This window comes from Benincasa hispida, chromosome 11 (assembly GCF_027475165.1).
Source record: "Benincasa hispida cultivar pf3 chromosome 11, pf3_genome.v1.1, whole genome shotgun sequence".
NCBI classification, from domain to species: Eukaryota; Viridiplantae; Streptophyta; class Magnoliopsida; order Cucurbitales; family Cucurbitaceae; genus Benincasa; species Benincasa hispida.
In genome coordinates, this window is record NC_143488.1 from 63,152,690 (window position 1) to 63,224,778 (window position 72,089).

A 72,089-nucleotide genomic window follows, 5' to 3' on the forward strand; every position below is an offset into this window, starting at 1 on the left:
TCCTATCTAAACAAGGGATTCTACCTAAAGATCTCTTAGAAAATCTAACTTTTTGTTAACAATGTGTTTTAGGAAAGGCCACAATGCAAAGTTTCACTAAAGCACAACACACCACAAAAGCTATCCTAGATTATATTCATTCTAACTTATAGGGTCCAACTCCTACACCTAGCCTAAGTGGCTCAAAGTATTTACTTTCTTTTACTGATGACTTCTCTAGGAAAAGTTGGGTTTACTTCCTTAAAACTAAAGAACAAGTGTTTGATAAGTTTATGAGTGGAAACTCACGATAGAGAAGAAAACTTCCAAAGAAATTAAATACCTAAGAACTGACAATGGACTGGAATTTTGTAGTGAAGAGTTTAATAAGTTTTGTAAAGAAACAAGAATAACTAGGCATAGAACTGTTAGATTTACTCCTCAACATAATGGAGTTGCTGAAAGACTTAATAGAACAATCATGGAAAGGGTTAGATGTCTTCTTTCAAATGCAATCCTTAGTGAAAAGTATTGGCCTGAGGCAGCAAGCTACACTGTTTTCACCTTAAATAGGTGTTCTCATTCCTCCCTAAACTTCTTAACTCCTGACGAAAAATGGACAAAACATCCACCTAACCTAGAAAACCGAAGGGTATTTGGATGTGTTGGCTATATTCACCAAAGTAGGGGAAACTAAAGTCTAGGGCACTATAGTCTAGGGCAGTAAAATGTATATTTGGATGTGTTAGCTTTAAGATGTGGAATCCTATTGAGAAAAGATTTTTTATAAGCAGGGATGTCACTTTTAGAGAAAAAGAGATGTTTATGCAAAAAGAAAAGACGTCTTATGAAGTTTCTAAAGGCCCTATAGTGCTAGGATTGAGATGGAGACACCTAAAGATTCTTCCACTAGTCATAACCCTCCTAATGAAACTGAAGAAGAAGAAGAGGAAAACTCAAATGACCATACTAAGAATACTGAGATTCTACCTGATTTAAGTCAATATTCATTGGCTAGGGATATACAAAGAAGAGTGATAGTTCCTCCGGCTAGGTATACTAAAACTAATTACTTAAACCTAGTCCTAAATGCCACAATAGCTCCTAATGACCAAGAACCAGCTACTTTTGAAGAGGCAGTAAACTGTCCTAATGCCAGCTTTTGGATTCAAGCTATATGTGATGAAATGGAATCACTCATTGTCAATAATACTTGAACCCTAGCCCCTCTTCCTAAAAGATGCAAACCTATAGCTTCTAAGTGGATATATAAACTAAAGAAGGGTTCTACCAAATAAGAAAAGCCTAGGTACAAGGTTAGGTTAGAGGCTAAGGGGTTTACCCAAAGGGAAGGCATAGACTACTCTGAAATTTTTTCACCAATAGTAAAACAAGCCTCTATTAGACTTCTTTTATCTCTAGTTGCTCAGTACAACCTTGAACTAGATCAACTAGATGTTAAAACAACTTTCCTTCATGGAAATCTAGAAGAGGTTATCTATATGGTTCAACCTAAAAGGTTTGAAGAAAGAGGAAAGGAAGACATTTACTGTCTCCTAAACAAATCTATATATGCTCTTAAACAATCCCCTAGATGCTGATACAGAAGATTTAATGATTACATACAGAGTATTGGATTTTAAAGAAGTACCTATGACATTTGTTCTTATATTAATTGATGCGTTATTTTTATGAATGTGAATGAAAATATGGATGATATGCGTTGATGGATTGTGTTGTGCACTCAAGTTTCCCCAATGAAAATCAAGTGTAAATTCCTCTGAGTTTCCTGGTAGGTCCAGGTCGAACACATGGACTTGTGAAAATAGTTGCGTTGATAATATTTATGAAAACTTTGTGGTAACCAAGTAAATAAATAAAGTGTGGGTGTGTTGTTGCGTTGATGAAAAAGAAGTAAATAAAGGCGGTGAATTTGAGAAACAGAGTTACGTTGATAGATGCAATGAGTATGCGATGAACGGGTTGAGAAGATCTTTAGCTAGCGTTACTCGGGAATGCGTCAAACTTTGCAATCATGTTACAACCATGCACAACAAGTCATTTCCCAATGTAAATGTGATGCTCCTAAGTCTAGGACGCATGTGTTGAATGCAAAATGTCCATAGAGCTTATCCCTAATTCTCTACTCTTGTCCTATGCATTGATGCAAAATGCATGAAAGCAAGATGACCATATACAATCATATCTTATTGCTAAGATGCATGCGATGCGTTAATAACAAATAGTGTTCATTCCTAAGTGCCTATCTCTCGTTTATGCGTTCTAATCTGGTTCTTCCATACTTAGAATCTGACCTGACCTTCCCAAGTCTAGATCCTATCCTTAAACTACCCTCTCGAGTATCTCTAATAGACGAATGAAGCATACATAAACAAGATAACCACAAAGAATGAAGATCCCCTACTTGTGCTAGCTAAATGCTTCTCAACGCATTTAACTAATTTAGCTACTCATGCGTGAATTACATAGAGTAAACAGATATAGAGAAAAGACATTCAATTCTTATAACTGGATTGAGTACAAAATGATAATGAAAATTAAAGGTAGAGAGCTTGGTAGCAATTCCTTGCTGACCGAGCTTTTTACACTGAATCTCTATTCTAATCTACAAATATTCCCGCTTCCCCAAGCATCGGCCCTCTCTCGGTCTTTGAGCTTTCGGTTCTTTCCCAAGCTTGATGAAACGATCTATCGGCACACCTTCTTCCTCGCGTTCGCCTTAAAATGAAAGAAGACTATGGACAGAGACGTGAACTTGTAAAGTGATGAAGTAATCGACTACTTAATCCTTTTTCTGAAGAATGCACTTAGTATTTATAGAGTTTCCATGGTGCAAGGCAGTTTCTCTCTCCCGGTTGTACAGATGAGACAACTTTAATTCCTGATTGATGTGTCGGATAATTGTCACCGATAAAGCTGAATGTACTTTATGACTGTTATTGGCTGTCAACTTAATTTAGATCCGACTGCTGTCAGCTTGCTATCCCATCGCTCTTAATTGTCCTTTCACTCGGATGCGCTCACCATGTTGCGCTGACAAAGTTATGGTAATTTTTTTTGGATGAATGTTTGCGAGCACAATCAACGCAAAGTCTTGTGGTGAAGTTGCGCTCGACCAATGTATTCCTATGTTTGCAATCTCTGCATTGCGTTAACGCATATTCTGCACAAAAATGTAAAGATCAACTACTCTAATGCGTTGGACGCATGCGACCGCAATATTATAGAATTTATGCTTAATGGACGCAATTTAACATATTTCATCAACACAATCCATCATTGTTTAAGAACTTAGTACTATGATAACGTGCATTTCTATTCGTTATCACACCCCCAAATTTAAACAATGCTTGTCGTCAAGCATAAGCTAAAGATTCCTTTAGCAAGTTAACCGCAAAGTTTTCTTCCCTCGATTTCTCAAGGATACTTCATTCAAATCCTATATATTAGAATTTTCTTAAGTCTTATTCAAGTCTTTTCTTAAAATATTTCTAAGACTTAGGCATTGCAAGCTTAACTTTCAAAAGGACTTTGCTAAATTCTGGAACATCGCATGATTTATTTCAAAAAGAAAATTTTCCTCTGGGGTGTCAAATGATTTATCCTTGCACAAAAAAAAAAAAAAAATTCTTTATTACTATTTTTTTTCTGACCTTGCGCTGATCCGAGTGCCTTGCCTTCGTTTTGGCTTGCCCCCACGTGTGTCATGCGGATATCCAACTACAAGCAATGCACTCTTTCTCAGACTAAACTCATATCGATTTAGCAGTGGAGTTGCGTTCATTGGTTTATGCGTTGATCCTGGTGACTTACTTTCGTTTTTGCTTGCCCCAATGTGTGTCATGCGGACATCCAACTACAGGTAAGTGCCTTTCACAACTTAACTCTTATCAACAAGGATTTTCCATTGCATTGACAGTGGAGTCATTATTCTCAAATATATATATATATATATATATATATATTTAGCAAGGTCGAGAATAAATACCTCACCCCCAAATTTAAAATGCGGCAATGTCCTCATTGCCCAAAAAAAATTAAAATAGGTCATGCAATGATTATAGAATGCTGGTAAAGAGAGTTTGAAAGAAAGCTAGCAAACCTCGAACTTCTAGAAATATTTCCTGAGGTGACTATCTTAAGATTAAGTTGACTCTGATGTATACGAAAGACATAGAAGCATATTTTTCATCATTGAAATCATCCTTGGCAAAGAAACAACATGCGGTGAACTACTAAATTTATCTACTTGTCAAATGATTGCGGTAATTAAGGAGGATGCGGTGATAAAACATAAAATGCAATGTGATAGCGAAAAATTGGAAAGAAAGATAAGGAAGAGTACACCCCCAAATTTTGCGTTGTCGTCCGCATCATGTATTGATGCATCCGTCCTTGCGGTGATGGAATGAGATCATTTGCTTCTTCGCAATCCTGTGCCTTAATCCTTGTAAATAGACAAAGAGAGGGTCAAATGATTTTAAAACAAAACAACAATTTTCTTTTAAGAGAAAAATAAGTGAAATACTGATAATAGTAAAATGACAAAGAGTTAAATGTTCAAGAGTTGAGTAAGGGATAGTCCGGGTTTTTCAACTTTGCGGAGACTATTTCTGGCTGGAAATCTCCTCCGCAATATGCCTTTATCCGTTGTCCATTAACTTTAAATGTCTGACTGCCATCATCAGTAATCAATTTCATCGCACCATGTGGAAATATTTCTTTGATGATGAAGGGACCGGACCAGCGCGATTTTAATTTTCCCAGGAAGAGCCGCCATCTCGAATTGAAGAGTAAGACCTTTTGCCCTACTTGGAGGTTTCTAGCGCATATGCATTTATCATGCCAGCGTTTGGTGCACTCTTTATAATCTTCGCATTCTTATATGCATTGACCTTCCATTCTTCTAGCTCGACCAGCTGCAGTTTTTGCGCTTCCCCTGCTTTCTTCAAATAAAAATTCAGTTTCTTGACCGCCCATAATGCTTTATACTCCAACTACAAAGGCAAATAACATGCCTTGCCAAATACAAACACATAGGGGGACATACCTATTGGCATTTTAAATGCGGTTCGGTATGCCCACAATAAATCATCAAGCTTCATCGCCCAATCTTTCTGCGAAGGTTTTACCACCTTCTTAAGTATCAACTTAATTTCACGATAGGACACTTTAGCTTGGCCATTTGTTTGCGGATGGTATGCGGTGGCCACCTTGTGGAAGATATTGTATTTGCACAGCAGCTCCTTTATATTGTTATTGACAAAGTGTGATCCTTCATCACTTATGATGGCACGGGGAGTGCCAAAACGAGTGAAAATATTTTTCTTGAGGAACTGGGAGACTACTGCCGCATCACTTGCGGCGCATGCAATTGCCTCTACCCACTTGGAGACATAGTTGACGGCTAATAAAATATCGTGCTTACCATTTGAAGGAGGGAATGGTCCCATCAAATCAATCCCCCATACATCAAATAGTTCCAGCTCCAAGATAGTGTTCATTGGCATTGCGTTCTTCCATGAAATGTTGTTTGTGCGTTGACATTGATCACATTTCATTGCGTAGTCAGCAGCATCCTTACACAATGAAGGCCAAAAGAATCCACTTTGCAAAACTTTGGCTGCAGTACGTTGCCCTCCAAAGTGCCCTCCATATGGCGAATCGTGGTACTGTGACAATATGCGTTGTTGAGCAGCATCTGGTACGCATAATCGAATGATTTGGTCTGTACCTCTTCTATACAGATTCGGCTTATCCCAATAATAGTGTTTACATTCATGCTTGAGCTTCCTCTATTGATGGTAGGTGTAATCTTCAGGGAATTGTTCACAAACCAAATAATTAACGATGTCCGCATACCAGGGCAATTCTTCTATGTGAAACAACTGCTCATCTGGAAACACAACACTCACTTCAGATTCATTGTGGTTAACCTCGAGATTTTTCAATCTGGACAAGTTATCCGCAACTTGATTCTCTGTCCCCTTCCGATCAATTATTTCGATATCAAATTCATGAAGGAGGAGAACCATCTGATCAACCTCGACTTTGCGTCCTTCTTTTTCATCAAATATTTGATTTTCGAGTGATCAGTGTGAATGAGTACCTTGGTTCCCAATAGATATGCTCGAAATTTCTTCAATCCAAAAATCACAGCCAGGAGTTCTTTTTCAGTGGTGGTATAATTGATTTGAGCAAGGTTCAGAGTTTTACTTGCATATGCGATGGGGTGCAAAATAGTTTTCTTCTTTTGCGCTAATGCGGCCCCCATCGCATACCCGCTTGCGTCGCACATGATTTCGAACGGTAGTGTCCAATCCGACGCAATCAAGACGGGCGCAGTAATCAGCACATCTTTTAAAATTTGGAATGTGTTGAGGCAATCATTGTCAAATTCAAACCTTCTGTCCACCTCTAACAACGCACTCAGTGGTCGTGCTATTTTAGAAAAGTCCTTGACGAATCATCTATAAAATCCGGCATGCCCCAAGAAGCTTCGCACAGCTTTCACGCTGGTTGGAGGTGGAAATTTTTCAATTGCGTCGATCTTTGCTTTGTATACCTCTAACCCTTCTCGGGATACCTTATGTCCCAACACTATGCCCTCTTTCACCATGAAGTGACATTTTTCCCAGTTGAGCACTAGGTTCGTCTTTTCACATCTCTTCAGAATTTTCTCAAAATTGGCCAGGTAGACTTCATAAGTGTTCCCATAAACGAAGAAGTCATCCATAAATATTTCCACTGAGTCTTCAAGAAAATCTGAAAAGATAGCCATCATGCACCTCTGGAATGTGTTTGGCGCATTGCAGAGACCAAACGGCATGCGGCGAAAAGCGAATGTCCCATACAGGCAGGTGAATGTGGTCTTGTCTTGGTCTTCGGGAGCTATCATGATTTGATTGTACTCGACATATCCATCCAAGAAGCAGTAAAAATCATTCCCTGCTAGTCTGTCTAGCATTTGATCAATGAATGGTAAAGGGAAGTGATCTTTCTTTGTGGTCGCATTCAATTTGCGGTAGTCCATACATATGCGCCATTCAGTGATGGTACTTTGTGGTATTAATTCATTGTTCTCATTTGGAACTACCATCATTCAGCCCTTCTTCGGCACACATTGCACGGAGCTGACCCACGTGCTATCTGCAATGGGATAGATAATGCCTGCATCCAGCCATTTGATAATCTCCTTCTTAACAACCTCCTTCATCGCAGGGTTAAGTTTGCGTTGATTTTCAATAGTTACTTTGTGGTCGTCCTAAAGACGAATGTGGTGCATGCAGTACGTAGGGCTAATTCCTCTGATGTCAGCAAGCGTCCAACCGATTGCTCACACATGTTTCTTGAGAATGCTCATCAACGCATTCTCTTGATCTTCGTTGAACGCAGAGGAAATTATCACTAGCAACTTCTCATTCTGACCCAAAAATGCGTACTTCAAATGTGTTGGTAGGGTTTCAGTTTGAGTGTTGGTAGTTCCACGAGAGAAGGTTGCGTTGTTTTTCTTTCTTCTTTTGGCTTTTCTTCTTGTGTTGCGATCATTTCTTTTTCTTTGTTTGTTTTTGCTACGATCACATTATAGGCAATTACGGATGCGTTAGCATCCTCTTCTTCACACTTTTCATCAGACTTTTCTTCTTCAATCAAATTCAGATCATCTTTAGAATCTTGTAGGTCTTCCTCATCCAGGAATTTCATGGCACGAATTATGTTAAATTTTAGCTTTTGTCTGTTAATGTTCAAAGTGATTCTCCCTTGTGCACATCAATTTGAGCATAAACCGTTGATAAGAAAGGTCGCCCTAAAATGATGGGCACATCTTTGTCGGCCTCATAGTCTAGAATGATGAAGTCAGTTGGCAAAATAAATTTATCAATCGTGATCAACACATCCTTCACCTTACCTTCTGGATGAACCAGAGATCTATCAACCAATTGGAGAGTCACTGATGTGGGCACGATTTGCCCCACATTTAATTGTCTAAAGATTGACAGCGACATCAAATTTATGCTGTCCTCTAAGTCACACAAGGCTTGCCCAATACAGAGTCCTCCTATGAAGCAAGGAATAGTGAAGCTCCCAGGATCGCTCATCTTCGGTGGAATAATAGATTTGGAACTTTACGTTAATGCCACCATGGCAAATTTTCCAGTGCCTCTTTTCTTAGTTACCATGTCCTTCAGAAACTTGGCATAGGCAGGCATTTCCTCAATCGCTTCACTGAAAGGAATGTTAACATGTAATTGCTTTAACATAGATAAGAAGCATTGATACTATACCTCTTCGTTTTTCTTCTTTCTTAGCCTCTAAGGGAAAGGTGGTAACTGGACTTTCATGGTTCCCATTTCATTTGACTTTGAGATCGACGCAACCTCAGGTTCCATAGCTTCGTTTTCTCTTTCTTCTTCTTGCATTACCGCAATCTCGGGCTCAGTTGCGGTGAAAGTTGTTCTACTCTGATCCTTCTTTTCTCCCTCCACAGTCTTTCCACTACGCAATGTTACAACCTAGCATTGCTCCTTACCTGATCCCCCTGGGTTGCGTGGAAGCTCGGTAGAACTTGGCAACGCCCCTTGCGGTCGACTCTTTAGCTCATTCACAATCTGGCCCATTTGCAATTCAAGGTTGTGAATGAACGTAGCCTAACTTTGAAGCACTGTCTCGTTTTTCTCTACATATTGCTTAAATAGGCTCTCTAGAGAAGAAGATTGCGTTGGTTGTTGCGAGCTACTTGCTTGGTTGCTTTGCTGACCGTTGTTGTGTTGGAAGAATCCTGGTGGCCCTTCTTTTTGCGCCACAGATTGAAAATTTTGTTGTTGATTCTTCCAAGAAAAATTGGGGTGGTTTCTGCACCCAGGGTTGTAAGTGTTTGAAAAGGGATTATTCTTTACGAAATATACAGGCTGTGGATTTTGCGGGCAATCTTCCATTGCATGCCCAACACCGCAAGTCGCACACCTTGCGGTGTTTTTACTTATTGCGTTAATTTGCCCACCTTACGGTGTTGGGCTGCTGATCGTCATTCCTTGAATAAATTCATCATTGCGGACATTTGGTATTGTAACGAAACAATGGCACCGTTATTTGCATCAGAATCTTTGAGTCTTAATCTCTAGTCACTCTCCCTCCAGTCTTCATGGTTCTTGGAGATGCGGTCTAGAATATTCTTTGCCTCCTCGTAAGTTTTGTCAAGCAGACCACCAGCGGTTGCTACATTGGCAGCGGTCTACGAAGCAAGGTCCAAACGGTGATAGAAAATTTCCATTTGAAGGCAGTCTGGTAGCCCATTATGCGGACAATCTCGGACCAAACATTTTAAACCTCGCCTAAGCATCGCTGAACAATTCGTCCATATCTTGTTCAAAATTGGTAATAAGCTTTCTTCGTCTTGCATTCTCGATAGGTGGAAAATACTTTTTCATGAATTTCTCCACTACTTGCTCCCAAGAAGTAATCTCTCCTGGTTTGAGTGAATAAGCCCATTTCCTAGCCTGATCACAGAGAGAAAATGGGAACAACGTTAGTCGAACTTCTTCAGCAGAGATGTTTGATAACACAAAAGTATTGCAAATTTCAATAAAACTTCAGAGGTGGGCTTGCGGGTCCTCGCCACGCCTTCCTCTGAATTGATCTATAGTCTGGATCATCTGCAGCATCACCGATTTCATCTCGAATCTACTTCTTTCGAGGGCAGGCCTCATGATTCCCGGAGAGAAATCATAGAGGTTTGGCGATGCATAGTCCCTAATGAGCCTATTACGATCGTTTGCTAACAGAATTGGATTCGCCATGATATTATTATCATTTGGTGCTCCACCTCCAGGCTGTTCCGCCATCTCTTCTTTATCAGATTATGGTTTCTGTTGGCGGTCTCGTAGTCTCCTTCGAAATTTTCTTTCAATCTCTGGGTCGTAGTTCGCCAGAAATTGAGAGTTCTTCAAAGAAATCACAAAAAATTACCGTTAAAAACTATTTTGCCGAAGTCCCTGGCAATGGCGCCAAAAACATGATGCATTATTTTTATGAATGTGAATGAAAATATGGATGATATGTGTTGATGGATTTCATTGTGCACTCAAGTTTCCCCAACAGAATTCAAGTGTAAATTCCTCTGAGTTTCCTGGTAAGTCCAAGGTCGAACAAAGGGACTTGTGAAAATAGTTGCGTTGATAATATTTAAGAAAACTTTGTGCTAACCAAGTACATAAATAAAGTGTGGTTGTGTTGTTGCGCTGATGAAAAAGAAGTAAATAAAGGCAGCAAATTTGAGAAATAGAGTTGCATTGATAGATGCAATGAGTATGCGATGAACGGGTTGAGAAGATCTTTAGCTAGCGTTACTCGGGAATGCGTCAAACTTTACAATCATGTTACAACCATGCACGACAAGTCATTTCCCAATGTAAATGCGATGCTCCTAAATCTAGGACGCATGTGTTGAATGCAAAACGTCCATAGAGTTTATCCCTAAGTCTCTACTCTTGTCCTATGTGTTGATGCAAAATGCATGAAAGCAAGGTGACCGCATACAATCATATCTTATTGCTAAGATGCATGCGATGCATTAATAACAAATAGTGCTAATTTTTAAGTGCCTATTTCTCGTTTATGCGTTCTAATCTTGTTCTTCCAGACCTAGATTTTGACCTAACCTTCTCAAGTCTATATCTTGTCCTTAAACTACCCTCTCGAGTATCTCTAATAGACGAATGAAGCATACATAAACAAGATAACCGCAAAGAATGAAGATCCCCTAGTTGTGCTAGCTAAATGCTTCTCAACCCATTCAACTAATTTAGCTACTCATGCATGAATTACAGAAAGTAAATAGATATAGAGAAAGACATTCCATTCTTATAACTGGATTGAGTACAAAATGATAATGGAAATTAAAGGTAGAGAGCCTTGTAGCAATTCCTTGCTGATCGAGGCTTTTTACACTGAATCTCTATTTTGATCTACAAATATTCCCGCTTTCGCAGGCGTCGGCCCTCTCTCTGTCTTGTAGCTTCCAGTGCTTTCCCAATCTTGTCGGAACAATCTATCGGCACACCTTCTTTGTCGCGTCCGCCTTAAAATGAAAGAAGACTATGGACAGAGACGTGAACTTATAAAGTGATGAAGTAATCGACTGCTTAATCCCTTCTCTGAAGAATGCACTTGGTATTTATAAAGTTTCCAGGTGAAAGACGACTTCTCTCTCCCAATTGTATAGATGGGACAACTTTAATTCCTGACTGATGCGCCGGATAATTGTCATCGATAAAGCTAAATGTACTTCGTGACTGTTATCGACTGTCAGCTTAATTTGGATCCGACTGCCGTCAGCTTTCTGTCCCATCGCTCTTAATTGTCCTTTCACCCAGATGTGCTCACCATGTTGCGCTGACCAAGTTGCGGTGATTCTTATTGGGTGAATGTTTGCGAGCACGATCAACGTAAAGTCTTGCGGTGAAGTTTCGCTCGACCAATGTATTTCTATGATCGCAATCTCTGCATTGCGTTAACGCATATTCTGCACAAAAATGTAAAGATCAACTGCTCTAATGCGTTGGATGCATGCGATCGTAATATTATAGAATTTATGCTTAATGGATGCAATTTAATATATTTCATCAACGCAATCCATCATTGTTTAAGAACTTAGTACTATGATAACGTGCATTTCTGCCCGTTATCATTAATTCAACAACCTATAAGGACAAGGTCTATCTACTACCCTATGTTGATGATATGTTACTAGCTGGAAAATCTAAGGAGGATTTAAGACATGTCAAAGATCTCCTAAAGAGAGAGTTTGACATGAAGGATTTGGGTCAGTCTAAAAAGATTCTTGGGATTGAAATAAGTAGAGACAGGGCTTCCTCTATTCTAACCATTAGTCAATTAAGCTACTGTGAAAAAGTTATTAACAGATTTAATATGTCTAGTGCAAAACATGTCACTATACCTATTGCTAGTCATTTTAAACTTTCTTCAGAAAACTCACCAAAGGAAACAAACATAAAACATTTGACTCAACAATGTATCTAATGATATCTACTAGACCAAACCTATCCTATAGTACTAGTCTGGTCAGTAGATACATGTCTAACCCTGGAAAAAGGCACTGGGAAGCAACAAAATAGATATTCAGATACTTAATTTGGTCTAAACAATCAAAATTAACATATCAAAGTACAAAAGAAACAGATCTAGAGCTATATGAATATGTTGATTCAGATTTTGCAGGTGATCAAGACAAAAGAAGATCATTAACGGGTTATCTATTCTTATATGGTCCAAATTTATTATGTTGGAAAGCAAATTGCAGTCAATCACAGCATTATCAACCACAAAAGCAGAATACATGGCTTTATCAAAAGCAATAAAAGAAGCATTGTGGTTAAAAGGGTTGATGAAGGACTTGGTATTAATCAAACAGTAGTAAAGATCTACTGTGATAACCAAAGTGCCATTCATCTTTCCAAAAACCCTCAATACCATTCAAAGACCAAGCACATAGATATTAAATATCACTTTGTAAGAGACAGAATAGAGAAAGGTGAAGTCGAAGTGTTAAAGGTTCATACCAACAAGAATGCCGCTAATATGCTTACCAAACCAGTTTCGAAGCTCAAACTAGCGAATTGTCTTGGTCAGATCGGCATCCAGCTTCCTGAAAAAGGGTAAAGACATGTCAAATCTGGAAGGAGAAGAGCTTGCATATTGAGTTTAAGGTGGAGATTTGAAGTAAAATTTAACGACCGGATCCTTACATATTATGGTCCGACCGCTACGACATGCATGCTTAGACTTTTCTATCATGAGATGAGTTTTGGTAAAAATTTCAAAAGAACATATCTAAAATTTTATTAATTAGTTAGAAAACTGTATAAAAAGTTTATTTTACAAAACACCAGGATCCATAAAACATTAGCGTAGTGATACAATATGCATATATGCCTATAATAGTGAGTTTGATGGTTGGCCCTTTGAGCGACGTCCAATTCTGCCACCTACACCGTGTCCTTACCTACAAAGTCTATAAAATAGGATGAATATATAATATACTTAGTAAGTAGTTCTCACTTAAGGTAGTGACCAAATGCACAGTCACATGCAACATATCATGAAAACATATGATTAGGACCCAAAACATAAACTTATAATAACATGAGGTGGTCGGTTATGCTTCCAACGTAAGTTCCTCCGCCCTGGTAGGAAGATGAGGACTTAAGCAAAAATTAACCCATTTGATGATTAGCGGGTTATGCAGTTAGTAGGGCCAGAGTCGCATCCCACATCAACCATTAGCTTAAACGTAAGGTTGGACTAGAGGGGTGCAACCATACATACCCTGCTAGTCCCTAGCATAAACATAACGTAAGATTGGGCCTAGAGGGGTGCAATCATACATGCCCTGTTAGCCTTGGAAGCATAACCTATACCTAATTAAAATGTAATATTATTTCATCGTCGTGGACAAACATAATGCATGGGGTCCCTTGTCGAAAAACGTGTTTTAAACATGTAATGCAACATAACAATAATGCAACATAACAAAGGTACACTACCATAAAACACTTAAAGAGAAGGTGAGATAAACTACTTACCTTGACTGCGCTCCTAATTATTCCTCCTGATTTGGTCCTATAGATTTTATAAAGAAAATTTATGATTAAATCCAGTTTTAAGACTATTTGATTAAGGAATTTCATGAACATAACTTATTTATTTACAAAATTATGATTGTTAAATATTGAGAGTATTAGTGTAATTATGTTGAATTATTTAATGATGATGATGATGATGATAAAAATAATAAAAATATTATTAATATAATAAGAATTATAATAGTATTATAATAATAATAATAATAATAATAATAACAACAACAAGAATAGTGATAATGACAATAATCATAATAATAATAGTAGTAGTACTAGTAGTTGTATAATACTACTACTACTACTACTACTAATAATAATAATAATAATAATAATAGCAATAATATTATTATTAATAATAATATTAGTATTAGTAATAATAATAATAAGAGTAATAATAATAGTCCCAGAATAATAATAATAGAAATAATAAGAATAATACTAATAACAGCAATAATAGTAATAATAGCAGTAATAGTGAAATGATAATAACAATAATAGTAGTAGTCGTAGTAAGAAGAAGAAGAAGAAGAAGAAGATAATAGTAGTAATTATAATTTATTTGTTTTGATAGTAATAGTACTAATAATATTAGCTATAGTGATATTAATAGTATATAACATAATAATAGTAGTAGTAAAGAAATTTCATAAATTTTGTTCGTTATTCTTTTGATGTTTATAATCTATAGAGAAACTTTATTACCTTAATAATATTGTTGATTTATTTTATCTTTCAAGATTGAAGTTTTATAAAAGAAAAGAAAAGAAAAGAAATTCTTAAATGTTAAAGAGGAAGATACTTACTTAAATTCGCCAACTTCCCAAAAATAACTTGCTTTAACCTTTATTTATTTATTTAATTATTTTTATACTTAAATCATTGAAGTTTTATAAAAGAAAAGAAAAGAAAAGAAATTCTTAAATGTTAAAGTGGAAGAGACTTACTTAAATTCGCCAACTTCCAAAAAATAACTTGCTTTAACCTTTATTTATTTATTTAATTATTTTTATACTTAAATCTCAACCCATCTCTCCTATTTATAGGAGTGTTCCACCACCTTTATTTATTTATTTATTTTTTCTCCAAACCGCCTCTCCTATTCTTATTTTTTTTTCTTCCTTTCCAAACCGACTTTCTCTCTCTTTTTTTTCTATATTTATCTCTCTCTTACTAACCAATTTATTTATTTATTATTATTATTATTATTATTATTATATTTATTTATTTATTTATTTATTTTTTCTTGTTATCCCTTTTCTAACCAACTCAACACAATTCAATTTTGTTTATTTACTGTTACTATTATTATTATCTTAACTTATCTAGATATTTCTCAAATGTTCTTAGTTATTTTACCTATTTATTTTATTCTTAAACTTACTAGATTTTTCTACTTAAAAAAATCATCCTATATCATCATCATTTCTTAGAAATTTTATTACTTTGTTATTTGTTTAATTATCAAACTAATATTTTGTGTGTTTTCCTTATTATTTATGTACCACTTTTAATCTTAACGTATGAAATTTTAAAATTGGTATTCTCCAACTAGTCTTAGAATTAATTTTAAAATTAAAACTTATAATTTTTTATAATATTTATATACATACTTGGGTTGTTACATAAAATAAGCTCAAGCATTCAACTGAATATTCAACAGTCTTTTATTTTTTTCTTTACAGTTTGTTTTTGTAACTACTTGTATCAGACAAAATGTATAAATATGCATCATTTACCATTTGTAGAAACAACTTACAGAAGCTTCCAAGAAAGCTAAAAGATCTATAAAGAAAAGTGTGATTTAGCTCTTGAATAAAAACTTTTCTCCTTCCCATGGATGTAGGCATCGTTTGCCGAACCACATATATCATCGTGTAGATCTCTTCCTCTTCTTTCTCTTTACAAGACTGCATGTTCTTCTTCTTCTTCATACTCTCGACAATCACTCGAAATAATCAGAAAGAAAGAAAAGGTTAGCAAAAGATTTTAGCAAAAGATTTCTGCAAAACGATAGAGAAAACGAGAGAGAGAAAGAAATTATTGTTCTGGAAATTCTCATAAGAAACAGAGAGTTTTTTCTTCCATCAGGTAGAAGTTAGTGGATTATTCCATGTGGTACACATCAGCTGGAAGATCGTGGATAAAGGAGAACAACTTGGTGGATCACGATTTGGATCAGCAAAAGGGCCAACATTTCATCATTTGGGCTTTCATATTTCATAATATCAAGTGTGTAGGCCCAACAATTACAACCAATCAAGAACAAGTTCCAAAAGGGTAATCCATGCTTATAACCTTATTTTTTAGAGAGATGTGGTTTCAAATTTAATAAAACAAACTATCTTGATGTGACAGAGATGTGAGAGTATTGGGGGGGGGGGGCCCCCCCCCCCCCCCCCATCTTTTCTCTTATTCCTTTGCCTCTCTAACACTTTTTTTTTTTTTTTTAAGTAGTGCCCTATGAACCACAGATACTTCATGTGAGGCAAAGAATAAGTATCAGACACATATCAAATATCGATATTTTCAGATACTTCTCATATACGTATCTGACACGCAATTTGACGTATTTATTTCTACGCATACTTTTTTTTAAAGAAAAAAGACAAGCAACTCATTTAATTTTTCTCAATCTAAGGCTAGACAACTCATTTAAAAGCTCACTACTCGAGTCCAAAACTAAAAGGAAAAAATAAATAACAGATCAAACCCTAGAATAGAATCATCTAATCTCCATCTTCATATTTGAGTCCCCACAAAGTCCACCAAAATATAAACCATTTGGATATCTACAACAGTTTAATGAAAAAGTTATTCGTTTATCTTCATACTTCTCTCTCTAATCTTCTTCTTCTTCTTCTTTGCAATATGAGTCACTTTTCTATTGCATTTTATTAACTATTGTACTTCAACATCTTAGATGTTTTTTTTTTTTTTTTTTTTTTTTAAATTGTATTTCAGTGTTTGTATTCTATTTTGTGATATTGTTATTAACTTGTATGCTAAATTTATCTATATTCTAGATTTTTTTAAACGAAAAAAAAAGTATTTTCAACGTATCAGTATCTTCATTTTTTAGAAATATATAACTTAAAAAAATGAGGCATCTTTAGACGTATCTGTATCTTAGTTTTTTAGAAATTGATGAATCGCCGTATCCAATCGTATCCATATCATGTAGTCGTATCTATGTTTGTGCTTCACAGGTAGTGCCTCTAGAAACCTTCACTTTATTACCAAGAAATACCAAGCAACATCTATAGCTATTAAATGAGCCTTTCAAAAACACTATAAATACCAACACCAAAGCTTGAGCTTTCTAAAGCACAAAGAGAAAAAGAAAAGGAAAAAAAAGACCCTAATTAGGATCTAAAAAACAGTGTTTTTCTAAATCCAAAAGCTTTTTTTCTTCCTTTAATTTTGTGAGTTGTGTTTGAAAAATTAAGAAATGGCAAGATCAAAAATGTCATCAGTGCCTCTTGTTGCTGGGAGAGTGATAGGAGATGTTATTGATTCTTTCACTTAAAGCATGAAGATGTGTGTTTTTTATAGTAATAATAAGCAAGTTTTCAATGGTTTGGGAGGAGACTTGAGATCTTTCTTCACTCTGGTTTGGTTTTTTCTTTTTTTCTCCCTTTTTTCAAGATTTGACAGACCCAATTGCTTCTCTCTTTACTCATTACGGATATGAATCAATGATTTATTTAAGGTTCGAGTCTCTCGCTCTGCATGTTGAAGAAAAGAAAAGTTAAGATTTTGAGTTGTTTGGTCTATCAATCTAAGTATAAATATTAATTATATCAATAAAAAAAAGTTTAGATATTCAAATTTATGTCTTGCAAGTTGAATACTTTTTTTAAAAAAAAGAAAAAAAAAAGTAAATATTTTTTAGATTTTTCTATTTATAAGAATTTTCCTTTTTGATTATTTGTTAGACTTATACGAGTTTTCAAGCTCACAAAGAAAAAAAAAAGATTAAATTTACCACAACCTTTTTCACTAGACATAGTTTAGTGTGTATATCAGCGTCTATCAGCGATAAACTTCTATCAATTTCTGTTATTGATAGATACTGATGAACTTCTATCAGTCTCTATAAAAGAATATTAAAATTTTATTACTTTGTGTAAATAATTTCACTTATTTTTCTATTTTTGAAAATCCCCCTATATATTTCTTCTCTCGTGAATTTGTTCAATGCTTACAACATCGATATTTTCTTAAGAAATTGTAGGTTTTGAATTCTCTTTTTCATATTTGTGACGTTGTTCCTTCTTTTGAACTATAAAAAATATACTAGAGATGTGTTTTATCTAAATATCTCTTAATGTTTTCATTAACTTGATTTATTATTATTATTATTTTCAGATTATGACGGACCCAGACGTTCCTAGGCCAAATGATCCTTATTTAAGGGAGCATTTACACTGGTAATTAAAAATTTACATATGAGTTGATTTTTTTTAAGGCTATATATACATGTGATGAAGTTATATTACATATATTACATGTGCATGTGACACCAACCAAATTAAATTTGACTTTTTTGTTTTTGGAGTACAATATGGAGTATGGGAATTTGAACCTGCAATGTCAAATGAAATTTGATTTTGAAGAATAATTATGCGAGAATCGATGTAATATTTGTCGTTACTGGATTATGAAAGTATTTTGGATTTTGGCTAATTTTGCAGATTATTCTTTCATTTCCCTCTTGCCTAGAATTTTTTGGTCTTATTTGGGATTTATTTGGTTATATGTTTAGTTTATTTTTGGAAGAAAACTTTGAAAATAATCTAATATTTGCCTCTTACATTTATTAAAATTAAAAAAAATTCTTTTATAGAGAAAAGAAATACATGTATTTTAATAGTTGGAAGATCCCTTTTATTTACCTGCAATATAGTAATTTATTCTGCATTCACTAAAGGCATAATTACTGGATTGTCCTCCTTATTTGCTATATCTTAATTGAGGGTATATTTGTCAACATGTCCTCCTTATTAGCATTTTTTAAGTTAAACAAATGTAACTTTCAATTTTAAGGAATGTTAATATAAGTGTCCTTTCCATTTGTCAAAGAACCAATGAAATCTTCCTCTTAAATTTGATTTTTTTTTTGACAACCTCAAAATTGATAGTACAAACTTATTAAAATAGATTAAAATATCAAAAAATATCGATGTCCATGAAAATTTCTATAAAACATTTATAAGAAAAAAAATTATAAAATATTTTTTTTAATTAATAAAACTTTTTACACCTTTTTAAACAAGTAACAGAGGAAAAAAGAAAATGAAGAAGCAGAAAAAACTCCCTTCTTGGTTTCTTATTTATTTATTTATTTACTTATTATTTTTTAACTTTAGCATCTGAAAGCATAATCAAAAGTTACTAAGGATAACTTTCGCAATTTAGATTATGTTTTACATTTTCAGATTGGTTGAGTTCAGCGAATATATGTTTGACAGACAACCCAAATTCTATTTTTGAAAATTGTTGAGATTATGTAATCCAAACACTGCAAATTCTAAAAGCAATATTTTTATGTTTTCTTTGTATCCATAATTTGAATTTTAAAATTTTAAATGCAAAATTATATTTGATAAAGATAAAAAATATTTAGAAATATAAAATGTCATGTATAAACCTAATTCATTTTAAAAAATAAAAAAATGTATTATGTAATGTATTCTAAATTAAATTACGTTAAGTTTCAAGTTTCGTCCCTATGGTTTGGATAAAATTAAAAGTTAGTTCATATGATTTTAACATTTAGAATTTAGTTCCTACAGTTTAATAGTTCATATGGTTTTTTAAATCCTCTTAAATAGCTCCTACCATATGAACTATTCATTAAGAAACTTTTATCAAATCATAGGGGGTAAATTATAATTATAAACAATAAGGGTAAATTATAATTATAAACAATAAGACTTAAATTTTAACTTACTCTAAACCGTAGGTACCAAAATTTTAATTTTTTCTATAAATTATATTATATTACAAAATAATAATTATACAATTTTTTAACATAAAATATATTCATAAATAAATTAATAATAATTTATTGTCAACTAACATTTATTAACTATAACTAGTTTGCAATTGTTTAGATTATAATTCAGTTTCTAAATTTTGCTACCAAACATATATCTAAAACCATGAAATCCAAATTTGTTTTCATTTAATCCTTTGTTTCAAATTTCTGCTTTCAAATTCTCTACCAAATAGATCCTAAATAGTTTTAATTGTGAAACCTCTATTGCAGGATCGTAACAGATATCCCTGGCACTACAGACGCCACATTCGGTAACTTTTCCTACCAAATATATATATTCAAAATAAATAATAATAATAACAAACTTTCTTCTAAAAAAATAAAAAATAAAAAAATAAAAAACTTTCTAGAGGGGAGATTAGAAGAAAAACTTTTTAAATATATACATATATTGTCTATTTCCTTTCCTTTTTAGCTTTGGTTTATACCACCTTTAAGAGAAACTATTAGGTACAGACTAATTTCATGCTCTGCATAAAAAAATTTATAAAGAAAAAATCATGTTTAAAAAGACGACTTGCTACCTGACAATTTTTTGGACAATTTCTTGTGCAGCTTATATTTAAAAAGACCACCCTCAAGTATTTTCTTTATAAAAAAGTTTTTTTTTTTAAAGAAAACTCCCTCATTGGATTCTTATTTATTTATTTTTTTTTATTATTATTGAGATCAAAACATCTAGGTTAATAACATAAGATTTGTGTCAAGTTAACTTATGGTGATATTGCCCTTTCTTCTTGAGTTTTGTGGGGGAAAAAACGTAAGATTTAAAAAAAAAAAAAAAAAAAAAAAAAAGAAGCTCCAATTTGCTAAATTCTAAACTTTTAGGAGCAAAACATTATATAGGTATTGACAAACTTTTATTTCCTAGTTTTCTAAATATTTTTAATTAAAAAAATTTTAATCGATAAATTAAAGATTAAAAGAAATTGAAATTTTTACATACAAGTTAGAAAAGGGCGAGAGCTCCATCCTTTTCCATCCTTTTCCTTCTTAATTAAATAGATTTTTCTTATAATGAGAAAGAGAATAAACTCAAAACTGTTTATTTACAATTCATATAAATATATCTTAACTATTAAGCTAATATTAAAACCAATAAATTTTATAAATGGGTTTTTGAATGAAACACAGGGAGGGAGATAGTAAGTTACGAGATTCCAATGCCAAACATAGGAATCCACAAGTTTGTTTTTGTTCTATTCAAGCAAAAACGAAGACAGTCAGTGAATCCACCCTCTTCAAGGGATTATTTCAACACCCGAGCCTTTGCCGCCAACAACGATCTGGGTCTCTCTGTTACTATCATCTAGTTCAATGCCCAAAGAGAAACTTCCGCCAGACGACGCTAAAACTGCCATTTTGCGACCGTCGGAGTGGACCCAAATAGAAGAGGAGAAAAAGGGAAAAAAAATTAATATACAATCTGAGTCTTTCTTTTTCCTTGAAAATAATAATCACTTTCTATATATCGTGATATAGAAGGAAGGGAGAGAGATGTTCAGATTTGTATATTAGAAAAATATATATTTGCATGAGGGGGAATAATTTGGATATGCAAAAAGGAGGAGTACGGCATCGTTTTCTTTTCCTTTTTGGTGTGTTTTTAGTTGTGTGTTATTAGTGTATTTTGCATGTTCATATAGATGGATGTGCTAATGAATTTAGTTTCAGAGATGATTTACCATTACCACACTTTGTAATTAGTTTTCAAATTAAGATATATGAAAAGGTCCACTTGGTAACAGTTTTAGTTTTATATTTTTCATTTTCTGCTTTTTTGTTTTTGTTTATGTTTCTTTTCCAAGGCTCCATTTAAGATTATTGTAACTCTTAAAATAATTGTTGGTAGTTGTGCTTTTAGAAAAATCAGCTACGAAAAGAAGTAAAAGAGTGTTTGGTAAATTCAGCTTAAACTTGAAAAAGTAGGTTTGAGTGTTCGGTAAATAAATATAAAAATATATTATTTTTGATATAATAATTAAAAGAGACTTATAATCAACTTTTTAAAATTTTGTTTTGTAATTTAAAATTTTGAATAAGTGTTTAGTATGATAAATTATATCTCTTATAGATTATTTTTAAATATTAAGGAAAATAGCTTTATTTTAAAAAAATGAATATGGTATATTTTTTTTCAAAAAATGATTTATTTAACTCATAAAATATAGAAAATAGATTTATTGGGTGAGAAATAGATAAATATATAAAATAAATGTTCTTTTTAAAGTATAAAATTGAAAACTAAATATTAATTAAAAATTCTAACTAATTTTAGGAGAATCTAAAAGCTAGAATGATACTGTTTTTAAAGTCAACGTAAAATTAACGCGTTTTAAAAAGTGTTTTTAACAGTAAATCTGTTTTTAGCAAACGGTTGAGATTTTTTCGAAATGGTTTTTTGATAAGCTAACGTTAAACGTAGCCTTAGTAAAGTTGAAAAATTGCATTTGGTAACGGTATTTTATTGAGAAAAAAAAGGATAAGGAACCATTCATTGTGTGTATGTTTTCTGAAATTTTTAATTAAAAATGTAAAAATTTTACATGAAAACAATATTTTGAAAATTGATATTTTATATTTATAATACATTTCAAAAGAAAAATCAAGGGCGTGTTTGGTTTAACCTTTCAATTGTTTAATTTTAATAATAAATCATTTTGAAAAATTTGAAGTGTCTGGCAACCAATCAAAATAGTTTTTGGAGTGTATTTTAACTAGTTCTTATCAAAAGAGTTTAAATAAAAAATGAACATTTTATATTAACATTTTTTTCTCTAGTCAATCCAAATAGGCCTAAAAATTTATTGAATATACTTTGCAAAAATTAGACACCGATTTCCACGGGTTGCAATCCATGGAGGCAACTTGAGATCTTTCTTCACTCTGGTTTGGTTTTTTCCCCATTTTCTTCAAAATTATGATTGACCAAATTGCTTCTCCCTTTACTCGTTACGGGACGAATAAATGATTTATTTGAGATTCGAGTCTCTCGCTTTGCATGTTGAAGAAAAGAAAAATTAAGATTTTGAATTGTTTGGTCTATCAATCTAAGTATAAGCATCAATTATATCATTAAAAAAAAGTTTAGATATTCAAATTTCTGTCTTGCATGTTGAACAATTTTTTTTAAAAAGAATAAGAAACAAATTGCCATATGGTTTTTTTCCCTTAATAAGAGGTACGTGATTGAATTTAATATTGTCATTTTCTTCTTAAATAGTTTTATTTTTAATTATTGGTTAGACCTTTATTAGTTTTTAAGTTCACAAAGAAAAAAAGACTAAATTTACCGTTATGTGTGTGTGTGTGTATATATATATATATAGGGAGATAAGGGTGTTCGTGGGTTGGGTTGGGTTGGGTCTAGGGATATTTTAGGCCCAACCCTATGGTTCGGTTTGTGTATTTTTCTAAACCAAACTAACCCTTGTTAAATTATGAACCCGAACCAAACCAACCCATAAAAAATGGGTTGAGTTGGTTCGGTTCCATCGGTTCCCTTAAAAAAAAAAGCATGGAATCACAAATAAAAAACACATAAGATTCCACAATCCACAAGAACGATATCCAAAATCTATTAAAACAAGTCTTCAAAATTCACAAGAAAGACATAATGTCTACAAAATTCAAAATATAGACAACAATGTTTTCAAATGTCTACAAAATCAATAAGTAAGACTATAATGTCTAAGGGGTGTTTATGGGTTGGATTGGGTTGGGTTGAAAGACTTTTTAGATTCAACCCAATTGTTCGGGTAATTTTTTCAACCCAAATAACCTTTATTAAAAAATGAACCCAACCCAACCCAACCATAAAATATTTGGGTTGGATTGGTTCGGGTTAATCGGGTCATTTATTTAAAATTTTATTCTAAAAAGAAGCAAAACGTAAATATGTAAAAGTCTAATTTAATTATTTTCATATACTGAATTAAGATTAACAACTTAATTTCAATTTATATAGTGAAAATTTTCTTTCTAAAGTGTAAATAAACTTCTAAGAATTGTTGAAAAATAAATTATTAAAAAAAATTGGAATTAAATAAAATTAAAATCAATATATGCATATATAATTGTGTTATAAGTAAGAAAAAAAATATATTTTAAAGTTAATAATAAATTCGGGTTGGTTCGGATTGGTTTGGATTATATTAGGTGAACCCATGAACCAACCCAACTCATAAAATTTTCATTTATTTGAACTCAACCCAACCCAAATGAGTTGATAACCCAACCTAAACCGCACGGGTTGGGTTGGGTTGATCGGTTTTTTCGGGTCATCGGGCTTTTTTAACATCCCTATAGGGAGATAAGTTTTTCTTCCGAATCTTTTGAGTCTTTTCCTTGAGAGAAAAACAAGAGAACTTGTACTCTGTGAAATAAAATAAAGAGTTTTTCATTTCTCCAACAAAATTCAAGTAAGTTCCTATTATTTTAATATTTCCAATAACTACTTTATTTACATCAAATTTTCTTTAGAAAATTTTATAATTTCAACAACTACTTTAGTCTTCTTTTATTATATTTCGATTTGCCAAAAATTTTCATCATCATTTCAAACACATCTATTATATTAAACTATTGTTTCATTAATACGAATATATTAATCATTCTTCATAATTTTACATTCCATACAATCATCATATCTCTCAAAATATTCTTCACAATTTTCCATTCCATAACAATCATCAATTCATTTCTCTCTTTGCCACGTGTCAAGCATGCATGCTTCCACAAACTCCATCTACTTCATGCTACATGCACATCACGTGTCCAATTCTTCATGCTTCATGCCAAATGGTATCAGAGCATTTATATATATATATACATATAAAAATTTATACATATATATACATATACATACATATATATACATACATACATACATATATATATATATATATATATATATATATATATATATTTCTTCTCTTGTCAATTTCTTTAGTGCTTACGACAACGATATTTTCATAAGAAATTGTAGGTTCGAATTCTCATCTTCATATTTCTGACGTTATTTCTTCTTTTGAACGACGAAATGTATATATCTAGAGATGTGTTTTATCTAAATATCTCTCAATGTTTTCATTATTTCATTTAATTTCTTCTTTGTTTTTTATTCTAGATTATGACTGACCCAAATGTTCCTCGTGAAGGACTGAGAGGTCTGATACGGAACGCAGATCGTGTCCCAATTTTAAATTCACAAAGAATTAAAATTTCAGAGAACTATATTATGCACTTTTACAAAATTTACAACATGTTTCATATACAATACAAAAGTAACTCAGGGTTAATCACACTTACCTTTGAAGCCAAATGAATCTTCACGATTTGCCTTGACTGGTCACGAATTCTCATTTTGATCACAAACATAAACAACAACCTGAAACCAAAGAAGGTAGACACCACCACAATAGAAACCTTTGTATTCTCCTAAGGGCTTGAGAATCACATGAGTTTTGTGGGCTCTGTAACATTTATTTTTGGGAGTGAGGGAGAAGATAGAGATGAGAGGAATGTTCTAGGGAGAGATCTTCTGTGTGCTACTAGAAAAAATCTCAGAGTTCTCTACATAAGAAGAAAAGGGAAGAAGAACGAAAAATTTGATCTCTGTGTGCTACTAGATTATGACTGACCCAAATGTTCCTCGTGAAGGACTAAGAGGTCCGATACGGAATGCAGATCGTGTCCCAATTTTAAATTCACAAAGAATTAAAATTTCAGAGAACTATATTATGCACTTTTACAAAATTTACAACATGTTTCATATACAATACAAAAGGAACTCAGGGTTAATCACACTTACCTTTGAAGCCAAATGAATCTTCACGATTTGCCTTGATTGGTCACGAATTCTCATTTTGATCACAAACATAAACAACAACCTGAAACCAAAGAAGGTAGACACCACCACAATAGAAACCTTTGTATTCTCCTAAGGGCTTGAGAATCACACGAGTTTTGTGGGCTCTGTAATATTTATTTTTGGGAGTGAGGGAGAAGATAGAGATGAGAGGAATGTTCTAGGGAGAGATCTTCTGTGTGCTACTAGAAAAAATCTCCGAGTTCTCTACATAAGAAGAAAAGGGAAGAAGAACGAAAAATTTGATCTCTGTGTGCTACTAGATTATGACTGACCCAAATGTTCCTCGTGAAGGACTGAGAGGTCCGATACGGAATGCAGATCGTGTCCCAATTTTAAATTCACAAAGAATTAAAATTTCAGAGACTATATTATGCACTTTTACAAATTTCAGAACGAAAAATTATATGAATTTTAATTAAATTTTAAAATTAAATTAAAACTCCCTCTCTTTAATTTTAAATTAAAATTAAATTTTAATTTAAATAATAATATAATAAGTATATGTTATATCAAAATATAACACATATCCTATAGTTTATATTACATCAAATACAATATGACTTATAGTTTGTATTTTCTCTCAATAATTTATAGTATTTAATATAAATCAAATTTATATTAAATTTTGTTATATGAATCGAATCCATATAACCAATATTTGAATCATATTCAAATATTTATTTCCTCTCAAATAAACTTTATATAATAATGTATCAAATACATTATATTAATTATATCATATATAATTATTGGAAATTAATTATATAATATATAATTAATTCTCTCAATTAATTTTGAACAATTATAATTAATCCAAAATTAAATTGATTATCAATTATCTCAGTTGAGCTATCGCGGGGACTTTATGGTCCTGGAGATTAAAGATCCAATGATACTTGAATAATTAATTAAATTCCTTTAATTAAATTACTTAACATCCATTAAGGGGGTCAATCCACTAAAGACCGACAACTGTACTCTTCGCACTACAGATATATTTTTGTGTCCATTGGATATAACAAGTCAACAGTGCGATGACCCTTCACAAATTGCTCGTAAGTACAATTGGGCCAAAATTGACGTTTTGCCCCTATAGTTACATCTAACTTCTTAAGTATCACCGATCTCTCTAATGAATAATAAGTCATAGTTCAATTATGACCAAACCCCTCTCGGGCCATAAAAGGTTGTGGTTCCACATTGTTCAAGCCCCGGATCAGCTTTTAAGGGAGTAATTTATCTACTTACCCTAACATTAGGGAAAGAATAAATTTCATCTTGTGTAGCTGTATTTCCAACTCCCTCATCAAACGAATCCTCAAAATGGTAGGCATATTGAGTCGACGATCTGTCCACTCTCACCCATGCAAATTAAAGAACCGTCTTTATAGGTAGAAATTCATAACTCACTCAGAATTTAGGTCATGTCACCTATAGTTATCCTGGTGAAATATAAGCCTCTATTATTAACGACTTTATATAATGATACTATTCATTTCGTGATCCGGTATTATACAAACTCTTTTGTATAGAACACCACCTCACACATGTCTCTACATGAATGATCGGGATTAGATCATTTGTTTAACTTTAAAACAATTGTAATAAATACAAAGAGGGGCGCATTCGTAGTGTCAACAGTATATGGTATCCAACGTTATCCATGTACTACAGACCATTTAGGTTATCACTTAAACATGAGTCACCTGTATGTCTCCACATACATATTTTAACTACAGAATATAACTTTGGATGTTAGTTTATTTATTTTGTGGGTTAATGTTACTAAATGTTGAATAAAATATCTCATATTTTTTTAAATAAATAAATTGTTTGTACATTACAGTTAAAAACTACAATACCCACGAGATTTAGGACATCAACCCAACAATCTCTCACTTGTCCTAAAGCTAGTGAGGTGTACATCATAAAAGTCATACTAATACAGAAGTACACAAAATAAGAAACTAGGGCATAACACGCGCCCAATACAAAATCACCCCCTTACCCTATACTAAATGTTGCATATCCCTTAGACCCATACTTTGTAGGTGACCCAAAAATATGTTAGTCGTGAGAGCTATTGTAAATAAGTCTGCAACATTGTGCGTTGAAGCTATTCGCCTATGTGCTTCCCGCATTTATGACACCTAGGCTCTCAGGAATTTGCCACAACACCACTATTATCACAATAAAGAGTGATAGGCTTTGGCATGTCTGGAACCACTTCCAAATCAGTCAGGAACTTTCTAAGCAACACAACTTCCTTAACAGCTTCACAAACTGCTACATACTCAGCCTCCATAATGGAATCAGCAATGCACCATTTCTTGGTGCTCCTCCAGACTACTAATCCTTCGTTAAGAGTGAACACTAATCCTATGTGGATTTCTTCAATTCTTATCAGTCTAGAAATCAAAGTTTTTGTATCCTGTAAGGATTAAATCCTTAAAACCATACACGAGCACGTAGTCCCTCGTTCTCCGAAGATACTTGAGGATGTTCTTAACAGCGGTCCAGTAATCAAATCCTTGATTAGACTGATATCTATTGACTATCCCACTGCATAGCAGATGTCAGGTCTAGTACATAACATCACATATATCAGGCTACCAACAGTCGATGCATAAGGGATCCATCTCATTTCCTCAACTTGTACACCTTCCTTAGACAAAATAACTCCATGCCTAAAAAGGAGCAAACCTCTCTCTTGAAGTTCTGCATCGAAAATTTGACAAGCATCTTGTTAATGTATGATGCCTGAAAGACAGGGCTAGCATTTTGTTCTTTCGTTCTCTAAAGATCTGAATGCCCAAAACAAATTGCACCTCTCCAAATCTTTCATTAGAATTAGGTCGCTAACTATTTTTAATTTCAGTCAGTAGACCTACATCATTCCCATGAGTAGGATATCGTCTACATATAGCCAAGAAAAGCTATTAAACTATTGATGATTCTCTTATAAACACAAGGTATATCAACATTCTGATCAAAGCAATAAGATTTGATCGCAATATCAACTCTTATATTCCAAGATCGAGAAACTTGTTTCAATCCATAAATGGACCGATTAAGTCTACAAACTTTTTGCTCTTGATCTTGGGTTATGGATCACTCATGCTGCTCCATGTATGGTCTCTCAAGATTTCTATTCAGAAAAGCAGTCTTGACGTCCATTTGCCGAATCTCATAGTCATAATATGAGGCAATGGACAGGAGTATCCGGATAGACTTCAACATTACAATAGGTGAGAAAGTCTTCTCATAGTTGACTCCCTCAACTTGGGTTATACCCTTTGCCACAAGTCTAGCCTTGAAGGTTTGCACCTTCTCGTCAACACCTCATTTTTTTATGTAGATCCATTTGCAACCTCATCAGATTGATCTACAAGATCCCAAACCAAATTGAAGTACATAAACTCCATTTTCAATATCCATATCTTTAATCCATTCATCTTTGTCAACATCCTCCATTGCCTTCTTGACGACAGTTAAGATTTCTGTTAAACTCATATAATGAATAGGTGGGTTCATAACCCTCCCACTACCTCGAGGCTCCTTCAACGTTTGAGGTGGATTTGACCTACTAGATGAACCAACTTCAACAAATCTTGTTAAGGTATTGGGCTCTTCAACAACGCTTCTTGAAGATTCAGCAGTTCTATTGGAAAGTTCTTTTAACACTTTCTTATTGCGGAGCTTATGCTCCCTTATGTGGCTCTCTTCTAAAAAGGTAGCGTTTGTCGATACAAACACTTTATTATCTTTAGGATCATAGAAGTGACCACCTCTTGTTCCTTTAGGGTAGCATACAAATAGACAAAATTTTGAACGAGATTCCAATTTCTTAGGATTTTCCTCAAGTACATTTATTGGGCAACCCTAGATCATGAAATGGCGTAAACTACCTTTACGGATATTCCTTAATTTTAAAGGTGTTCCAGTAAAACCTTTGGATGGAACACAATTCAAAATGTAAGCTGCAATCTGTACTGTATAACCCCAAAACGAGTCAAGTAAGAAACCATAACTCATCATAGACCGAACCATATTCAACAGAGTTCTATTTCTCCTTTCTGATACACCATTCTACTGGGGTGTACCAAATGCTGAGAATTGGGATACAATTCCATGCTCAATCAAATAGTCTTGAAATTTTAAATCCATATACTCTCCATCTCGATCAAATTGAAATGTTTGGATTGTTTTATTTAATGTATTTTCAACTTCAGTCTTGTACTCCTTGAACTTTTCAAGGGTTTCAGACTTATGTTACATTAAATAAACGTACTCATATTTGGAATAATCATCAATAAAAATGATGAAATATTTAAACCCTCCTCTTGCCTTAACATTGATCGGACCACAGAAGTTTTAATGTACACGTTCTTGGTTCTTTGGCCCTGTGACCTTTTCTAGTAAAAGATCTTTTAGTCATTTTGCCTACAAGGCATGAATCACATACAAGTAAAGAATTTACTTCTAACTCACTTAGAAATTCATTCTTGACCAGTCTCCCAATCCTATTGAGATTTATGTGTCCCAATGTTAGGTGCCAAAGATGGGAATGTTCTTTAGGAAAAAATTTCTGTCTTTTATTCTAAGTTACCACAGTTTTAAATAGTTTAGTATTTAGGAAAGCTTTTATTGCTAACAATCTTAGCACATAAAGATTATCTTCGAGATTTTCAAAACAAGTATATACTCCATTTTTGTAAACAAACACTTTATTTACGTTAAAAGATAAAGAGTAGTTTTGTTCAAGCAAACATTTTAAAGAAAATAAGGTTCCTTGCCAAGCCAGGAACCACATATACATTATCTAATAAAATATATGAAATCTGAAAGCAGAGTCGAAGTCCTTCCATTGCCGTAGCTGAGATAACATGCCCAGTTCTAACATGCATCGTCATCTCCCTAGCCTTCAATTGCTGACCGGAACTAATTCTTTGTAATGAAGAACAAACGTGGTTAGTGGTACCTAAATCTATTATCCAGGCAGAATCATCATTCTCCACTAAGCAAGTTTTCAATATAAGTAAATCGTATTTACCTTGCTTGGCCTTCTTCTTTTCCGCTAAGTACTTGGTACAATTTCTTCTCCAATGTCCATCTTGGTTGCAATGGAAACAAATTCCCTTTGCAGTCTTGACCTTCTTGCCTTTTTGGTAGCAGCTGGTGGGTTAGCTTTCCCCTTTCCACCTTTCTTCTATTTCCATTTTTTGGTGCCTAAAGAGGAAGGTACATACTTAGTTCCAGAGGTCGAACATCTAAAGAACTTTTTGGAGGATGAGGCAACATTTTCCTCACCCTTTTGCTCCTTAACTTTCATCAAGGATTGGAAAGTCTATAGCTCATCGAGCAAAGTGGTCAGAATGTAGCCAATCCTGTTCATAACAGCATTGCTAAGGAACCATAGAAAACTTTGAGGTAATGTTTCAAAGATGAAGCTAACCTGACTGGCCTCATTAATAATAGACTTGTTCATATCAACCACATTAAATTGGACCGTCATGTTGAAAATTTGTTCACAAATAGAGGCCCTTCTTGCATGCAAGCATCAAAGATGAATTTAAGAGCGTTACGCCTTAGTTGAGCAGACAGTTGTCCAAGAAATCCTTGCAGGGACTCTATGATCTCATAGGCAGTGAGCATAGGCTTATGCTTCCTTGCCAAAACTCTAGAAAGGCTTGCCAAGATATATGCTCGAACCTTTTCATTTGCCCGTACCCAACCCTCGTATGCTTCCCGAACGTTTCGAGTGGCATTTTGAGCTGGGATTGAAGAAAATTCCTCCACAGGAAAAATCTTAAGTCATTGATGATCAAAACTGTATTGGTTGTGTTTTTTCGGAGATGTAATTATCAGCAGTTAATTTATTGGCGGTGAGCATATTTAAAGTTGCGGAAGTCATATTGAAAATTGTTGAAACATACAACTTATTTATGTTAGTAATCCATGCATTACCCAATTTTGAAAAACAAATCAAGTTTAGAAAAATAACTTAATACAAGCTATGTGACATTTATTTTGCAATGATGTTTCAGTGAGACGGGGTAAAAACTACCATAGGGTGATCAGGTACCCCTTCACTGAAATGAGACCATCTCAACCAATATACAGAACAACTCTTTGTTCTTGTAAATATTAGTCACCCTTTTTCGGTCCAAATTTTTTAACTATCTTAACATTTTTTTTATAAGTATAACTCCTCATTTTAGATTCTAGAGTTCTACCCCAATGAACCAACCATAGGGAAAAACTGATTGGGACAAAAACTAAAACAATCCTATCCATTTCTATAGTTTGAGTAAAGAGTCACGCAATGCCATCCGTAGGGGGACACAAGCAAAGATGCCTCAAGGCCGAGCATGAAAATTTACTACAAACTAATGAGAGAGACCGTGAGATGTGTTGATACACTCCCTGCTCCCACTTACTGTAAACACACTCTCCATTCACCTTGATATTGACCTATAAAAACACCCCCTGCATAAGCAAAGGTGTCTCAAGGTCGATTATAAATCTCACTGTGTGAACTATAAGGGAGAAACATGAAAAGCAAAAATGAAGTATCATATACCCTATTTTTCTCCCACTGAGTGTTTTACCTAGGGTTAATTTAACTTATAAAAATAGGACTAATTATTTTTACTAAGTGATTGTTTATGTTTACCCAAAAGTAACACTTACTTTGGATAGTTAAAAAATTTTGATTAATGTTCATTAAACATTTTAACAAACTTTAATCAACAATTGCATGCTTGTAGAAAATTTATTTAATTCACCTTTCAGGTCAGTTCCCAGGTAGGAGCGTTCCGTTTCCATTAACATAAATACCCCAGTCTAGACAGAACTAGCCTTAGACAAAGGTCCCTTATAGATACATTTCTACAATTTTAATCTTTTATTATGATCAATTTAATCCTATTACACTACCTCTCACATGTCTACATGAATGATCAAGATCAGATCATTTGTAGAACTTTAAAACAATTGTAACATCTACAAAAAGGGGCGCATTTGTAGTGTCACCAGTATAAGGTATCTATCCTTATCCATCTACTACAGACCATTTAGGTTATCACTTAAACATGATCTACCTATATGTCTCTACATACATATTTAAGCTATAGAAGATAACCTTTGATGTTAATTTATTGATTTGTTGGGTTAATGCTACTAAATGTGGAATAAAATACCTCGTATTTTATTAAATAAATAAATTATTTGTACATTACAATTATAAACTACAGAACTCGTGAGATTTAGGGCATCAATCCCAATGCCTGGTCCAAGTGATCCTTATTTAAGGGAGCATTTACAATGGTAATTAAACATTTACATATGAGTTGATTTTTTTTAAGGCTATATATATGCCTATGATGAATTATATTGCATATATTGCATGTGTATGTGAAAACACCCAAATTAAATCTGACCTTTTATTAGAGTACAATAGGGAGTACGATAGTTTGAACCTCCAGCGTCCAATCAAATTTGATTTTTTTAATAATAATGCGAAAATCGATATAATACTCATCGTTATTAGATTATGAAAGTATTTTTGATTTGGGCTAATTATGCAAAATTTTCTTTCATTTTCATTTTGCCTAAAAAAAAATTTGTCTGATTTGGGTCTCATTTAGTTATTTTTTTAAGGTAATTTTTGGAAGAAAACTTTGAAAATAATCTAAGATTTGCCTCTTGCGTGTGTTAAAATTAAAAGATCTTCGATAGAGAAAAGAAATATAGGTATTTTAATAGTTGGAAGATCCCCTCCATTTCTCATAACTACAATATATAGTATTTATTTACTTACCTTGTAAAATTTATTCTGCATTCATTAAAGACATAATTTGTAAATCCCTAAACTTGTTTTACTAGTTAATTATATTTAAGTCCTTTTAATTATGTAATTAAGCTCTTGGAAGTATGTACTTATAATGTTTGTATTATTTGAAGCGTGTGGGAAGTTCAATGTATGTGTACGTATGATTGAATGAGGGAAAATATTCTAAGTGTTTAGAAGCTATACTCTGGAGTACTCAGAGGACAGGAAAATATGCTAAGTGTGGAATTTCAAGCTCTCGAGTGAAGTAGAGAGAAGTTAACACTTAAAGGAAAGTAGAGGATTTTATGCGTTTGGAGTTATGATACGCTATGCAGCTACTTTTGTTGAATTATGCGACCAGATGTCCAAGAAGGGGACATTATGGAAAATTATAGTTATGTGGTATGTGGAAGGGCATGGAGGAAGTAAGATGGCTCTTGAATGAGGAGGAAAAGTCGAGGTTGGTATAGGGGAAGTATGCGACCAACCTCATATGCAAATGGTAAAGGCTGAATTGGCAAATGGGGTGATTGTGGACCAATGGGTCGAAGGTGACATCTAGAGGGTGCGACGCTGAGTAGGATTATGCGATGACCAAGAAAAGACTTAAGTGGCTGCAAGCCCATGCGACGGAGTTAAGCTGGAGAGTTGAGCTTAATTAATTAATAAATGGGTTATGCGGCAACCTTAGAAATGTTGGATTGAGGATGAACATATCAAGCGGCGTTTAATTAAGATAAGCCTACATGCAAGTCCAAGTATAAATAGGCCTTGCGAAGAAGAGAACTATTTTGCGAAAAAATTTCCTACACTTAGAAGAAGTATTATTACCATCTGATGGACGGAATTGAAGAAGTTCTCAGTAAACTCGAGAGATTACGGGGATTTCCGACCTATTAAGAGGAACTTAAAGTTCAATTTATAACCAAAGTTCTTCTAGAAAATGACCCTAACATTTTTCTAAAATGACCTATGTTTTCTTTTGTTTTCTTTTGTTTTCTTTTGACTTTTTTCTTTGTGCATTGAATGTAGTGCCTTCTCATTTTCATAAACTTTTTTAAGAGGGAAAATAATTTTAAGAGTGCATTTTATGACAAAAAAAGTATATTAATTCAAAAATATATCGTGAGAAATTTTGTGAAAGTAGAAAAATAATCATCTATAGTTATAAATGAGCATAGTTCAACTCATACTCAAGATTAGAGGTTTGATCCCCATCCTAATATATTATATTAAAAATAACCTATGGTTGTTTTCAGAAAAATTGATCAGGTTTCAAAAATATTTTTCAAGGTAGCTAAGGGTGTGTTTGGAATACATTTTAGTGTTTAATTTAAAAAATACATCATTTTAAAAGCAATTGGAGTATTTGATAACCGCTCAAAACAGTTTTTCAAGTGTATTTTAATAGTTTTTTATCAAAAGTGTTTATATAAAAATGGTTTTTTTTTTTTTGAAAAAAAAATTCCCCAAGCCAATACAAACAGACCTTAAGATGACCCATACAATAACCAAAAAGGGAAGAAAAAAATTGGATCTAATCTTTAAAAAAATTCAAACCCAAGTGTGATTAAATTACATCTTAAAAGAGATGTGTTCAAAATACCTTCTAAGTTTAAAGTACATCTTAAAGAGGTGTGTCCAAAATACCTTTCAAATTTAAGTATTTTTTTTTTCAAATGATTCTATTAATTACAAATATGATTTTTTTTTTCTTTAGAAGATTTTTGACTCGTACAAATTCATGCCAGTTGAACTGTATTCATATCAACTTCACTAACTTTTATTCGATAATAATAATGTTTATAATAAGACAATATTTTAATGTACTTTTTATTTATTGAGATTTTTTTTTACAAAAATAACAATTTTGTTAATCTTAGAACATAGTCAAGAATCTATACTGAAAACACTTTAATCATTAATTTAGAGTATATTTAGTTTAACTTTTCAAGTTTTTAATTTTGAAAATAAATCCTTTTGGAAAAAATTGAAATGTTTGACAACCAGTCAAAATAGATTTTGAAGTAATTTCAAAGTACATTTTAAACCGTTTTTATCCAAAGAGATAAAATAAAATTGACTTTTTTGAAAAATAGTTTTTTCTCTAGTCAATCCATACAAGTCCTTAGAAATTTTTATTTCTAATTTCTTTAAGAAACATTTTTCCAATTTAGTCCCTAATTACTTTTGTTATTGTTTGTGTCTAATAATTTTATGAAGTTAAAAAAAAATCTAATGAATTGTTAAACTTTCAATTTTGTGTCTACCAAGTTCACTTTCAGTCCTGTATCGAAAGGTCTATGACATATTTAAAATTCTTAAAAATTAACTAATCTATTTAACATTAAATTAAATTTTATGTCTAATAGGACCTTAAATTTTTAATTTTACATCTAACTAGTATATATGAGGATTTTTAAAATATAAAATCCTTCAAAATACAAATAAAAAATTCAGAAATCTATTAGATATATAAAATATTGAAAGAACAAAGCTCATTTTAAATACTTCATAGACCAAATAAATATAAGACAAACCTGAAATTCAGTGACAGGCCACAAGTCTCAAAAGTATTGACACTAAATAAAAAATAATAAATAAATAGGTGAGCTGAAATGGTAACGGTGCTATATGATTTTTTTTTCTTCTACATAAAGAATAACTCAATTTATGCTTTAAAATGAATAATTACAAACAATCAAGAACAAGTTCCAAAAGGGCAGTCAATGCTTATAACCTTATTTTTGAGAGAGATGTGGTCTCAAATTTAATAAAACAAACTATCTTGATGTGACAGAGATGTGAGAGATTTTTTATTTTTTATTTTTTATTTTTTATTTTTTTTTTAATAACTCAATCTATTAGATATATAAAATATTGAAAGAACAAAGCCCATTTTAAATACTTTTTAAAATTCAAAGTTTTTTTAGATACCAAAAATAATAATTCATAGACCAAATAAACATAAGACAAACCTAAAATTCAGTGACAGGCCACAAGTCTCAAAAGTATTGACACTAAATAAAAAATAATAAATAAATAGGTGAGCTGAAATGGTAACAGTGCTATATGATTTTTTTTTCTCCTACATAAAGAATAACTCAATTTATGCTTTAAAATGAATAATTACAACCAATCAAGAACAAGTTCCAAAAGGGCAGTCAATGCTTATAACCTTATTTTTGAGAGAGATGTGGTCTCAAATTTAATAAAACAAACTATCTTGATGTGACAGATATGTGAGAGTTTTTTTTTTTTTTTTTTTTTTTTTAAGTAGTGCCTCTAGAAACATTCACTTTATTGCCAAGAAACACCAAGCAACATCTATATCTATTAAATGAGCCTTTCAAAAATACTATAAATACCAACACCAAAGCTTGAGCTTTCTAAAGCACATAGAGAAAAAGAAAAGGGACAAAACAACCCTAATTAGGATCTGAAGAACAGTGTTTTCCTAAATCCAAAAGCTTTTTTTTTCCCCTTTAATTTTGTGAGTTGTGCTTGAAAAATTAAGAAATGGCAAGATCAATAATGTCATCAGAGCCTCTTGTTGTTGGGAGAGTGATAGGAGATGTTCTTGATTCCTTCACTCAAAGCATGGAGATGTGTGTTTTTTATAGTAATAACAAGCAAGTTTTCAATGGCCATGAGTTCTTTCCTTCTGCTGTTGCTACTAAACCTAGGGTTGCAATTCAGGGAGGAGAGTTGAGATCTTTCTTCACGCTGGTTTGGTTTTTTCTTTTTTCCCCCTTTTCTTCAATATTTGACTGGCCCAATTGCTTCTTTCTTTACTCGTTACGGATATGAATCAATGATTTATTTGAGGTTCGAGTCTCTAGCTCGCTCTGCATGCTGAAGAAAAGAAAAATTAAGATTTTGAATTGTTTGGTCTATCAACCTAAGTATAAATATTAATTATATCAATAAAAAAAAGTTTAGATATTCAAATTTATGTCTTGCATGTTGAATAATTTTTTTGAAAAATAAGAAAAAAATGTAAATATTTTTTAGATTTTTCTATTTATAAGAATTTCCCTTTTTGATTATTTGTTAGAGTTATACTAGTTTTCAAGCTCACAAAGAAAAAAAAAAGATTAAATTTACCACAACTTTTTTCACTAGACATAGTTTAGTATGTATATCAGCATCTATCAGTGATAAACTTCTATCAATTTCTGTTACTGATAGATACTAATGAACTTCTATCAGTCTCTATAAAAGAATATTAAAATTTTGTTACTTTGTGTAAATAATTTTCCTTATTTTTCTATTTTTGCAAATCTCCTATATAATTTTTCTCTCATGAATTTGTTTAATGCTTACAACATCGATATTTTCTTAAGAAATTGTAGGTTTTGAATTCTCTTCTTCATATTTGTGATGTTGTTCCTTCTTTTGAACTATAAAAAATATACTAGAGTTGTGTTTTATCTAAATATCTCTTAATGTTTTCATTACTTGATTTATTATTATTATTATTGTTTTCAGATTATGACTGACCCAGATGTTCCTAGACCAAGTGATCCTTATTTAAGGGAGCATTTACACTGGTAATTAAACATTTACATATGAGTTGGTTTTTTTTCAAGGCTATATATATGTGTGATGAAGTTATATTACATATTGCATGTGCATGTGAAACCAACCAAATTAAATTTGACTTTTTGTTTTTGGAGTACAATATGGAGTATGGGAATTTGAACCTCCAGCGTCCAATCAAATTTGATTTTCAAGAATAATAATGTGAGAATCGATGTAATATTTGTCGTTACTGGATTATGAAAGTATTTTGGATTTTGGCTAATTTTGCAGATTTTTCTTTCATTTTTGTCTTGCCTAAATTTTTTTTGGTCTTATTTGGGTTTCATTTGGTTATATTTTTAGTTTATTTTTGGAAGAAAACATTGAAAATAATCTAATATTTGCCTCTTACATTTATTAAAATTAAAAAATCTTCTTTTATAGAGAAAAGAAATACATGTATTTTGACAGTTGGAAGATCCCCTTTATTTCTCATAAACTGCAATATAGTATTTATTTACTTACTTGTATAATTTATTCTGCATTCACTAAAGGCATAATTACTCGATTGTACTCCTTATTTGCTATATCTTAATTGAGGGTATATTTGTCAACATGTTCTCCTTATTAGCATTTTTTAAGTTAAACAAATGTAACTTTCAATTTTAAGGAATGTTAATATAAGTATCTTTTCCACTTGTCAAAGAACCTCTTAAAATTGTTTTTTTTTTTATTACAATATTTAGATAGAAGAATCTAACTTTTAACCTAAGTAGATAGTACAAACTTATTAAAATAGGTTAAAATATTGAAAAATATCTATATCCATGAAAATTTCTAAAAAAAAATTATAAGAACAAATCAATAGGAAAATATTTTTTTTAATTAATAAAAGTAAGAGAGGAAAAAAGAAAAAGGAGGAAAAAAACTCCCATCTTGGTTTCTTATTTATTTGTTTATTTACTTATTATTTTTTAACTTTTGCATCTGAAAACATAATCAAAAGTTATTAAGGAAAACTTTCGCAATTTAGATTTTGTTTTATGTTTTCAGATTGGTTGAGTTCAGCGAATATATGTTTGGCAGACAACCCAAATTTATTTTTGAAAATTGTTTTGAGATTATGTGATCCAAACACTGCAAATTCTAAAAGAAATATTTTTATGTTTTCTTTGTATCCATAATTTGAATTTTAAAATTTTAAATGCAAAATTATATTAGATAAAGATAAAAACATTTAGAAATATAAAATGCCATGTTATAAACCTAATTCAATTTTTTTAAAAAAATAAAAAAATATATTATGTAATGTATTCTAAAGTAAATTAGGTTAAGTTTCAAGTTTCGTCCCTATGATTTGGATCAAGTTAAAAGTTAGTCCATATGATTTTAAGATTTAGAATTTAGTTCCTACAGTTTAATAGTTCATATGGCTTTTTAAATCCTCTTAAATAGCTCCTACCATATGAACTATTCATTAGGAAGCTTTTATCAAACCATAGGGGGTAAATTATAATTATAAACAATAAGACTTAAATTTTAACTTACTCTAAACCACAGGGACCAAAATTTCAATTTTAAATTATATTATATTACAAAATAATAATTATACAATTTTTTAGCATAAAATATATTCATAAATAAATTAATAATAATTTATTGTCAACTAAAATTTAGTAACTATAACTAGTTTACAATTGTTTATATTATAATTCAATTTCTAAATTCTGCTACCAAACACATATCTAAAAACATGAAATACAACTTTGTTTTTATTTAATCCCTTGTTTCAAATTTCTGTTTTCAAATTCTCTACCAAATAGACCCTAAATAGTTTTAATTGTGAAACCTCTATTGCAGGATCGTAACAGATATCCCTGGCACTACAGACACCACATTCGGTAACTTTTCCTACCAAATATATATATATTCAAAATAAATAATAATAATTAAAAAAAAAGTAAAAAATAAAAAAATAAAAAACTTTCTAGCGGGGAGATTAGAAGAAAAACTTTTAAATATATACATATATTGTCTATTTCCTTTCCTTCTTAGCTTTGGTTTAGACCACCTTTAAGAGAAATTATTAGGTGCAACCCAATTTCATGCTTCACATTCCTTTTAGTGTATAAAAAAAAAATTATAAAGAAAAAATCATTTTTAAAAAAACAACTTGCTACACGAAAATTTTTTGGACAATTGCTTGTGCAACTTAGATAACACTCAAGTATTTTCTATATAAATTTTTTTTTTAAAGAAAACTCCCTCCTTGGATTCTTTTTTTTTTTTTTTATTATTATTATTGAGATCAAACATCTAGGTTAATAACATAAGATTTGTGTCAAGTCTTATGGTGATATTGCCCGTTCAACATACAAGTTAGAAAAGGGCAAGAGCTCCATCCTTTTCCATCCTTTTCCTTCTTAACTAAGCAGATTTTACTTATAATGAGAAAGAGAATAAACTTATAACTTTTTATTGACGATCAATATAAATATATCTTAATAATAAGCTACAATATTAAAACCAATAAATTTTGTAAATGAATGAAACATAGGGAGGGAGATAGTAAGCTATGAGATTCCAACACCAAACATGGGAATCCACATGTTTGTTTTTGTTCTATTCAAGCAGAAACAAAGACAATCAGTGAATCCACCCTCTTCAAGGGATCAATTCAACACCCGAGCCTTTGCCACCGACAACGATCTGGGTCTCCCCGTTGCTGCCATCTACTTCAATGCCCAAAGAGAAATTGCCGCCAGACGGCGCTAAAACCGGCATTTGGCAACAGTACGAGTGGACCAAAATAGAAGAGGAGAAAAAAGGGGAACAAATTAATATACAATCTGAGTCTTTCTTTTCCCTTGAAAATAATAATCACTTTTTATATATGGTGATATAGAAGGAAGGGAGAGAGAGGTTCAGATTTGTATATTAGAAAAATATATATTTGCATGAGGGGAAATAATTTGAACGTGCAAAAAGGAGGAGAACGACGCCGTTTTCTTTTCCTTTTTGGTGTATTTTTAGTTGTGTGTTATTAGTGTATTTTGCATGTTCATATAGATGGATGTGCTAATGAATTTAGTTTCTGAGATCATTTACCATTACCACAGTTTGTATTTAGTTTTCAAATTAAAATATATGAAAAGGTCCACTTGGTAACGATTTTATTTTTATATTTTTCATTTCCTGCTTTTTTTTGTTTTTGTTGTTGTTTTTGTTTATGTTTCTTTTCCAAGACATTAATTTTATAGAAAAAAAAATGTTCACAGGTGGCCCAAACATTTCTACAGAAGCCCTAGTCCTTCACAAAACATGTGTACATAAACGGATCATCAACTTAAGTCTTTTAATAAGTCGAGTCTTTCGGTGGCAAGCAGCAGCAGGATCAACCTTGAGGAAACTAACCGCTACCTGAAAAGGGAAAACACAAAAATTCCGTGAGCTAAAAACTCAGTGAGTGACTATAGAATCGTAAAGCAACAAGCGTAGCATCACTATAAACATGTAAATATACCAATGAGTAAACTCAAGCAATTGTCTCTATATGTAACTATAAACCATTCTCAGACATCATTAAACATTATTATTCCCTAATTGAGAACGAGCCTAAACGCTCTAGCTCTCAAACGTTTATTATCGACCAAAAGACTCATACTTCGGTCTCTCATTCATAACTGCCTACGTGCACGTGGCCACACTAAGTACCATCATATTTTAGGTACTTCCGCTCAGATACCTTCTCAAATTTGTCCTTCAGTATCGAGATTCTATGATACCTTCTCATATGCCCTTCGGTATCAAATTGGCCAGATACCTTCTCAAATGTCCTTCAGTATCAAATTGTCCAGGTACCTTCTCAAATGTCATTCGGTACTTAATTGGTTAGATACCTTCTCAACGTCCTTCGGTATCAAATGTGTATTTTGTAATATCAAATTAAGTTCCATTGCCTAGTAGTTACACAAGAGCTGTTCCATTGCCACTCATTTACACAAGAACTCTTTCTCTTATAGCCTTTCTTTAGGAAGAATATATCAAAATCAGAAACATAGCTTTCGTAATGGTTACACGACATACCTTGGCCTGTGTTACACACATACAAGCCGGGAAACATACATTAAGTTATTCTCCAACCATTTGTTGCTTGAGGAAGTATAAATACATCATTAATGTCACTGTGCTTTACTTAATCATATATGCATGAGTATTAAAAACCTTAAGTTTACTTACTCACTCACCATTTGTCAGGCACTTATTGGTTTATACATTTCCCCTAGCTCTTCTTGGCCTGAAAAGATATAATTCCCGTTTAAACTACTTAGAATTCCTAATAAAATACCTCAAATAATTCATTTATTAACGGAACTTCCATCAATACAGACAGCTTTACTGGCAAGATCCCTCTGAGCGAGGTCGGCGAGATCCTCCTGGGCGAGGCTAGCGAGATCCTCCTGAGCGATGCTAGCGAGATCCCTCTGAGCGATGCTAGTGACATCCTCCTAAGTGATGCTAGTCAGATCCTCTTGAGCGATGCCAGCGAGATCCTCTAGATCGATATCAGCGAGATCCTCTAGAGCGATACCAGTGAGATCCTTTAGAGCGAGATCAAGATTTTCCTGTGAAATTCTTAGCGACACTCACCTCAATTCCTAGCGAGATTTCCCCTAGAGTGAGATCCTCCTTACAAAATCAGCGAGATTTCTTTTATAAGCGAGATTCTCATGCCCAAATCTCACTATAATTCTCTACAATGATCTGCTTGCTTGTTCTTCACAAGTAGTTGTCTGCTTATGCACCAATTCCCTATTATAACTTCAAAAATTCATAACTCAAAATCCAGAGCTCTTTTCAAGAAACTTCCTTCTAACTTCTTTAGATTTGAGTTAGCTTCCTTACCTTAAAATTTCAACCCATAATTCCTTATAGTTTGGCTTGGAACTTCTAAAATTCATCTCGAGCCCTAATTAATTCGTGGTTCTGCCTCTTCTACAAATTCTCCACTTTTGTTCTTCTTCTACTGCAATCTTTCTCGAGCAGGACAACCTTGAAAACTAGATTCTCCCAGCTCTCAAATGGCACTGAATTCGCTAAATTTTCTCTTCTTAATTTCTGAAACCATGCTTTTGAAATTTGAGTTCCCTTTTAATCTTTATGCCGTTTCCTGAGTTCAAAGAGCAGATTGCCACGTCACCCCATACTTAGTGCCTCCAGCCAGACTAATGATTGAGTTTCTTCATTTAATATATTTTCTTCCCTTCCTTCATAATCCATATAACCAACATGAATTTCTACTTAATAAATATGTAATATAACATCCCTTGGCTAATCATGCTTATCTAGGGAACCTAAGTTCGGGGTATACAATCATCTCCCCCTTAAAGGAAATTCCGTTCTTGAAATTTACCTATGTCATTTGAAAAGTTGAGGGTATCTTTTCCTCATTTTCTCTTCAGGTTCCCAAGTTGCTTCCTCGATCCCATGATTATGCCATAACACCTTCACCAAAGGAATCGTCTTATTTCTGAGTACCTGATCTTTCCTATCCAAAATCTCGATGGCCTCTTCCTCGTAAGATAAATCTTCTTTGAGCTGTACCGATTGTGTTGCTAGTACTGCATAGAATCAGACACGTATTTCCTTAGCATCGACAAATGAAATACATCGTGTATACATCAATCTATAAGCTAGCTCCATCGACAACTGCAATCTATAAGCTGCTGGACCAACTCGTTCCACAATTTCATATGGTCCAATGTATCGTGGACTTAACTTCCCTTTTCTCCCAAACCGGAGAATTCCTTTCCATGGGGATAGCCAGAGAAATACCCATTCTTCGACTTCACATTCTAGTTCTCTTCATCGTTTATCGAAATAGTTATTCTGTCTATCGCGAGCTGCCTTAAGATTATCCCTGATAAGTTTCACATTCTCTGTTGTTTGTTGAACTAATTCTGGACCCAGTAATTGTCGTTCTCCGACTTCGTTCTAGAATGGCTTGTTTAAGCTGTAGCTTGTTAGGCACACACATTCTCCCTTCCTTTTCTAGTACACCGTCTGTTCCCAGTTAAAAGTCAGCCCTGATGCCCTTACTCACATCATCAGCAATCTTCTGAAAATCAGGGTCTTCCAACTGATCCTGCTTAAGGTTTTGTACTAAGGTCGGCCTTATCTGAAAAGTAACTATCATTCCTCCTGACGGTTCCACTGATAAGGCGATTCTGGAATTCCTAAGCTCCTGCAATAGCATTCCTCTTATTGAACCAATAATGGCCATGGGTCCCGAGGATTTCCTACCTAGTGCATCTGCCACAACATTAGCCTTACCAGGGTGGTACTCGATGGAACAGTCGTAATCTTTAATCAATTCAATCCATCTTCATTGTCTTAAATTCAAATCCTTTTGATCAAAGATATATTTTAAGCTTTTGTGATTTGTAAATATCCTGCAGCGCTCTACAAATAGGTAATGTCTCCACAACTTCAGAGCCAAAATAACTGCTGCCAACTCTAGATCATGCGTGGGATAAATGCCCTCGTGTTTCTTAAGTTGACGGGAGGCATATGCAATCACTTTCCCATCTTGCATCAACACACATCCCAATCCTCGTCGAGATACATCACAATAAATCTCAAATTCCTTGCCTGGAATAGGCAAGGTAAGTACTGGTGCTGATACTAGTTTCCGTTTCAGCTCCTAGAAACTATGTTCACACTCAAACGACAATTCAAACCTCACGCCTTTCTTAGTCAGGTTCGTCAACGGAAGGGCTATCTTAGAGAAACCCTCCATAAACCTCCGATAATAACCTGCCAACCCTAGGAAACTACATATTTTTTAAATGGTTGTGGGTCGTTCCCAATTAACTATTGCTTCCATCTTCTGGGGTATCTACACTAATGCCCTCTGCTGAAACATCATGCCCAAGAAATACTACCCGATCTAACCAAAATTCGCATTTACTGAATTTAGCATACAACTGCCTATCTCGTAACGTCTGCAATACTATTCTCAGGTGGGTAATATGATCTTCCCTACTACCAGAATACATCAGTATATCATCAATGAATACTATCACGAACTGGTCCAAGTAGGGATGAAATATCCTATTCATGAGATCCATGAGTGTCGTAGGGGCATTTGTCAATCCGAAAGGAATTACCAGGAATTCATAATGTTCATATCTCGTTCTAAATGCGGTTTTAGGAATATCGGCTTCTCTCACTTTCAGTTGATGATAACTCGATCTCAGATCTATCTTCGAAAACACCATGGCTCCTCTTAGCTGATCAAACAAATCATCAATGCGTGGTAACGAATATTTATTCTTAATCGTTACCTTATTCAACTGCCTATAGTCGATACACAATTTAAATGTATCGTCTTTCTTCCTCACAAAAAATACCAAAGCTCCCCAAGGCGATACACTAGGTCGAATGTATCCCTTGTCAATTAACTCTTGCAGTGGAACCTTTAATTCTTTCAACTCAGTCGGTGCCATTCTATACGGTACCTGTGATATGGGAGTTGTTCTTGAAACTAAGTCAATAGTAAACTCCACCTCCCTGTCGGGTGGTAATCCCGATAGTTCTTCAGGAAATATATCCCGAAATTCATTTACCACTGGGACATCTTCTGGGTTAAGCTCTTTCCCTTGAGCAACCATCACATGAGCCAGATAGGCTTTACATCCCTTGCTCAATAGCTTCTGAGCTTTCACTGTCGATATCAAATTTATCGCGACTAATCGTTTGCTTCCTGTCAGCATTACATCTTGGCCATTTGATTTTCTGAGTACTACCTTCTTCTTGTAACAGTCTACTGAAGCATGATACTTACTTAGAAAATCCATCCCCAAGATAGCATCAAACTTCAACAGTTCTAAAGGAAGTAAATCAGCATAGAAGTTCTAACCATTGATCAGTATCTCACAATGATTATAGCATCTATCTACTACTATCACATCTCCCAAAGGGGTAGAGATAAATAACTCTTCAGGCATAGGTTCAACCAACCTATCTATACTAGGTGCATACATGCTAGATATAAATGAATGTGTGGCACCAAGATCAAATAAAACATAAGCAGACTGCCCACATAACATAACATTACCGTCAGAACATCTGGAGACTCTGCTGCCTCCTTGTGTGTCACGGCATACACTCGCCCCTGTTGTTGGGGTCGACTTATGACATTCTTCTACTTGGCACCACTTGACCCTTCGCCCCGATTTCCAGCACACTTTGGTTGGTTAACTGTTTGGGAGGTCGGTTGTTGTGCTGTTGGAACGTCCCTGTTCATCTGGGGACAGTCCTTATTAAAATGCCCTGTCTGTCCACACTGGAAACATGCACCTCTGCCACTATAGCATGCCCAAAAATGCCTCTTGCCACAACTAGGGCATGTCAGTCTCCTGTCTGTGTTAGCTATCGACTCACCAGCTCGTGATATCTCTGATCGGCTAACTGCACCGACCGAGGGTCTCATTTTCCTTTTCTTGTATCCCTGTAAATTGGTTCCCCTAAAATGGCTTCCATTAGTCTGGGTTGCCGCTGGAGATCGGAATCCCCTGTCTCTAGGCCCTACTACGGCCCCACTGCCACTTGGCAACTGCTCAACAGCTGCCAAACTCTGCTCGACTCGTATTGTTGTTTCTACTAACTTGTTAAAATCTAGCCAATTAGTTTTAGACGTCACCGGAGTTCTGATTTCTTCCTTAAACCTTGTTCAAATTTCCTGCATCTATCTCTTTCCTCAGCAATAACCAGCAGGGCATCAGAACTCATCCCTTTTTACATCCAGAAACGAGCTAGGTCAATACTTATCTTCAAAGGCCTTCCTGAACTCAGGCCATAACATCACATCCGTATTGGCTCGTCTGGCGGATATCACTTTCCACCATTTTTCTGCTTCTTTATGTAGTAGAAAGGTGGCTAATACCACTTTCACGTCCTCTGGACAACTCATAACATTGAAACATTTTTCAACTACATCCAGCCACAACTCAGCTTCAGCTGGATCTGATGTACCTTCAACTATCACAGCCCCTAGGGCCTTAAACCTCTCAATACCATATTTCTTTTCTGGGATGGCTCGTGCAAAGCCCACACTGGCTGCTAACCTCTGTACTATCCTGTCAAACACTACATCTTCTAGCTACGAATCTGGCCTTGCTTGGGGAGTACTAGACTCTCTCTCGAACATTGTTTCCTGACCCACTGGATCATTCACCTTCTATTTGCCACCCGGTGGGTTCTCCCCAACTTCCGGGCCTCTATTGGTAGGGTCAGTGTTCCTGCCACATGTCCGCTTACTCGGTCTACCACGTTGCCTCGGCATTTCACTTAATACAATGTACACATGTTAGGGACTCACACTTAGGGACTTAGACTTATGCATAAACCTCCCTCTCATTCCCAAAACCTTATGCTCTGATACCAACTCGTCACATCCCCTCCCAGATTACCCTTTTATTCTGGAAGAGGATATGACCGTGGTAGTTACTAGCCCTACTGCCAGCACTCACCACTCAAGCCTTCTAATCTAAATACCAATCTATTCATCCGATTAGTAATATATGCAAACAGCTAACCTCCTTTAAGGTTCTACAAAGATTACATAAATACATGCATACTGCCAAGACATTACTTTTATAGAAAAAAATATTCACAGGTGGCCCAAACATTCCTACAGAAGACCTAGTCCCTCACAAAATATGTGTACATAAACAGATCATCAACCTATGTCTTTTAATAAGCCGAGTCTTTCGGTGGCAAGCAGCAGCAGGATCAACCTTGAAGAAATTGACCGCTACTTGAAAAGGGAAAACACAGAAATTTCTTGAGCTAAAAACTCAGTGAGTGACTATAGAATCGTAAAGCAACAAGCGTAGCATCACTATAAACATGTAAATATACCAATGTAAACTCGAGCAATTGTCTCTATATGTAACTATAAACCATTCTCAGACATCATTAAACATTATTATTCCCTAGTTGAGAACGAGCCTAAACGCTCTAGCTCTTAAACGTTTATTATCGACCAAGAGACTCATACTTCGGTCTCTCATTCATAACTGCCTACGTGCACGTGGCCACACTAAGTACCATCATATTTTAGGTACTTCCACTCAGATACCTTCTCAAATTTTTCCTTCAGTATCGAGCTTCTATGATACCTTCTCATATGTCCTTCGGTATCAATTTGGCCATATACCTTCTCAAATGTCCTTCAGTATCAAATTGTCCATGTACCTTCTCAAATGTCCTTCGGTACCTAATTGGTTAGATACCTTCTCAACGTCCTTCAGTATCAAATGTGTATTTTGTAACATAAAATTAAGTTCCATTGTCTAGTAGTTACACAAGAGTTGTTCCATTGTCACTCATTTACACAAGAACTCATTCTCTTATAGCCTTCCTCTAGGAAACATATATCTAAATAAGAAACATAGCTTTTGTAATGGTTATATGTCACACCCCGCCCCAGATCACCCTCTTAGCCTAGAGAAGGGTGTGACTGCAGTAGTTATTAACCCTTGGGTTGACACTTACTGCCTAAAAACTCTTGCGGAATAACTCTGATACCAAATACAAATTATATGCAACGGGACGTCTTTAGGCCCAAAATTTATTAACTTAGAAACTTAATATGTTTAGAGTATTTACAACATTAGATTTACAAGTCCCAAAATCCACAAACCCTAGTCCCTATATGAACAATAGTAACATGTGTACAATATTAACAGTATTCACCTAGCAAACGGGTACAAGTCTTTTGGCCCTTTAGTGGCAGAGCAGATACTGAGCTGTCTTCAGAGGATTTGACCGCTACCTGTTGGGGGGGGGGGGGGGGAACAAAAACATTTGAAAACGGGGTGAACTTACGCCCAATGAGTGACCGAGAAAACATAATAAATTCTTATGCATAATTTTAGAAAATAGTTTTATCTGAAATATAAACTTTTGCAGCATAAATATTTTCTAAGCGTAATGTATATAAAACTGTTTTAAACATAAAACAGTAAAATCATTTCTCAAATCAAAGTACTGTATAGCTGGTAAAATAATCCCAACACCAACTACTAGTCCAAAGAGAACTCTTTTGCTCAATCTCTGACTTTATTCACCTGTGGCCACACTAAGTACCTTCACACATTAGGTACTACAGCTCAGATACCTTCTCCTTGTACTTCAGTATCGAGTTACTAGGATACCTTCTCCAATGTAATTCAGTATCCCATTGGCTTGGTACCTTCTCAAACGTACTTCAGTACCAATAGATACCTTCTCCGTGTACTTCAGTATCTAGTTGGGTGGATGCCTTCTCCTTGTACTTCGGCATTGCATTTTACCAAAACTATTTATAAACAACTTTTCTCTTTAAAGCATGTACAGTATAACACATATACAACATGGCTTTAAAGATGGTAACGCATGCTGGATAAAATCAATACATATATACATATGTAAATAGTTTTTCAACAATAGGCATGCGTTCACAACACAATTCAGATCTTGCTTAGAAACCACTTTATAAAACTAGTAGGCATGAGAATTATTTTCGCAAACATGCTTTCTATAAATGTTGTAATAAAAAAATTTAAAAAACGTTTTAGTTCGAAAACATTTTAGCCATTCACCTTGAACTCTTAGGAACTTTTCACTTTAGTAGCTCCTCGGGTCCCTTTTTCACCCCTAGAATCCAGATTCAACTTACAACTTAGATTACTCATAATTCCACACCTTATTTGGAAATACTTTCTTCTACAAACTTATTCTAAAATGTCTTAGGAATCTTACCCTAAACTTTCAGCTCAGAATTTCTCGTGGTTTGGCCGGAATCTCAAAATCTTCAAGACTGGCTCAGACTGATCTAACAGTCTGATTCTTCTGCATTCTTCTCAACCTCCAGCCCAGTTCCTTTGAGCCTTTTCCTCCGGCAGCCCTATTCTGAAAACTAGACTTCTAGAGCTTTCAGATGGATTTAGAATCACTCCAAACGCACGAGTAGATTGGAAGATCTCCTCGTCCAAATTTGATATATTCCTTTGAACCCTCACTGCCCTCTACGTTCTCTACAAAATTTATGATTTTTGTGTAATTTGAAAATGAAATCCCAACTCCCTATTTATAGGCGTTCAAATTGCTCGTGGGATTGACAGCACCTACTTGGCTGCATGACCAAATGTTTAATCCTCCTTTTATCAACGTAAGCTGACTTCACCTTGATTCAATGTGTTCTTCCCTAATGCATCCAACACAATTTCTTAGGGTTTAAGAATTTCTCTTAATCGGACACCTAGATTTTAATTGACGTTTGCCCTTACGTCTTCAAGCTTTGTTTGTATTCAAATTAGGGTTTTTACATGCATAATCCACCCCAATATGTCCAAATACATCGCCCAGAAGCTTGCTCGGCCGTTCAATGCATAGGCGAGGCATGGGCATGACGTTTGAATCGGACAAAGTAAGGCTAACGCATAGGCGCTCTCGCTCTTTCTGCTCTTGGCAGTGTCGCTCTCTCCCACTTTCTCGCTGGTCTCGCTCTCTTCACTCTCGCTCTCTCCAGCTTTCTTGCTAGTCTCGCTCTCTCCCATCTTCTATCCAATCTCGCTCTCTCCCATTTCCTCTCCAATCTCGCTGGTCTCGATCTCAATGATCTCGCTCTCAACGATCTCGTTGACCTCACTCTCAACGATCTTGCTCTTAGCTACTGTGAACATTGTTCTCCGTACACGTTTGCTCACCACTTTGTGATACTTTTACACGGATTTTCCAAGTTTTTCCAAAGTAATTTCCCATATTTTCTGCATTTCATATTAATTCCATATTTTTCTCAATCCTTCAGCCATAATGCACTTCACCTAATTTCTCCATACTTAGCCGAATTTTTCCCCAAATTTTCCAAACTTAATTTCCATATTTTTCTTTTCAAATCCCCATCCCTTCTTCACCATTTCATACTAACTTTCTCATCAACCTACTCAACTTATATAAATTCAAATAGAGACACACAATTAAGTTTAAAATTAAGACAATTTAAATAAGAAAACACACTTAAGTGTAAAATTGGGATTCGGGCTTCACAAATGTATTCTAAATTAAAATAGGTTAAGTTTCAAGTTTCGTCCCTATGATTTGGATAAAGTTAAAAGTTAGTCCATATGATTTTAAGATTTAGAATTTAGTTCCTACAGTTTAATAGTTCATATGGTTTTTTAAATCCTCTTAAATAGCTCCTATCATATGAACTATTCATTAGGAAGATTTTATCAAACCATAGGGGGTAAATTATAATTATAAACAATAAGACTTAAATTTTAACTTACCCTAAACCATAGGGACCAAAATTTCAATTTTAAATTATATTATATTACAAAATAATAATTATACAATTTTTTAGCATAAAATATATTCATAAATAAATTAATAATAATTTATTGTCAACTAAAATTTAGTAACTATAACTAGTTTACAATTGTTTATACTATAATTCAATTTCTAAATTCTACTACCAAACACATATCTAAAAACATGAAATACAACTTTGTTTTTATTTAATCTCTTGTTTCAAATTTCTATTTTCAAATTCTCTACCAAATAGGCCCTAAATAGTTTTAACTGTGAAATCTCTATTGCAGGATCGTAACAGATATCCCTGGCATTACAGACACCACATTCGGTAACTTTTCCTACCAAATATATATATTCAAAATAAATAATAATAATAATAAACTTTCTTCTAAAAAAAAAGTAAAAAATAAAAAACTTTCTAGAGGGGAGATTAGAAGAAAAACTTTTTAAATATATACATATATTGTCTATTTCCTTTCCTTTTTAGTTTTGGTTTAGACTACCTTTAAGAGAAATTATTAGATGCAACCTAATTTCATGTGGCAAGTTGTTTTTTTAAAAATTATGGGAGGGTACGTAAGATTTTAAAACAATCTCCAATTTGCTAAATTCTAAACTTTTTAGAAGCAAAACATTATATAGGTATTGACCAACTTTTATTTCCTAGTTTTCTAAATATTTTTAATTAAAAAAATTTTAATAGATAAATTAAAGATTAAAAGAAACTAAAATTTTTACATACAAATTAGAAAAGGGCGAGAGCTCCATCCTTTTCCATCCTTTTCCTACTTAACTAAGCAGATTTTTCTTATAATGAGAAAGAGAATAAACTTATAACTTTTTATTGACGATCAATATAAATATATCTTAACCATTAAGCTACAATATTAAAACCAATAAATTTTGTAAATAAATGAAATACAGGGAGGGAGAGAGTAAGCTACGAGATTCCAACACCAAACATGGGAATCCACAGGTTTGTTTTTGTTCTATTCAAGCAGAAACGAAGACAATCAGTGAATCCACCCTCTTCAAGGGATCAATTCAACACCCGAGCCTTTGCCACCGACAACGATTTGGGTCTCCCCGTTGCTGGTATCTACTTCAATGTCCAAAGAGAAACTGTCGCTAAACGGCACTAAAACCGCCATTTGGCAACAATACGAGTGGACCAAAATAGAAGAGGAGAAAAAGGGAAAAAAAAAATTAATATACAATCTGAGTCTTTCTTTTCCCTTGAAAATAATAATCACTTTTTATATATGGTGATATAGAAGGAAGGGAGAGAGAGGTTCAGATTTGTATAATAGAAAAATATATATTTGCATGAGGGGAAATAATTTGGACATGCAAAAAAGAGGAGAACAGTGTCGTTTTCTTTTCCTTTTTGGTGTGTTTTTAGTTGTGTGTTATTAGTGTATTTTGCATGTTCATATAGATGGATGTGCTAACGAATTTAGTTTCAGAGAGGATTTACCATTACCACAGTTTGTATTTAGTTTTCAAATTAAGATATATGAAAAGGTCCACTTGGAAATGGTTTTATTTTTATATTTTTCATTTCCTATTTTTTTGTTTTTGTTTTTGTTTTTGTTTATGTTTCTTTTCTAAGGCTCCGTTTAAGATTATTGTAGTTTTAAAAATAATTGTTGGTACTTGTGCTTTTAGAAACATCAGCTGTGAAAAGAAGTAAAAGAGTGTTTGGTAAATTCCAGCTTAAACTTGAAAAAGTACGTTAGAGTGTTCTGTAAATAAATACAAAAACATATTATTTTAGATATAATAATTAAAATAGACTTATAATCAACTTTTTAAAATTTTTTTTTTTGTAATTTAAAATTTTAAATAATTGTTCAGTATGATAAATTATATCTGTTATAGATTAATTTTAAAATTTTAAGGAAAATAGTTTTATTTTTTTAAAAAAATGAATATGGTATTTTTTTTTTCAAAAAATGATGTATTTAACTCATAAAATATAGAAAATAGATTTGATTGGGTGAGAAATAGATAAATATATAAAATAAAGGTTCTTTTTAAAGAATAAAATAGAAAACTAAATATTAATTAAAAATTCTAACTAATTTTAGGAGAATCTAAAAGCTAGAAGGATACTGCTTCTAAAGTCAACAAAAATTAACGCGTTTTAAAAAGTGTTTTTTTAACAGTAAATTAGTTTTTAGCAAACGGTTGAGATTTTTTCCAAATGGTTTTTTGACATGGCTAACGTTAAATGTAGCCTTAGTAAAGTTGAAAAATTGTATTTGGTAGCCAACAAAGCATATCACAATTGACATAGTGTTCATACTATCGGTATTTTATTGGGGAAAAAAATAGGATAAGGAGCATTCCTTGTGTTTACGTTTTCTGAAATTTTGAATTAAAAATGTAAAAATTTTACATAAAAACAATATTTTGAACATTGAAAATTGATCTTTTATATTTATAATACATTTCAAAAGAAAATTCAAGAGTGTGTTTGGTTTAATCTTTCAATTGTTTAATTTTACAAATAAATCATTTTGAAAAATTTTGAAGTGTTTCGCAACCAATCAAAATAGTTTTTGAAGTGTATTTTAACTAGTTCTTATCAAAAGAGTTTAAATAAAAAATGAACTTTTTATATTAACATTTTTTTCTCTAGTAAATCCAAATAGGCCTAAAAATATATTGAAAATACTTTGCAAAAATTAGACACCGATTTCCCCGGGTTGCAATCCATGGAGGCAACTTGAGATCTTTCTTCACTCTGGTTTGGTTTTTTCCCCATTTTCTTCAAAATTATGATTGACCAAATTGCTTCTCCCTTTACTCGTTACGGGACGAATAAATGATTTATTTGAGATTCGAGTCTCTCGCTTTGCATGTTGAAGAAAAGAAAAATTAAGATTTTGAATTGTTTGGTCTATCAATCTAAGTATAAGCATCAATTATATCATTAAAAAAAAGTTTAGATATTCAAATTTCTGTCTTGCATGTTGAACAATTTTTTTAAAAAGAATAAGAAACAAATTGCCATATGGTTTTTTTCCCTTAATAAGAGGTATGTGATTGAACTTAATATTGTCATTTTCTTCTTAAATAGTTTTATTTTTAATTATTGGTTAGACCTTTATTAGTTTTTAAGTTCACAAAGAAAAAAAGACTAAATTTATGTATATATATATATATATATATATATATGGAGATAAGTTTTTCTTCCGAATCTTTTGAGTCTTTGCCTTGAGAGAAAAACAAGAGAATTTGTACTCTGTGAAATAAAATAAAGAGTTTTTCATTTCTCCAACAAAATTCAAGTAAGTTCCTAGTATTTTAATATTTCCAATAACTACTTTATTTACATCAAATTTTCTTTACCAAATTTTATAATTTCAACAACTACTATAGTCTTCTTTTATTATATTTCGATTTTACAAAAGTTTTCATCATTATTTCAACCATCTATTATATTAAACTATTGTCTCATCAATACGAATTTATTCATCATTCTTAATAATTTTACATTCCATATAATCATCATATCTCTCAAAAAATTCTTCACAATTTCCCATTCCATAACAATCATCAATTCGTTTCTCTCTTTGCCACGTGTCAAGCATGCATGCTTCCACAAACTCCATCTACTTCATGCTACATGCTCATCATTTGTCCAATTCTTCATCATTCATGCCAAATGGTATCAGAGCATATATGTTATATATATATATATAGATATAGATATATATACATAAACATATATTTACACATATATACATATATATACATATACATACATATATATTTCTTCTCTTGACAATTTCTTTAGTGCTTATGACATCGATATTTTTATAAGAAATTGTAGGTTCGAATTCTCATCTTCATATTTGTGACGTTATTTCTTCTTTTGAACGACGAAATGTATATATCTAGAGATATGTTTTATCTAAATATCTTTCAATGTTTTCATTATTTCATTTAATTTCTTCTTTGTTTTTTATTCTAGATTATGACTGACCCAAGTGTTCATCGTGAAGGACTGAGAGCTCCGATATGGAAGCGCGGATCGTGTCCCAATTTTAAATTCATAGAGAATTACATTATGCACTTTTACAAAATTTACAACATGCTTCAGATACAATACAGAAGGAACTCATGGTTAATCACACTTACCTTTGAAGCCAAATGAATCTTCATGAATTTGTCTTGATTAGTCACGGATTCTCATTTTGATCACAAACAGAAACAGCAACCTGAAACCAAAAAAAGTAGACACCACCACAATAGAAACCTTTGTATTCTCCTAAGGGCTTGAGAATCACAGAAGTTTTGTGAGCTCTGTAATATTTATTTTTTGGGAGTGAGGGAGAAAATAGAGATGAGAGGAATTTTCTAGGGAGAGATCTTCTGTGTGCTACTGGAAAAAATCTCAGAGTTCTCTGCATATGAAGCAAAAGGAAGAAGATGGAAAATTTTGATTTCTGCTAACTTCCCATAACCACACGTTATTTTAGAGAGAAAATAGGGGAAGGGAAGTTATTTAATAGCTCCCTCCCTTTAATTTTAAATTAACATTAAATTTTAATTTAAATAATAATATAATAACTATATGTTATATCAAAATATAACACATAACCTATAGTTTATATTATATCAAATACAATATGACTTATAATTTGTATTTTCTCTCAATAATTTATAGTATTTAATATAAATAAAATTTATATTAAATTTAGTTATATGAATCTAATCCATATAACCAATATTTGAATCATATTCAAATATTTATTTCCTCTCAAATAAACTTTGTATAATAATGTATCAAATACATTATATTAATTATATCATATATAATTAATTTAATTCTCTCAATTAATTTTGAACAATTAAAATTAATCTAAAATTAAATTGATTCTCAATTATCCTAGTTGAGCTATCGCGGGGACTTTATGGACCTGGAGATTAAAGATCAAATGATACTTAAATAATTAATTAATTTTCTTTAATTAAATTGCTCAATATCCATTAACTGTCGGTTACTCCACTAAAGATCGACACCTGCACTCTTTGCACTACAGATATATTTTTGTGTCCATTGGATATAACCAGTCAACAGTGCGATGATCCTTCACAAATTACTCGTAAGTACAATGGGCCAAAATTGACGTTTTGCCCCTATAGTTACATCTAACTCCTTAAGTATCACCGATCTCTCTAATCAACAATAAGTCATAGTCCAACTATGACTAAACCCCTCTCGGGCCAAAAAAGAGTGTGGTGCCACATTGTTCAAGCCCTAGATCAGCTCTTAAGGAAGTAATTTATCTACTTACCTAGACATAGGGAAGGAGTAAATTTCATCTTGTGTAGTTGTATTTCCAGCTCCCTCATCAAATGAATCCTCAAAATGGTAGGCATATTGACGATCTGTCCACCCTCATCCATGCAAATCAAAGAACCGCCTTCATAGGCAGGAATTCACAACTCACTCAGGATTTAGGTCATGTCACCTATGGTCATCCTGGTGAAATATAAGCCACTATTATTAAAGACTTTATATAACCATACTATTCATTTAGTGGTCCGATCTTATACAAACCCTTTTATATAGAACACTGCCTCGCACATGTCTCTATATGAATGATCAGGTTCAGATCATTTGTTTAACTTGAAAACAATTGTAACATCTACAAAGAGGGGTAGATTCGTACTGAGACCAGTGTAAGGTATCCAACTTTATCCATCTATTACAGACCATTTAGGTTATCACTTAAACATCATCCACTTGTATATCTCCACATACATATTTAAACTACGAAAGATAACCTTGGATGTTAGTTTATTTATTTTGTGGGTTAATGCTACTAAATATCGAATAAAATACCTCACTATTTTATTAAATAAATAAATTATATGTACATTACAATTAAAAACTACAGAACCCACGAGATTTAGGACATCAACCCTAAAATCTCCCAATTGTCCGAAAGCTAGTGGGGTGTATTGGGATTGGTGTCCTAATTCTCCCGGAGTCTCGTTATTTTGTAAAGATCCACATTGTTTAATGAATAAAATAAATGTTATTTAATTCTAGCATTTACTCATATCCAATAAACAAAGCACCTTGGTTATCTTATGTGAACTTAAGCATGTATATGTGATATACAAGTGGATCATGCCTTAAGTGATAACCTAAATAGGTTTGTAGTATAAGGATTAAGGTGGGATATCTGATCCTTGTGACACTACGGATACGACCCGCTTTGTAGAGGTTTACAAGTATTGTAAACTACTACAGATGATTAATCCTGACCATTCATGTGGAGACATGCAAGCGGGGGTGTCCTATACAAAGAGTTTGTATAAGACCTAGACCACGAAATGACTAGACTCTGTATAAAACGCCGTTGATACTAGAGACTTGTATCTCACCTAAACCACCATAAGTGACACGACCCCAATCCTGAGTGTTTTGGGAACTCTTGCCTTTGAAGGCGGTCTTTTGATTAGTATGGGTGAGAGTGGCATTTGTTGATACAAACACTTTATTATCTTTAGGATAATAGAAGTGACCACCTCTCGTTCCTTTAGGGTAGCCTACAAATAGACAAAATTTTGAACGAGATTCCAATTTCTTAGGATTTTTCTCAAGCACATTTGTTGGGCAACCCCAAATCCTGAAATGGCGTAAACTACCTTTATGGCCATTCCTTGATTCCAAAGGTGTTCCAGGAACACTTTTGGATGGAACGCAGTTCAAATGTAAGCTGCAATCTGTACTGTATAACCCCAAAACAAGTCAAGTAAGAAACCATAACTCATCATAGACCGAACCATATTTAACAGGGTTCTATTTCTCCTTTCTGATATACCATTCTACTGAGGTGTATCAAATGCTAAAAATTTGGATACAATTCCATGCTCAATCAAATAGTCTTGGAATTTTAAATCCATATTGTCACATCCCCTCCAAGATTACCCTTTCATTCTGGAAGAGGATATGACCGTGGTAGTTACTAGCCCTACTGCTAGCACTCACCACCCAAGCCTTCTAATCTAAATACCAACCTATTCATCTGATTAGTAATATACGCAAATAGCTAACCTCCCTTAAGGTTGTACAAAGATTACATAAATACATGCATACTGCCAAGACATTACTTTTATAGAAAAAAATATTCACAGGTGGCCCAAACATTCCTACAGAAGCCCTAGTCCCTCACAAAACATGTGCACATAAACAGATCATCAACCTAAGTCTTTTAATAAGTCGATTCTTTCGGTGGCAAGCAGCCTCAGAATCAAACTTGAGGAAACTGACCACTACCTGAAAAGGGAAAACACAAAAATTCCGTCAGCCAAAAGCTCAGTGAGTGACTATAGAATCGTAAAGCAACAAGTGTAGCATCACTATAAACATGTAAATATACCAATGAGTAAACTCAAGCAATTTTCTCTATATGTAACTGTAAACCATTCTTAGACATCATTAAACATTATTATTCTCTAGTTGAGAACGAGACTAAATGCTCTAGCTCCCAAACGTTTATTACCGACCAAGAAACTCATACTTCAGTCTCTCATTCATAACTGCCTACATGCACGTGACCACACTAAGTACCATCATATTTTAGGTACTTCCGCTTAGCTACCTTCTCAAATTTGTCCACCAGTATTGAGCTATTATGATACCTTCTTATATGCCCTTTGGTATCAAACTGGCCAGATACCTTCTCAAATGACCTTCACTATCAAATTGGCCATGTACCTTCTCAAATGTCCTTCGGTATCTAATTGGTTATATACCTTCTCAACATCCTTCGGTATCAAATGTGTATTTTGTAACATCAAATTAAGTTCCATTACCTAGTAGTTACAAAAGAGCTGTTCCATGATGACTCATTTACACAAGAACTCATTCTCTCATAGCCTTCCTCTAGGAAGCATATATCAAAATCAGAAACATAGCTTTTGTAATGGTGACACGACATACCTTGGCCTGTGTTACACATATACAAGCCGGAAAACATACATTAAGTTATTCTCCAACCATTTGTTGCTTGAGGAAGTATAAATACATCATTAATGTCACTATGCTTTACTTGATCATATATGCATGAGTATTGGAAACCTTAAGTTCACTTAGTCACTCACCGTTCGTCAGGCACTTATTGGTTTATAAATTTCCCCTAGCTCTTCTTGGCCTGAAAAGATAAAATTCCCGATTAAACTACTTAGAATTCCTAATAAAATACCTCAAATAATTCATTTATTAAAGAAAATTTCATCAATACAGACAGCTTTACTGGTGAGATCCCCATGAGTGAGGTTAGCGAGATCCCCCTGAATGATGCTAGCGAGATCCTCCTGAGCGATGCTTGCAAGATCCCCCTGAGCGATGCTAGCGAGATCCCCCTGAGCGATGTCAGCGAGATCCTCTAGAGCGATGTCAGCGAGATTCTTTAGAGTGAGATCAAGCTTTTCCTGTGAAATTCTTAGCGACACTCACCTCAATTCCTAGCGATATTTTCCCCTAGAGCGAGATCCTCCATACAAAATCAGTGAGATTTCCTTTATAAGCGAGATCCTCATGCCCAAATCTCGCTATAATTCTCCACAATGAACTGTTTGCTTGTTCTTCACAAGCAGCTGTCTGCTTATGCACCAATTCCCTGTTATAACTTCAAAAAATCATAACTCAAAATCTATAGCTCTTTTTAAGAAACTTCCTTCTACAAACTTGTTTAGATTTGATTAACTTCCTTACCTTCAAATTTCAGCCTATAATTCCTTATAGTTTGGCTTGGAACTTCCAAAATTCACCTCGGGCCCTGATTAATCTCTGGTTCTACCTCTTCTGCAAATTCTCCACTTTTGTTCTTCTCCTCCTGCAATCTTTCTTCAGCAGGAACACTTGAAAACTAGATTCTCTCAGCTCTCAAATGGCACCAAATTTGCTAAATTTGCTATTGTCAATTGCTGAAACCATGCTTTTGAAATTTCACTTCCCTTTTAATCATTCTATGGCTTCCTGAGTTCAAAGAGCAGATTGCCATGTCACCCCACACTTAGAGCCTCCAACCACACTAATGATTGAGTTTCTTCATTTAATATATTTCCTTCCCTTCCTTCATAATCCCTATAAACAACATGAATTTCTACTTAATAAATATGTAATATAACATCCCTTGGCTAATCATGCTTATCTAGGGAACCTAAGTTCGGGGTTTACAATCATCTCCCCCTTAAAAGAAATTTCGTCCTTGAAATTTACCTGATATGTCATTTGAAAAGTTGAGGGTATCTCTTTCTTATTTGCTCTTCAGGTTCCCAGGTTGCTTCCTCGATCCCATGATTACGCCATAACACCTTCACCAAAGGAATCGTCTTATTTCTAAGTACCTGATATTTCCTATCCAAAATCTCGATGGCCTCTTCCTCATAAGATAAATCTTCTTTGAGTTGTACCGATTGTGTTGCTAGTACTGCATAGAATCAGGCATGTATTTCCTTAGCATCGACACATGAAATACGCCGTGTATACGAGCTAGCTCCATCGACAACTGCAATCTATAAGCTGCTAGACCAACTCGTTCCACAATTTCATATGGTCCAATGTATCGTGGACTTAACTTCCCTTTTCTCCCAAACCGGAGAATTTCTTTCCATGGGGATAGCCGGAGAAATACCCGTTCTCCGACTTCAAATTCTTGTTCTCTACTTTGTTTATCAGCGTAGCTCTTCTATCTACCGCGAGCCGCCTTAAGATTATCCCTGATAAGTTTCACATTCTCTGCTATTTGTTAAACTAATTTTGGACCCAGTAATTGTCGTTCTCCAACTTCGTTCCAGCATACTAAAGTCCTGCAAGGTCGGCCATACAATGCTTCGTAGGGAGCCATTCCGATACTAGAATGGTAGCTATTGTTGTAGGCAAATTCAATCAACGATAAGTGTGTATCCCAACTTCCTTTGAATTGTAGAACACAAGCTATTAACATATCTTCCAGTGTGTGTATAGTTCTTTCCGACTGTCCATCTGTTAACAGATGAAAAGTCGTACTTAAATCCAATTTAGTGCCCATAGCCTTCTGTAAACTAGGCCAAAATTTTGAAGTTAACCTCGAGTCCCGATCCGACACTATCGACACTGAGACTCCATATTGACTGATTATCCTATCCACATAAATCTTAGCTAGACGGTCTAATGTAAAAGTAACTTTTACTGGTATGAACTTAGCCGTCTTAGTTAGTTTATCGACTATTACCCAAATGCCATAAAATCCTGAGGGTGTCTTAGGCAAACCAAATAGAAAGTCCATTGTCACATGCTTCCACTTCCACTCAGGCACTAGAAGTGGATTGAGTAATCTTGCTTGTCTTTATCTCTCAGGTTTTACTTGTTGATAGACTATACATCGATCCACATATTCTGCTATGTCTCTCTTCATCCCAAGCCACCAGTAAGATTTCTTCAAAGTTCTATAAATCTTGGTGCTACCTAGATGCATGGCATAAGCGGAACTATGTGCTTCCTCTAGAATGGCTTGTTTAAGCTGTAGCTTGTTAGGCACACACATTCTCCCTTCCTTTTCTAGTACATCGTCTGTTCCCAATTGAATGTCAACCCTGATGCCCTTACTCACATCATCAGCAATCTTCTGAAAATTAGGGTCTTCCAACTAATCCCGTTTAAAGTTTTCTACTAAGGTCGACCTTATCTGAAAAGTAGCTATCATTCCTCCTGACGATTCCACTGATAGGGCAGTTTTCGAATTCCTGAACTCCTGCAATAGCATTCCTCTTATTGAACGAATAATGGCCTTGGGTCCCGAGGATTTCCTACTTAGTGTATCCGCCACAACATTAGCCTTACCAAGGTGGTACTCGATAGAGCAGTCATAATCCTTAATCAATTCAATCCATCTTCGTTGTCTTAGATTCAATTTCTTTTGATCAAAGATATATTTTAAGCTCTTGTGATCTGTGAATATCCTGCAGCGCTCTCCAAATAGGTAATGTCTCCACAACTTCAGAGCCAAAACAACTGTTGCCAACTCCAGATCATGCGTGGGATAAATGCCCTCGTGTTTCTTAAGCTGACGGGAGGCATATGCAATTACTTCCCGTCCTGCATCAACACCCATCCCAATCCTTGTCAAGATGCGTCACAATAAATCTAAAATTCCTTACCTGGAATAGGCAAGGTAAGTACTGGTGATGATACTAGTTTCCGTTTCAACTCCTAGAAACTATGTTCACACTCCAACAACCATTCAAACCTCACGCCTTTCTTGGTCAGGTTCGTCAATGAAAGGGCTATCTTAGAGAAACCCTCCACAAACCTCCGATAATAACCTGCCAACCCTAGGAAACTACATATTTTTTAAACGGTTGTGGGTTGTTCCCAATTAACTATTGCTTTCGTCTTCTGGGTATCTACACTAATGCCCTCTGCTGAAACAACATGCCCAAGAAATACTACCTGATCTAACCAAAAGTCGCATTTACTGAATTTAGCATACAACTGCCTATCTCATAATATCTGCAATACTATTCTCAGGTGGGTAATATGATCTTCCCTACTACTAGAATACACTAGTATATCATCAATGAATACTATCACGAACTGGTCCAAGTAGGGATGAAATATCCTGTTTATGAGATCCATGAATGCCGCAGGGGAATTTGTCGATCTAAAAGGCAATAACAAGAATTCATAATGTCCATATCTCATTCTAAATGCGGTTTTAGGAATATCGGCTTCTCTCACTTTCAGTTGATGATAACCCGATCTCAGATCTATCTTCGAAAACATCGTGGCTCTCTTAGTTGATCAAACAAATCATCAATGCGTGGTAACATATATTTATTCTTAATTGTTACCTTATTCAGTTGCCTATAGTCAATACACAATCTAAATATACTGTCTTTCTTCCTTATAAACAATACCAGAGCTCCCCATGGCGATACACTAGGTCGAATGTATCCCTTGTCAATTAACTCTTGCAGTTAAACCTTTAATTCTTTCAACTCAGTCGGCGCCATTTTATACGGTGCCTGCGATATGGGAGTCGTTCTTGGAACTAAGTCAATAGTAAACTCCACCTCTCTGTCGGGTGGTAATCCCAATAGTTCTTCAGGAAATATATCCCGAAATTCATTTACCACGAGACATCTTTTGGGTTCAGTTCTTTCCCTTGAGCAACCGTCACATGAGCCAGATAGGCTTTACATCCCTTGCTCAATAGCTTCCGAGCTTTCACTGTCGATATCAAATTCACCGCGACTAATCGTTTGCTTCCTGTCAGCATTACATCTTGGCCATTTGATTTTCTGAGTACTACCTTCTTCTTGTAACAGTCTACTGAAGCATGATACTTACTTAGAAAATCCATCCCCAAGATAGCATCAAACTTCAACAGTTCTAAAAGAAGTAACTCAGCATAGAAGTTCTGACCATTGATCAGTATCTCACAATGATTATAACATCTATCTACTACTATCACATCTCCCAAAAGGGTCGATAAATAACTCTTCAGACATAGGTTCAACCAAGCTATCTATACTAGGTGTATACATGCTAGATATAAATGAATGTGTGGCACCAGGATCAAATAAAACATAAGCAGCTGCCCATAAAACATAACATTACCGGTCACAACATCTGGAGACTCTGCTGCCTCCTGGTGTGTCACGACATACACTCGCCCGTGCTGCTGAGGTCAACCTACGACATTCTTCTGCTTGGCACCACTTGATCCTTCGCCCTGATTTCTAGCACTTTTTGTTGGTTAACTGTTTGGGAGGTTGACTGTTGTGCTGTTTGAACGTCCCTGTTCATCTGGAGACAGTCCCTCTTAAAATGCTCTGTTTGTTCGCACTGGAAACATGCACCTCTACAACTATAGCATGCCCCAAAATGCCTCTTGCCACAACTAAGGCATGTCGGTCTCCTATCTGTGTTGGCTACCGACTCACCAGCTCGTGATATCTCTGATCGGCTAACTGCACCAACCGAGGGTATCGTTTTCCTTTTCTTAGATTCCTGCCAACTTGTTCCCTGAAATGGCTTCTGCTAGTCTGGGTTGCCACTGAAGATCGGAATCCCCTGTCTTTAGGCCCTAATACGGCCTCACTGCCTCTTGGCAATTGCTCAATATCTACCAAACTCCGCTCGACTTGTATTGTTGTTTCTACTAACTGGTTAAAATCTAGCCAATTAGCCATAGACGTCACCGGAGTTCTGATTTCTTTCCTCAAATCTTGTTCAAATTTCCTGTATCTATCTCTTTCCTCAGCAATAACCGGCAGGGCATACTGTGATAACTCTGTAAATTTCTGCTCATATTCTACCACCGACATCGTTCCTTGTGTTAATCTTAGGAACTCATCCCTTTTTACATCTAGAAACGAGCTGGGGCAATACTTATCTTCAAAGACCTTCCTGAACTCAGGCCATAACATCACATCTGTATTGGCTCGTCTGGCGGATATCACTTTCCACCATTTCTCTGCTTCTTTCTGTAGTAGAAAGGTGGCTAATCCCACTTTCATGTCCTCTGGATAACTCATAACATTGAAACATTTTTCAACTACATCCAGCCACAACTTAGTTTCAGCTGGATCTGATGTACCTTCAAATGTCACAGCCCCTAGGGCCTTAAACCTCTCAATACCATATTTATTTTCTGGGTCGGCTCGTGCAGAGACCACACTGGCTGCTAACCTCTGCACTATCCTGGCAAACACTGCATCTTCTAGCTACGAATCTGCTCTTGCTTGGGGTGTACTAGACTCTCCTTCGGACATCGTTTCCTGACCCACTGGATCATTAACCTTCTTTTTGCCACCCAGTGGGTTCTCCCCAACCTCCAGGCCCTTATTGGTAGGGTCAGTGTTCCTGCCACTTGTCCGCTTATTCAGTCTGCCACGTTGCCTCGGCATTTCACCTAATACGATGTACACATGTTAGGGACTCACACTTAGGGACTTAGACTTATGTATAAACTTCCCTCTCATTCCCAAAACCTTATGCTTTGATACCAACTTGTCACATCCCCTCCCAGATTACCCTTTTATTCTGAAAGAGGATATGACCTTGGTAGTTACTAGCCTTATTGCCAGCCCTCACCACCCAAGCATTCTAATCTAAATACCAATCTATTCATCCGATTAGTAAGATACGCAAACAACTAACCTTCTTTAAGGTTCTACAAAGATTACATAAATACATGCATACTGCCAAGACATTACTTTTATAGAAAAAGTATTCACAGATGACCCAAACATTCCTACAAAAGCCTTAGTCCCTCACAAAACATGTGTACATAAACAAATCATCAACCTAAGTCTTTTAATAAGCTGAATCTTTCGGTGGCAAGCAGCAGCAGGATCAACCTTGAGGAAACTGACCGCTACCTGAAAAGGGAAAACACAGAAATTTCGTGAGCTAAAAGCTATGTGAGTGACTATAGAATCGTAAAGCAACATGCGTAGCATCACTATAAACATGTAAATATACCAATGAGTAAACTCAAGCAATTTTCTCTATATGTAACTGTAAACCATTCTCAGACATCTTAAACATTATTATTCCCTAGTTGAGAACGAGCCTAAACACTCTAGCTCCCAAACGTTTATTACCGACTAAGAGACTCATACTTTAGTCTCTCATTCATAATTTCCTATGTGCACGTGGCCACACTAAGTACCATCATATTTTAGGTACTTCCGCTTAGATACCTTCTCAAAATTGTCCTTCAGTATCGAGCTACTATGATACCTTCTAATATGTCCTTCGGTATCAAATTTGCCAGATATCTTCTCAAATGTCCTTCAGTGTCAAATTGTCCAAGTACCTTCTCAAATGTCCTTCGGTACCTAATTGGTTAAATACCTTCTCAATGTCCTTCGGTATCAAATGTGTATTTTGTAACATCAAATTAAGTTCCATTGCCTAGTAGTTACACAAGAGTTGTTCCATTGCCACTCATTTACACAAGAACTCATTCTCTCATAGCCTTCCTCTAGGAAGCATATATCAAAATCAGAAACATAGCTTTTGTAATGGTTACACGACATACCTTGGCCTGTGTTACACACATACAAGCCGGGAAATATGCATTAAGTTATTCTCCAACCATTTGTTGCTTGAGGAAGTATAAATACATCATTAATGTCACTGTGCTTTACTTGATCATATATGCATGAGTATTGGAAACCTTAAGTTTACTTTGTCACTCACTGTTCGTCAGGCATTTATTGGTTTATACGTTTCCCCTAGCTCTTCTTGGCCTGAAAGATATAATTCCTGATTAAACTACTTAGAATTCCAAATAAAATACCTCAAATAATTCATTTATTAAAGGAACTTCCATTAATACAGACAGCTTTACTGGCGAGATCTCCTTGAGCGAGGTTAGCGAGATCTCCCTGAGCGATGCTAGCAAGATCCTCCTGAGCGATACTAGCTAGATCCTCTAGAGCGATGCCAACGAGATCCTCTAGAGCGATACCAACGAGATCCTCTAGAGCGAGATCAAGCTTTTCGTGTGAAATTCTTAGTGACACTCACCTCAATTCCTAATGAGATTTCCCCCTAGAGCGAGATCCTCCTTACAAAATCAACAAGATTTCCTTTATAAGCGAGATCCTCATACCCAAATCTCGCTATAATTCTCCACAATGAACTGCTTGCTTGTTTTTCACAAGCAGCTATCTGCTTATGCACTAATTCCCTGTTATAATTTTAAAAATTCATAACTCAAAATCTAGAGCTCCTTTCAAGAAACTTCCTTCTACAAACTTGTTTAGATTTGATTAATTCCTTACCTTAAAATTTCAGCCCATAATTCCTTATAGTTTAGCTTGGAACTTCCAAACATCACCTTGGGCCCTGATTAATCCGTGGTTCTGACTCTTCTGGAAATTCTCCACTTTTGTTCTTCTCCTCTTGCAATCTTTCTCCAACAGGATAACCTTGAAAACTAGATTCTCCTAGCTCTCAAATGGCACCGAATTCGCTATATTTGCTCTTGTCAATTGTCGAAACCATGCTTTTGAAATTTCACTTCCCTTTTAATCTTTTTGCCGCTTCCTGAGTTCAAAGAGCAGATGACCACATCACCCCACACTTATTGCCTCCAGCGAAACTAATGATTGAGTTTCTTCCCTTCCTTCATAATCTCTATAAACAACATGAATTTCAACTTAATAAATATGTAATATAACATCCCTTGGCTAATCATGCTTATCTAGGTAACCTAAGTTCGGGGTTTACACATATACTCTCCATCTCGATCAGTTGAAATGTTTGAATTGTTTTATTTAATGCATTTTCAACTTCAGCCTTATAGTCCTTGAACTTTTCAAGGGTTTCAGACTTATGTTACATTAAATAAACATACTCATCAATAAAAGTGATTAAATATTCAAATCCTCCTCATGCCTTAACATTCATTGGACCATAGAGGTTTGAATGTACACGTTTTAAGGGTTCTTTGGCCCTGTGACCTTTTTCCAGTAAAAGATCTTTTAGTCATTTTGCCTACAAGGCATGACTCACATACAGGTAAAGAATTTTCTTCTAACTCACTTAGCAATTCATTCTTGACCAGTCTCTCAATCCTATTGAGATTTATGTGTCCCAATCTTAGGTACCAAAGATGGGAATGTTCTTTAGGAAAAAAAATTATGTCTTTTATAATGAGTTACCACAATTTTAAATAGCTTAGTATTTAGGAAAGCTTTTATTACTAACAATCTTAGCACATAAAGACTATCTTCGAGATTTTCAGAACAAGTATATACTCCATTTTTGTAAAAAAAAATAACACTTTATTTACGTTAAAACATAAAGAGTAGTTCTGTTCAATCAAAAATTTTACAGAAAATAAGGTTACTTTCCAAGACAAGAACCACATATACATTATCTAATAAAATATATGAAATTTGAAAGCAGAGTTAAAGTCCTTCCATTGCCGTAGCTGAGATAACATGCCCAGTTCCAACATGCATCGTCATCTCCCTAGCCTCTAATTGCTACCAGGAACTCTAATTGCTACCAGGAACTAATTCTTTGTAATGAAGAACAAACGTTGTTAATGGCACCTAAATCTATTATCCAGGAAAAATCATCATTCTTCATTAAGCATGTTTTCAATATAAGTAAATCATATTTACCTTGCTTAGCCTTCTTCTTTTCCGCCAAATACTTGGTACAATTGCTTCTCCAATGTCCATCTTGGTTGCAACGGAAACAAAATCCCTTTGCAGCCTTTACCTTCTTGCCTTTTCGGGTAGCAGTTGGTGGGTTAGCTTTCCCCTTTCCACCTTTCTTCTATTTCCATTTTTTGGTGCCTAAAGAGGAAGGTACATACTTAGTTCTAGAGGTCGAACCTTTAAAGAACTTTTTAGAGGATGAGGCACCATTTGCCCCACCCTTCAGCTCCTTGACTTTCATCAAGGATTGGAAAGTCTACAGCTCATCGAGCAAAGTGGTCAGGATGTAGCCAATCCTATTCATAACAGCATTGCTAAGGAACTATAGGAAACTTTCAGGTAAAGTTTCTAGGATGAAGCTAACTTGATTGGCCTCGTTAATAACATACTTGTTCATCTCAACCACATTAAATTGGACTGTCATGTTGAAAATTTGTTCACAGATAGAGGCCCTTCTTGCATTCAGGCATCAAAGATGAATTTAAGAGCGTTATGCCTTAGTTGAGCGGACGGTTGCCCAAGAAATCCTTGCAGGGACTCTATGATCTCACAGGCAGTGAGCATAGGCTCATGTTTCCTTGCCAAAACTGTAGAAAGGCTTGCCAAGATATATGCTTGGACCTTTTTATTTGTTCGTATCTAACGCTCGTATGCTTCCCGAACGTTTCGAGTGGCATTTTGAGCTGGGATTGAAGAACATTCCTTCACAAGAAAAATCTTAAGTCATTGATGATCAAAACTGTATTGGTTGTGTTTTTCCAGGTGACGTAATTATCGACAGTTAATTTATCGGCGGTGAGCATATTTAAAGTTGCGAAAGTCATATTGAAAATTGTTGAAACATACAACTTATTTATATTAGTAATCCATGCATTACCCAATTTTGAAAAACCAATCAAGTTTAGAAAAATAATTTAATGCAAGCTATGTGACATTTATTTTGCAATGATGTTTCAGTGAGATGGGGTAAAAGCCACCATTGGGTGATCAGTACCCCTTCACTAAAATGAGACCATCTCAACCAATATACAGAACAACTCTTTGTTCTTGTAAATATTAGTCACCCTTTTTCGGTCCAAATTTTTTTAACTATCTTAACATTTTCTTATAAGTATAACTCCTCATTTTAGATTATAGAGTTCTACCCCAATGAACTAACCATAGGGAAAAACTTATTGGGACAAAAACTAAAACAACCCTATCCATTTCTGTAGTTTGAGTAAAGAGTCATGCAATGCCATCCGTAGGGGGACACAAGCAAAGATGCCTCAAGGCCGAGCATGAAAATTTACTACAAACTAATGAGAGAGACCGTGAGATGTGTTGATACACGTCCCTGCTTCCACTTACTGTAAACACTCTCTCTATTCACCTTGATATTGACCTATAAAAGCACCCCCTGCATAAGAAAAGGTGCCTCGAGGCCAATTATAAGTCTCACTGTATGAACTATAAGGGAGAAACATGAAAAGCAAAAATGAAGTATCATATACCCTATTTTCCTCCCACTGAGTGTTTTACCTAGGGTTAATTTAACTTATAAAAATAGGACTAATTATTTTTACCAAGTGATTGTTTATGTTTACCTAAAAGTAACACTTACTTTGGATAGTTAAACAATTTTGATTAATGTTTATTAAACATTTTAACAAACTTTCATCAACAATTGCATGCTTGTAGAAAATTTATCTAATTCACCTTCCAGGTCAGTTCCAAGGTAGGGGCGTTCCGTTTCCATCAACATAAATACCCCAGCCTAGACAGAACTAGTCTTAGACAAAGGTCCCTTATAGATATATTTGCTACAATCTTAATCTTTTATTAAGACCAATTTAATCCTATTACACTGATTAAAAAGAGTAAACTAATTTCTAATCATATTAGAAATATTGTAATCTTAGATCTATGTAGATAATATTTTAAACTATTTAAAAAATTATTTTAACCTCAGTTTGCATGCAATTTTGAATTATTGATTTCAATTTCTAATTTTATTTCATTATATTGATAATAAAATAAATGAAGCAAATTAAAACCATTCATTGCATTTTAAATCATACTTAGGAAAAATTATAACAATTATAAAGTTACCTAAGGTAATGACATGCTTCATGTAATTCCCATTTCGTTACTTAATATACATAATATTTATATACTAAAATAGTGAAATTCATAATGACATTCATCCATACGTTAACTATATATTATAACAATTATAATATAATGATGTGTGATAATGTCATTAATGCATGCAAACATATACTATAACATTTATATTATTTGATGCATGAGCATGCTATGAAATTAAATCATGCAACTACATTATAACATTTATAATATTCACGATGCATGATTAAATGCATAACCTATGGTGGGACTTTCTATATGGTATACATTATGAAATATATTAAATAAAAATAAACCATATATCAAATGCATAATTTAAAGAACAATATATGGATAGGGATTGGACTCTTAAACAACTAATTAGATTAATATAACATTTATATTAATTTAATAAATTAAAAACTAACTATTACAACAAAAAATTGATGAACCAAACCAAAAACTCGAACCCGTGAACCACTCGAACCAAGTGAGCCACATGCAAACCGATAGAACCACGAACTGAACCGCATCAATTTTTTCATCTCAGAGCGTAGCAATGTTGTGACCTAGCATTGCAACACTATGGAAAAATCCTTCTGTCCACCTCTTCACAACGTTGCAATGCTAGGGCACAATCATGCAATGCTGTTATACAGTTGCCTACTCTACAGTCATGAACTCCATCGATTTTGCTCCTATTTGGGCCTCGTTTTCTCCATAAAGTTGCCAAAACTCACGAATGACACGCACAATTAATTTCCAAACTCGATTGCAAATTAATGCCCAAAACAACGAGCCCTTACAAACCAAATTTGTAAATTAAAACAAAAAATTCTAAAGATCAATCTTGAAAACATCAATAATCACAAAACCAATAACCATTCTTCAACATGAACATCGTACATTAATGCAAATCCCACCATAAACTGAATTTTGATTAAGGAAAAATTAAAATTGGGACTAAGAACACAGCTTTGATATTAATTGAAAGACTGTGAGATTCGATGCAGAAGCGCAAATTGTGTCCCAATTTTAGACTCAAAGAGAATTAAAATTTCAAAGAACTACATTATGCATTTTAACAAAATTTACAACATGCTTCAGATACAATATAGAAGGAATTCGAGGTTAATCACACTTACCCTTAAAGCCAAATGAATCTTCATGAATTTCTCTTGATTGGTCACAAATTCTCCTATTGATCACAAACAAAAGCAGCAACCCAAAACCAAAAGGGCTAGACACCATCATAAGAAACCTTGTTATTCTTCTAAGGGCTTGAGAATCACATGAGTTATGTGGGCTCTATGGTATTTAATTTTGGGAGTGAGTGAGAAGATAGAGACGAGAAAATTTTCTAGGGGGAGATCTTCTGTGTGCTATTGGAAAAAATCCCTGAGTTCTCTGTATAAGAAGCAAAGGGAAGAAGATGGAAAAATTTGATCTCTGCTAACTTCCCATAACCACACG

At 34.1% G+C, this 72,089-nt stretch overlaps 1 protein-coding gene and 1 pseudogene across 1 annotated transcript; both read left to right on the top strand.

The window, feature by feature from the left end:
* The first annotated feature begins 17,106 nt into the window (after positions 1–17,106).
* On the top strand, positions 17,107–21,071 carry LOC150032798 (CEN-like protein 2; annotated as a pseudogene).
* Positions 21,072–36,804: 15,733 nt separating this feature from the next.
* On the top strand, positions 36,805–40,895 carry LOC120091428 (protein SELF-PRUNING-like). The gene is made up of 4 exons (XM_090306552.1): positions 36,805–37,154; positions 37,917–37,978; positions 39,810–39,850; positions 40,507–40,895. Exons 1-4 carry the CDS (start codon positions 36,945–36,947, stop codon positions 40,722–40,724), a joined length of 531 nt encoding a protein of 176 aa, XP_090162678.1. The 5' UTR covers positions 36,805–36,944; the 3' UTR covers positions 40,725–40,895.
* Positions 40,896–72,089: the final 31,194 nt, after the last annotated feature.

Coding starts and splice junctions, on each gene's coding strand:
- LOC120091428 (XM_090306552.1), top strand. CDS start 36,945: ATGGCAAGATCAATAATGTCATCAGAGCCTCTTGTTGTTGGGAGAGTG. Junction 37,155..37,916: donor TGAGATCTTTCTTCACGCTG/GTTTGGTTTTTT, acceptor TATTGTTTTCAG/ATTATGACTGACCCAGATGT. Junction 37,979..39,809: donor TTAAGGGAGCATTTACACTG/GTAATTAAACAT, acceptor CCTCTATTGCAG/GATCGTAACAGATATCCCTG.